This window comes from Phaseolus vulgaris, chromosome 11, assembly GCF_051622355.1.
Source record: "Phaseolus vulgaris cultivar YP4 chromosome 11, ASM5162235v1, whole genome shotgun sequence".
Taxonomy (NCBI): domain Eukaryota; kingdom Viridiplantae; phylum Streptophyta; class Magnoliopsida; order Fabales; family Fabaceae; genus Phaseolus; species Phaseolus vulgaris.
Genome location: NC_143508.1, coordinates 40,064,299 through 40,136,387, shown reverse-complemented (window position 1 = coordinate 40,136,387; position 72,089 = coordinate 40,064,299). Strand labels below are relative to the sequence as shown.

The following is a 72,089-nucleotide window of genomic DNA, read 5'->3' as shown; positions in this document are numbered from 1 at the left end:
TAAGGTACGTTGTTTCTAAGACTGAAACTGATTACTTCTTAAATTCTTATAAGCCCTGTGCTGATCATCGTAGTGCAATCAACAAGTAGGGTCCCTTCTGTTTCAACGGAGCACGTTTCAGAGCACCATGAGATATGGCAAATTCATGAAGAGACAGAGGAAACTAGAGCTTGTCATCAGAGTCAACTAGCGAGCAGGTCAACCGACAAGAACAGGAATCTGCCAATTGAATTTGGTTTGGGGTAGGTTTGGAAAACTATAATGGAACCCAACTGATCTGAGTTGATTTCAGGTTGATTCATTTAGGTGACACTTTAGAATTAGAATTGAGATTGATTAAACAATTAAGGTGACAAGTCTAAGGAAAATTCCCACTTGACATTAACTTAACAAGTGTTAAGTAGATGTAAAGGTTCATTTCCATAAGACCAAAGGAAAAACACAACTATATGTGATTATGAATGACAAATCAAGGTGTGGAAACAAGAACACAATTCAAGACAAATGAACTAAATAGAAACACCAAACAAAGCAAATGAACCGATTAGAATTGCTAAACAAAGCAAATGAACCGAATAGAATCAAGAACACAAGAACAAGACATATTTAGAAATTGAAATGGAATGGAAATGGAAATGGAATTGGAAGATGAAGGATTGGAAAGCTTATGTGGTTGAAGCTTGGGTAGAAGGTCATGCCACTTGGAATGGTGAATATGCTCCAAGATATGTGATGTTGCCGTCACTTGAGAGCTCCCAAACACTCACAAGATAAGACTAAGCTAGGAGAAACAATTCTCACCATTCTCATACAACTTGTGTATAGTAACTGATCCTGCTGACAACTCGAACGTGGAGGAATCGCTTCGTAACTCTCTGCTCCGTCAACGCAACTGTGCTATCCGCAAAATCACCCTCAGAACCTTCTCTAGGATCTCCAAACGTGACCTGCAAAACACACAGACGGCGCCTCTAGCGGCCGTTTGCACTCCGACGATCAAGTTAGATCACAGAACCACCAAATGAGAAAAAGTAGTAGTGTGTGTGAAAACTCTTGCTCTCTTTTTTCTCTATCCCCCTCTCAATCTCCCCTAATTCTCTTTTGTGCCTCCCTCTGTATCTGGGCCTAACAGAATTCTGTTATGCCCCTCTGGCATGTGTCAGAACCCTGTTATGCTTTTTTGAGACAACGTACCTCCAGAATCAGTAGAGTGTGAGTGTCTGTGCATGTCTGGGCGTCTCTGCGCTTGGCTGCGCTTGTCTGTACCTTTAGTGGTACGGAGTGCACCTTTATCTGGACCGCGCCCTTCTCAGATGATGACACGTGGAGGCATGCAACTCGCATCTAACCATACATGTGTCACTACTTGAAGGGCTCTAGCGCTTCTCTTTGTGCGCCTAAGTTATTCCCTTGCGGAGTAACTTAGCATATTTCTTCCCTCTGGGTAACTTGCATTCTCTCAGGAGAACGCCAGGTGTGGCTGGTCTAAGCACACTCACCAAGCGTTGCTCTCTGCGTAAACGACTTACCCTTTACGGTGTCACGCACGTAATGGGTTGAGGGAATCACCAATCACTGACCGGTTTACCAGCTCCCTTAGGCCACTCTCGTGCATGACTCCCTGAGATGTGCTCATGCGAGGTTCATGCGTAACGCTCTCGCTGGGAACCTCAGTCCCAGTTTAACTGCGTGTAACACGAGACCCCGATGACGTTGCACCCGATGACTGATCAGTGCTCTATTGCTTCTCGTGTTCTGCCCTCATGCGTTCATCTGGGAACTGGTCTGTTGGTGGCCACTTGGTTACTGACCACCGATCACCGTTCTGGGTGATCTGTCCCCTGACTTCTCTGCCGCCTGATCTGTCGGTGGTCACTTGGTTACTGACAACCGATTACGTTCGCCCCAATCTATCTGTCACCTGGTCCACGTGTCACCCTGCGAGTGGTCCACGTGGTTCTCTGCTGCTGACGTCATCGACTACCGATGACCGATCAGATCAGTAACTTTACTCTTTATTCAAGGGGTGATGGAGCTGGAAAATATAGAGGCACTTTCTTAGAAGTTGGATCATGGTTCTAAGTCAAGAACTCACCAATAACAAGTACCAAATCCCAAACTCATTTGGATGAACCAAATATTGTCAAATTGAATCAACAAAAGAATTTAAAAAGAAGAGACCGAACAGAATTGAATTAAAATCAAATGTACCGAACAGAATTAAGAAACAAACAGAATATAGGTGCTGGAAAATTAGAAGAACCGAAACAACAACAACTAAAAACACAAGGCAACATGAACAAATTGAAGAAGAAGAAAGGAAGGAGAAGAGAATGCTCATGAAGATGGAAGAATGGTTGGATGATCACGCCACTAGAAGTATGGATGCTCCTAGATGAGTGTGCAAGCCGCCACTTGAGGAAACCATGGTCCTTCAAGATAAGACTAGAGTAGAAGCTCAAAAGCTCTCCAAATGCTCACTCCAATTTTGAGTATAGTTTCTTTAGATGAATTCAAATCTGAATTTTACAAGGAAGGCACCTCTATTTATAGCCTAAGGTGCTGAAAAATGAAAGCTAAAACAATTCAAAATTCCCTCCAATTCAAACTAGAACCGGCGCCTATTTGCAAAGCAAGGAAGGTGTGATCCTTTCCTTCACTTTGGCACCCCCTATTCTACTCCTACACCTATCTACTAATACACCCCCTAAAGCTCCTAACTAAAGCCTAAAAGATGCTATAACAAAAGAGGTTTCTAAGATTTCCCTCTAAGCACCTTCAACTAAAGACACTACAAAAAGAGAAAATAAATGTCCTCTAGCTCCCAAGGTTTTGAACATGCTTCTTCCCTTTGAGGTGGACTTTGACCTCCATGGGCGTCCTCCATTTGTGCCTCCACCTCTTCTTGAGCTTGATGAGTGGCCTCCATGTTCTCTTGGGCTTGATCTCCATCACCACGTGCCTTCCCTCTCCCCGCCAACAGCCATCTCCAGCTCTTCGATCTTGGCCTCTACTTTGATCGTGACTAACGACTTCCTTAGCTTTGTCTTTAACAGCCCTTGTGCGCTGCTTTGTACCACTAACCAATCACTGACGACTCATCAGTGATCGTTCTTCGGTTTTTACTTAGCTTCTTTGTCGCTCTAGCGCTAAGTGCATAGAGGACTTTGACATCGATCGCTCGAGGTGATGCCTCGTTTTTTTGGGGAAAGAAAAGTGTTTCTCGCTAACCCCTCTTACCTTCCCCAAGGTCATCACCCTTCGGCGGATTGGGTCGTTCATTCCCTGCCTCACTCCTGGGGTGAGAAGGGTTTCAAACTAAGAGCCTTACTGGGCCAATATTGGTGTATGCCAAGTGGGTAAGGACATTTGTCAAAATCTTTCCTTTCCCTCTCTTGGTCTTACTAGCACCCCTGGCTTTTCAAACCCTAGTCGCCTGCGCTCACACCTGGGGTGAGGAAGACTTAGATCAGTGCCAGTACTCGCGCCTAGGGCGAGTAAGGCCTAACCGATCACCTGCACTTGCGCCTGGGGCAAGGAGGATTTTAACTTTAATACTTGCGCACACTTGATATGCTGGAAATTTTTTCATTGGGTGGCCTCGTCGAAAACCCTCCTTAGGGAAAAGAGTGCCCCCTTGTCTGTTCAACTGTTCCCACTATATACAAAGCATGTATCTTTAGCGCGAGAACGCAACTACTTTACAACTTAACTGAAGTAAAATTTCAAGTGGGTGGCGTTCCACGTTCTGGGGATTGCTCCTCCCTCCAGAGTTTCTAGCCGATAAGCTCCGTTCTCCAACGTCTCAACCACTCTGTACGGGCCTGTCCACTTTGGAGACAACTTGTTCTCCATCTCATTCTGATGCGCCTTTCTCATCACCAGGTCACCTTCCTGGAAGCGCCTGAGCCTCACGTTAGAGTTGTGCCTCCGTTCTACTATTCTTTTTACGGCTTCAGCACTGACTCTGGCTTCTTCTCGCACTTCGTCCAGTAGGTCGAGATTCACCTTTCGCTCTTCATTGGACTCTTCAGCAATGAAATTCAAGAATCTGGGGGAGCTCTCCAGTATCTCCACGGGAATCATGGCGTCTGTCCCGTAGACAAGGGTGAAGGGTGTCTCATGGGTGCTGGACTGTGGGGTGGTATGATAAGACCATACGATTCTGGGGACCTCCTCTGCCCAGCCTCCTTTAGCCTTGTCTAGTCTTCGCTTCAGCCCCCTGAGCAGTACTCGATTGGCCGACTCCACCTGCCCATTGGTTTGTGGGTGTTCCACTGAAGCGAAAACCTGTTGTATCTTTAACTCCTCACACATCTTCCTCAGCTGGTGACTCGTGAACTGGGTGACTTTCTGTGCGGTGATGTGTGCGACTGGTTCTGCCTCCACCCACTTGGTGAAGTACTCGATGGCCACGATGAGAAACTTCATCTGCCTTATCGCCAGGGGAAAAGGTCCTAGGATGTCGATCCCCCATGTGTGGAATGGCCACGGGCTATGGATGGACCTCAACTCCTCAGGAGGTGCCTTGTGCCAGTCTGCGTGCAGTTGACACTGTTTGCAACGCTGAGCAAACCTCACGCAGTTTTCCTTCAGCTTTGGCCAGTAGTACCCCGCGCGGAGTATCCTACTTGCCAAAGCGCGACCACCCACATGGCTTCTGCACACCCCCTCGTGCAGCTCAGACATGAGTCTGGTGCATTGCTCGCCATGCACGCAGATCTGCACAGGGTGAGAAAATCCAAATCTAAAGAGGTTTCCATCAATTAGAGTAAACTTACTTGAGCTCCTCTTTATCCTTTTTGCCTCTGCCACGTCAAGTGGGAGTACACCATCTTCTAAGTACAACTGGTATGGTGTTATCCAGGTGTCGGGTTCCTTCACCGTACGGACCTCCATCGACTCATCGATCTTCGACGGTCGCGTTCTCACCCTCGGTGCTTTCAACGTTTCTTGAGTCAACGACCGATGACCGATCGTTAGGCGCTCCATTGATTTGTACACATGAAGTACCTGGTTGTCTGACACGAACGCTCGGGTACCTTCAAGGTCTCCTGAATGACGGTCCTCTGCTTCCCCCCCTTGCCTGAGCTGGCCAGCTTGGCAAGCAGGTCTGCTCTGGCATTTTGCTCTCTTGGCACGTGCACCAATTCAAACTCGGTGAAGGACGTCTTCAGGAGCTGTACATATCCAGGTAGGCTGCCATCTGGGGATCTCTTGCCTGGAACTCCCCTGTAACCTGCCCGGTGACTAGCAAAGAGTCGCTTTTGGCCAGCAGGTTTCTTGCTCCCGTTTCTCTTGCTAGCAACATTCCTGCGATCAGGGCTTCATACTCCGCCTGATTGTTGGTAGCCTTGAAGGCAAAGCGGAGGGACTGCTCGATCAGTACCCCGTTTGGGCCTTCCAGTATGACTCCAGCGTCGCTCCCCTGCTGATTAGAGGAGCCATCCACCGATAACACCCATCGGAAATCTAAACCTTCTACAGGTGTCGTGATCGACGACAGCTCGACTACAAAGTCCGCGAACACCTGCCCCTTGATCGGTCCTCGGGGCTCGTACTGAATGTCAAATTCTGACAATTCCACCGCCCACTTGACCATCCTTCCTGCTACGTCAGGTTTCTTCAGCACGTTTTGGATGGGCAGATCTGTCATTACCACCACTGTGAAGCTGTGGAAGTAATGCCTGAGTCTCCTTGCTGAAAATACCACCGCCAGGGCAGCCTTCTCGAGGGCCTGGTACCTTGTTTCAGGGCCTTGCAGCACCTTACTCACGAAGTACACAGGCCTCTGGGCCTGATCTTGCTTTTGCACCAGGACTGAGCTAACTACTCTCTCCGTCACAGCGAAGTATAGACGAAGAGGGATGCCTACCTAAGGTTTACGCAAGACTGGTGGGCTTGCCAGATACTCCTTCAGTTTGATGAAGGCCTCCTCGCACTCCTGTGTCCAAAGGAATCTGCTGTTGCGTTTAAGACACTGGAAGTACGGATGACCTTTCTCCCATCCAGCGGACATAAACCAGGATAAGGCTGCCAAGCGACCGGTGAGTTGCTGCACCTTCTTCACCGTCGTCGGGCTTCTCATTGCCACGATCGCCGCGCACTTCTCTGGGTTAGCTTCGATTCCCCGTTCTGTTAAGAGGAAACCCAAGAACTTCCCAGCCTCCACGCCAAAAATACACTTCTTAGGGTTGAGCTTCAGCCTGTACTTGGCGATGGTGGTGAATAGTTCCTCCAGATCAGCTGCATGATGCTTCTTCTCTCGGGACGCGACCACCATGTCATCTACATATGCATGCACGTTCCTTCCCAGCATGGGCGAGAGCACCCTATCCATGAGTCGCTGGTAGGTAGCCCCCGCGTTCTTTAATCCGAATGGCATGACCTTGTAGCAATAGCAAGACCGTTCCGTCATGAACGCGGTCTTGCACTCATCCATGGGGTGCATCCTGATCTGGTTATACCCTGAGAAAGCATCCAAGAAGCTGAGCAGCTTCCCCCCTGATGCGCTATCAACTAGGGCGTCTATACTGGGTAGGGGGTAAGAATCTTTGGGGCATGCCTTGTTGAGGTCAGTGAAGTCCACGCACATTCTCCACTTGCCGCTTGCCTTCTGAACCAGTACCAAGTTCGCTAGCCACTCGGGGTACTGGATCTCTCTGATGTGCCCTGCAGCAAGGAGCTTCTGCGCTTCGTCGTGGATCACCTTCCTATTTTCCTCGTTGAATTTCCTTCGCCTTTGTCGCACAGGTCGAACCTTAGGATCCATCGACAGACGATGGCAAAGGAAATCGGGGTCGATTCCTGGCATGTCGGACGCTGACCATGCAAAGGCACCCATGTGCTTCTCGATAACACCAACAATCAGCTTTCGCTCTTCTTCAACGAGGGATCCCCCCAACTTGAACTTTTTCCCCCTTATGTCCACTTCGACCCATCCTTCAGCTAGGTGGGGCCTTCTCTCACTGGCGATGACCGCCCTCGCGATCCCTGACTCGCGAGGAGCGATCGCGCCTTCCTCTTCTTCTTCAACCTGAGCTACCTGGGAGCCCCCCACCGTAGCGTTCTCCATCCTCTGAGCACCCTGTGTTTCCCTAACCACCGATCGCTCTTCGCGCACACCTGGTGGTGGTGTCGTGGTGACGTGACATACACTTCTCTTCTGTTTTAGGCTGTTCTCATAACAGCGTCTAGCCTCAGCCTCGTCCGACTTGATGGTTATTACGGTCCCCTCCATCGACGGCAGCTTCAGCTTCATGTGCCTCGTTGATGGTATTGCGCCCAACCTATTGAGGGTTGGCCTCCCCAACAAAATGTTGTACGCAGAAGGGGCGTTCACCACCCAGTACTTTATCCTTTCGGTGCGGGCTGTCGTTCCATCGATGAACGTTGTCCTCAGCTCAATGTACCCCCGCACCTCTACCTGATCCCCTGCAAAGCCGTAGAGACACCCGGTATACGACCTCAGTTGATCAGGGGACAACTGCAACTTGTTAAACGTCGGCCAGAACATGACGTCTGCCGAGCTTCCTTGATCTACGAGCACTCTGTGTACTCGTCTTCCTGCCGTGATGAGGGAAATGACCACAGGGTCGTTATCGTGCGGGACAACGTCCCGTAGGTCAGCTTTCCTGAAGACAATATCTACTTCAGGGTAATGGCTCTCATCTACCGAATCTACCGCCATAATCGATCGAGCGTACCTCCTTCTCTGTGACGCGGTGCATCCCCCGTCAGAGAAGCCTCCCGCGATTGTTTGCACTTCCCCGTGCACAGGGACTTCATGTTGCTGTTCTCCAGCCTGGGATCCCGACGCACGATCACCCTGCGGCTCGCGCAGGTAATCTGCCAGGAATCCGGATTTTACCAACTCTGCCAGTTGGTGTCCCAACGCCAAACAGGAGTGGAGTGTGTGGCCAAAGGCCTGGTGAAACTCACACCACTCATTTTTCTTCCTTCCCAGTACCTTATCTGTCTTCTCCGGTACTCGTAATCTCGCTGCCACAGCAGGAAGGGCGATGAGATCCGCCAATCCCACCATGAAATTGTATCTTGGGGGTGCGTTATTCTCCCTTGCACGCCCCCTGCTTTGGTCCTTGCCTGGTGGATAGGGACGAGGTTTTCCCTGCACCTTCTTCCCCTCCTTGGCCTCATGCACCCTTGCTTGCTGCTGCGGCTTCCCTTGCCCTCCACGCGGTCTCGGTGGTGCAGCATTTCCTCTTTTCTCAGAAACCTCTGTTTCTGCCACTATATGCGCCACCGCGCGTCGTCGGATCTCTACAAAGGTGCTGGGATGGCTCCTGATGAGAGACTCACTGAAGGGACCAGGCAGCACTCCCTTCTTAAACGCATGCACCAGCATATCCTCATCCTTGCTGGGCAGTCTAACCACTTGTGCTCCAAAGCGGTTGAGATAGTCCTTCAGCGACTCGCCTTGGTACTGTCGTACATCGAACAGAACGTATGACACCACTGCGGGTGCTTTGTTAACGATGTACTGCTCAGTGAAAAGCTTTGAAAACTGAGGGAAAGACGTGATATGTCCTTCTGGTAGGCTCACGAACCATTCCATGGCGATTCCGCTTAGTGTGCTCATGAACATCTTGCAGTACACAGCGTCTGAGCCCCCAGACAACATCATCTGGGTGTGGAACGCCGTCAGATGCGCCTCCGGATCTTCTACCCCTGTGAACGACGCCTTCACTCCCACCAGGTTGGGAGCCACCATGGTTCCCATGACTTCAGGGGAGAATGGCATGGGAAACGCTCTTGGAGGCGACGGTGGCCTCGACACCCTTTCTTCAACCGCGCGTTCCTTCTGTGCCTACAGCGTCCTCCTTAGCTCTTCATTGACGCGATTCAGCTCGTCGTTCCTACTCTGCGACGTAGCCAACTCCGTCTGTATCCTCTCTTGTTCAACTTTCGACGCCGCGGCGTTGTCCTGTAGCGTGCGCACCATCTCCAGGACCTGCGCCATTGTCACAGCTCCTTCGTCAGCAGAAAAAGTAGTAGTGTGTGTGAAAACTCTTGCTCTCTTTTTTCTCTATCTCCCTCTCAATCTCCCCTGATTCTCTTTTGTGCCTCCCTCTGTATCTGGGCCTAACATAATTCTGTTATGCCCCTCTGGCATGTGTCAGAACCCTGTTATGCTTTTCTGAGACAACGTACCTCCAGAATCAGTAGAGTGTGAGTGTCTGTACATGTCTGCGCGTCTCTGCGCTTGGCTGCGCTTGTCTATACCTTTAGCGGTACGGAGTGCACCTTTATCTGGACCGCGCCCTTCTCAGATGATGACACGTGGAGGCATGCAACTCGCATCTAACCATACACGTGTCACTACTTGAAGGGCTCTAGCGCTTCTCTTTGTGCGCCTAAGTTATTCCCTTGCGGAGTAACTTAGCATATTTCTTCCCTCTGGGTAACTCGCATTCTCTCAGGAGAACGCCAGGTGTGGCTGGTCTAAGCACACTCACCAAGCGTTGCTCTCTGCGTAAACGACTTACCCTTCACGGTGTCACGCACGTAATGGGTTGAGGGAATCACCAATCACTGACCGGTTTACCAGCTCCCTTAGGCCACTCTCGTGCACGACTCCCTGAGATGTGCTCATGCGAGGTTCATGCGTAACGCTCTCGCTGGGAACCTCAGTCCCAGTTTAACTGCGTGTAACACGAGACCCCGATGACGTTGCACCCGATGACTGATCAGTGCTCTATTGCTTCTCGCGTTCTGCCCTTAGGCGTTCATCTGGGAACTGGTCTGTTGGTGGCCACTTGGTTACTGACCACCGATCACCGTTCTGGGTGATCTGTCCCCTGACTTCTCTGCCGCCTGATCTGTCGGTGGTCACTTGGTTACTGACAACCGATTACGTTCGCCCCGATCTATCTGTCACCTGGTCCACGTGTCACCCTGCGAGTGGTCCACGTGGTTCTCTGCTGCTGACGTCATCGACTACCGATGACCGATCGGATCAGTAACTTTACTCTTTATTCAATGTGAATTTACATGAGCCAAACACCTCTATTTATAGTGTGAGAGGGTCAGTTTTCATCAAGGAAAAATGTGGGAAATTCAAAATACAAGCCATTCAAAATGACGCCTAAAAATGAGTCACATGGAAGGTGTGACTTGTTGCCATTTCTTCTCATAGGCCCTAAACTTCTATCCACACCTTCCTTTTATTTCTATTAAACCTACTCTTTTCTTATTCTACTATTTGGATCCCTATAATTGAGCCTAACTTATTTACAACATGTTTCTAAATATTTAAGAAGACTGATAGGAAGAACTTCAAGTGTTTTGGACCTTGTCCATTCCTCCTATTGATGAGGTCTTCCATTGCTTGTGTAGATGACCCTTCATAGTTGACATCCTTGGTCATCTTCTTGTGGATTTGGATCGTATCACCAACCATAAATGGTTTGCAAGTGCTCTATTTCTATTTATGGTTCTAACTGTCTCTTCCATACGGAGGCTACCGTCGAGGTTCAACCTGGATCCGCTAGAAAATTGTTCGAATTATCCGTTGTTGGGCAACCTATGCCCCTACCTCGGAAACCATGGTCTGGGACAAAAAACCCATAACCACTTGCATAGTTGGTACCGAACAGACTCTTCCATGTTGGAACTCATCTTCCACCATTGGATGATGGAACTCATCTTTCACCGTCGGACGCTGGAGTACCCATGCCTCACGCATGATCCCTTGCTCGCAAAGGCAAAAGGACATGAAGCGAAGCCGTGTGGTAAGTACGAAGCGAACTATTTATTATTTTGCCTTTTGTTAAAGAGTATCGTGTCCTTTTCACAATAAGTGCCAACAACATTGTCTTTTTTTCTCCTAATTACTCTACCTATTATTAAACCCACTAACCATGGTTTTCGTACTATATGAAAATTAATTTTATTTTATTTTTAAATACACCGTGAAATAAAACTTCAAGTTTGTTCATTCATAAAAATATTTATTTAGTTATAATGCATCTCCGGAATGCTACGTAATTCTTGTGTTCTAAAAAAGCAGTGGAATAAATATAGTATCTAGAATTTTTGTGTCCCATCAGAATGCTTTTTGTAAGTTTGTTCATTTTTCCCACAACTTTTTCTCTGGTCACCCTAAATCTTCCTTTATTGAGCAATTGTTCACCGCAATTTCTTTTTTCTTTTTTATAATATCTAAAGAGGTGTGAATGGATTATTTTGATGACAAAAGTAAAATTTCTTTATAGATAACATTATCAATTCACCTAGTGTTCCTTTAAATGCATGCCCATTCTTTAACAATATCCTCTCTTTATTTTTTATTTGATTTGATTTGTTATTATATTAAGAATCAGTAGTAAAGATTGTTGTCCCAAAATAAATTTGGTTATATATGTAAATGGGAACATGGAGAAGAGAGAAGAGTGGAAAGTCACTAATGGGTTGTCCAAGGGACACTCTTACCCATGTGTACCCTGGAGGATCCTAACCTTCCCCTAAAAATGGTTTCACATCACACAAATATGAAACTTTGTTATTGTCGTTATACCATGTCATGTGTCGAATTAATTATTTTAAAAATTCTCTACGAATAAACAGGTTATCAAACCTCTAGGATCGGTCCGAGCTAGTTACTTTAAAAATTTCTCTACGGATAAACAACTCACCAAACCTCCATAATTGGTCTGAGCTAGTTACTTTAAAATTTCTCTACGAAAAAACAACTCGATGAACCTTGTACCGTCCCGTATCCGGGCATTGACTAAGTCAAGGTCAAAGTCAACGACTGAAGAGTCAAAGTCAACGCAAGGCATCGCCTAGGTGAAGAAACGCCAAGTGCCAGCACCGCCAAGAGGAAGCGTCGCCAGGACAAGGCATCGCCTAGGCGATGGCGTCGCCCAACCAGGGCGTCGCCAGATCAAACAGTGCTAAAGCGAGGCAATCACGGCGGCTCCCCGATACCCATGGGTAGGAAAGACCATGGAGGGAGCGACGCTGTGGGAAGGCCCCAAACCCTGGATGACCAGGGAACAGTAATAAAGAGGAGAGAAAGGTGGCTTCAAGGCCATAACAACAACACCATTGTAGGGCAGCCTGACTCGAGAAGTACCCCTGCCGCCCCAGAGACGCCTTTGGGACAGATACGACTCAAGAGGAAGGTCACGCCCAGGGTAGCCGAGTGCAGGGTACAAGAGGAAGGCAGATACGCTCCCAAAGTAAGTGACTAGATAATTGGGGGCATGAGTTGGCACCCAAAAAGTCACCCCTAGCACAGTAGCACTCCCAAGCAGGAGGACTCACACGTAGAAACGTCCCCAGATGGGCAGAAACACCCCCAGATGGGGTCACGGCGTCGTGAGAACCTCCACGTGTACGACAGCCATGCCAGAATAGAAACGCCCTTTAGTCAGGTGTCAGGTAATTAAAGTCATTCAATACAGTTTCCCTTTCGAGCATTCAGGTGTTATAATGGCTCCCAAGCGTTTCAACGTCTTAAATGCGCTACGTTTTCTAATTAAATACGCTGATTGAGCGCGTTACATTTGTAATTAAAGGCGCTTTAAGGCGCTTTAAATGCTTGGGTAGTTTAAATAGCGCGGAGAATGTTGGAAAGAGGGTTCGAACTTTCTGCAAATTTACCAGAGCTCTCTAGTTGCTTGCTCGTGCTCCAAGGTTACGAACAAGGGACTGGGGAATATTTTTGCCTGAGAGAGAGAACACAGACACACAATACACAGTCATTTCTTACCACCTTCAGAGTGCCATACACGGTGCTCAGAGACGGAGGTGAACAGTTTTGGTGTTTCTTGCTGGCTAACTTGAGCGTCGGAGTGCAAACGGCCGCTAGGGCGCCTCTTAGATCTCTTTTTTGCAGGAATCCACAGGTAATCAGTGGGAAGGAGTCTCTAGCTGACGGTTGAGGTCGCGCACGAAGACGTCCCGGTCAACCGGACGGAACATTTGGCGCCCACCGTGGGGCACAATATAAAACATCAGTCCCATCACAAGTTCGAAGAAATCTACTATGTCGTAGTAACGTTGGAGGAAGTTGGAGTGACTATGGCTCCCACCAGACGAAGCACAGCACGCGCAGCCCCAGCAGAACTATCCATGCATTAGGTCCTGGAGATAATGAGGGGGCTACAGCAGGACATGGCGGATTCGAAAATGGAGCAGGAACGCATGCAGGCAGACCTTGACGCCTCGCATGAGCGGAACGAAGAGCTCCACCGTGTGAATGAGGAGTTGCGCCAGGGCCTGAGAAATGATCGGAGGCGGCCTGGACATGACGAGATGGAGAACCATTCCCCACCAAGGGAGTTTTCCACTCCTTTCTCGCAGGAGATCCTAGACGCAGCGATCCCGAACACGTTCGCGGGACCCAAGGTGATCTTCACCGGGATGGAGGACCCAGAGACGCACCTTGCTGCATTTCACACACAGATGGTCCTGATAGGCGGTTCTGATGCTGCCAAATGCAAGCTCTTCATGAGCACCCTGACCGGGATGGCTATGGACTGGTTCATTAGCCTCCCAGAGGGTCATATCACATCTTTCCGCCAATTGTCACGATTGTTCAGGGAACAATACTTAGCAAACAAGGCCCCGCCGCCGGTCTCCTACGATCTGTTAATGTGAAGCAGTATCAGGGGGAGACCCTGAAGGAGTATATCAATCGCTTCGGGGCCCAGGTCGTGAAGGTTGGTACGACAGAGGAGCCTATGATCGTGTACGCATTTGTGAAAGGCGTATGCCCCGGTCCTTTTGGAGAATCCATCATCCACAACCGCCCTAGGACTTTCGCTGAACTACAGCGTAGGGCGGTAGAACATATTGCTTCTGAAGGGGAGGTGTGTGTGAAGCGCACCAGCGTCGCGCCCTCACGCCCGAGGGGATCGGCGCGAGTTCAACCCGTCAGGGTCAATGAGACCACAACGGGAAGAAAGAAGCCAGAGGCGAGACGCCCCTACGAGGCCAGAAAGCCCCGGGGTCCAGCAGGAGGCGATCGCCCCACCAGAGAAAGAGCGAGACCGGCGAGGTACAACTTCGTGGTTGAGTTGAAGGATTTGATCGCCGTGCCTAACATAGCTGAGAGGCTGAGGCGACCGGCGAAGACCGACAAGGTGTTAGGGCCTCGTAAAGACTCTTGGTGCGAATTCCACGAGGCTTTCGGGCACCACCTCGATAATTGCCTGTCGTTGGGCTACCAGCTAGATGAGCTGGTGAGGACTGGGTTTTTGAAAGACTATGTCGTAGATCCCACAATGACCGCCACCTTGCTGCCGCCGGCGAAAGAACCAGCACACGAGATGCTTGTGCTTGGTGAGGTCCACACCATTGCTGGAGGTTTTTCCGGCGGGGGACCCACCGCCTCCTAGCGGAAGAAATACGCGAGGGGGGTAAATTCAATCGAAGAGAGGCTCTCGGGGGAGCCGTGGGAGTCGGATATCGTGTTCACGAGAAGAGACCTCCGAGATGTGGTACCCCACGACAACGACCCCGTTGTCATCTCAGTCGTCACAGCCGGAAGGAAGGTGCACAGAGTGCTTGTCGACCAAGGAAGTTCGGCAGATGTCATGTTTCTGTCGACCTTTAACAAGTTACGGCTGTCCCCCGATCTGTTGAGTCCCTATACGGGGTGCCTGTATGGGTTCGGGGATAACCAGGTGGAAGTCCGAGGGTACCTGGAGTTGAGGACTACGTTCACAGACGGAGAGGCCTCCCGTACCGAAAGCATCCGGTACCTGGTCGTTAACGCCAATTTCGCCTACAATATTTTGCTGGGCAGACCGGCGTTAAACCGTCTGAACGCGGTGTCCTCCACATGCCATATGAAGATGAAGTTGCCGGACCTCAATGGCCAGGTGATAGTCATCAGGTCGGACCAGGAGGAGGCCAGGAAATGCTATGAAAACAGCCTGAAAACGAAGAGAGGCGTGTCCATGGTGTATGAACGTCCGCCGAGCGCGGACACGACGATGATAGAGGCGACGCCCGCTGGGTTGACGCCTAAAGAGGCCATAGCGGAGAGGGCGATGCCCGAAGCAGATGCGCCTATGGAGGAAGGCCCTGACGACGCGGCGCCCGTGGAAGAGGTGGCGCCCGTCGAAGATGATAGCAGGGAGCAGCCCGCGGCTAACGCCGTAGAAAAGGAGATTGGCGGCAAGACTTTCAAGTTAGGAAGTTTGCTGAGCCCAGAAGAACAGGAAGGGGTGGCAGAAGTGATTTCACGCCACCTGGATGCTTTCGCTTGGTCCGCCTCGGGTATGCCAGGCATCGACCCTGATTTCCTGTGTCACCACCTCAGCATGGACGCCACGGTCCGCCCCGTGCGTCAGAGGAGGAGAAAATTCAATGAGGAGCGACAGCAGGTGGTGAGAGACGAAACGCAGAAGCTGCTGAGTGCTGGCCACATCAGGGAGATTCAATACCCTGAGTGGCTCGCCAACGTCGTCTTGGTGAAAAAGGCGAACGGAAAGTGGAGGATGTGTGTTGACTTCACAGACCTGAACAAGGCATGCCCAAAGGACTCGTATCCGCTGCCCAGCATCGACGCCTTGGTAGACAGTGCGTTCGGCAGCAAGGTGCTGAGTTTCCTGGACGCCATTTCAGGGTACAACCAAATCAAGATGCACCCAAGAGACGAGAGCAAGACTGCATTCATGACTAAGACCTGCAGTTACTGCTATAAGGTGATGCCTTTTGGGCTGAAAAATGCGGGAGGAATGTGTACGCCTATGTAGACGACATGGTGGTGGCGTCACAGAATAGGGCGCAGCACATGGCGGACCTGGAGGAGTTGTTCGTCACAATATCCAAGTATCGCCTCAAGTTAAACCCTGAGAAGTGTGTTTTCGGGGTCGAGGCCGGCAAGTTCTTGGGTTTTATGCTCACAGAGAGGGGGATAGAGGCAAACCCCGACAAATGCACGACGATTATCGCCATGCGGAGTCCGACGTCGGTAAAGGAGGTGCAACAGCTGACAGGGCGGATGGCGGCGCTCTCGAGGTTTGTTTCCGCCGGAGGAGAGAAGGGGCACCCCTATTTCCAGTGCCTCAAGAGAAACAGTCGCTTTGCATGGACTGAGGAATGCGAAGCGGCTTTCATTAAGCTGAAGGAGTACCTGGCGACGCCACCGGTCCTCTGCAAGCCGGTAGCGGGCGTGCCCTTCCGTTTATATTTTACTGTAACGGAGCGGGCCATCAGTTCCGTGTTAGTCCAAGAGCAGGACCAGAGTCAGAAGCCATCCTATTTCGTAAGCAAGGCCTTACAGGGAGCTGAGACGAGGTACCAAGCGCTAGAAAAGGCGGCGCTAGCGGTAGTATTTTCTGCCAGGAGGCTCCGTCATTACTTCCACAGCTTTACGGTGGTGGTGATGACCAACCTCCCTATACAGAAAGTGCTGCAGAAGCCGGATGTGGCAGGAAGAATGGTGCGCTGGGCGGTGGAACTGTCAGAATTCGACATCCAGTACGAGCCTAGAGGATCCATCAAAGGGCAGGTGTACGCAGATTTTGTAGTGGAACTGTCGCCCGGAAGTGAGCAAGAGGTGGAAGTGGGTTCGCAGTGGCTGCTTTCAGTTGATGGCTCTTCCAACCAACAAGGGAGTGGTGCGGGAATAGTCTTGGAGGGACCCGACGGCATACTGATCGAGCAGGCCCTGCGCTTCACCTTCAAGGCAAGTAACAATTAGGCAGAATATGAAGCCCTGATAGCAGGAATGCTCCTGGCCAAGGAGATGGGCGCTCAGAACCTCCTGGTGAAGAGCGACTCCCAGCTGATTACGGGGCAGGTGTCGGGTGAGTTCCAGGCGAAGGACCCACAGATGGCGGCGTATCTGAAATACGTCCAGTTGTTGAAAGGAGCATTCAACGCTCTTGAGCTGATACATGTCCCGAGGGAGCAGAATGCCAGAGCTGACCTGCTTGCAAAGCTGGCCAGCTCAGGCAAGGGGGGTAGACAGAGGACAGTGATCCAAGAGACTCTCAAAGCTCCGCGTAGATTCGTGGAAGACAACAGGGTGGACGTCCTCCAAATTTATACATCCAGGGGAAGGCCAAGGAGTCATTGCTCTTTGACCCAGGATATGCAGAGGGCGCCCCGCATCAGCACATACGCGGACGCGCCCGAAGAAGGGCAGATGCAGGTATGCGTTCTGGCCAGGGGAGATACCTGGATGACGCCCTACAAGCAATACCTGGCGGATGGGGCTCTCCGAGTGGAGCCTGAAGAAGGTAAAAAAGTCAAAAGAAATGCCGCAAGATATACTTTGGTGGATGGGGTGTTGTTCAGACACGGGTTCACTCATCCTATCCTAACATGCGTTAGTGGCGATGAGTGCACCAGGATAATGGCGGAACTACACGAAGGCATCTGCGGGAGCCACGTAGGGGGAAGATCCTTGGCCTCCAAGGTAATACGCGCAGGTTTCTTCTGGCCAACAGTGAAAGAGGACTGCGCACGGCACGCCCAGTGGTGTAGGCAATGCCAAAAGCACGCCAACTGGCACAAGGCGCCGCCAGAAGAGTTGCGATCCATATACAGCCCGTGGCCTTTCCATACGTGGGGAATCGACATCCTGGGCCCCTTCCCACTGGCAATCAGGCAGATGAAGTATCTGATTGTTGCCATCGAATACTTCACCAAATGGATAGAGGCGGAGCCCGTGGCACAAATCACAGTGCACAAAGTACAACATTTTGTGTGGAAGAACATTGTGTGCCGTTTTGGCGTACCTAGGCGGCTGATATCCGACAACGGAACCCAGTTCGCCAGTCAACAGTTGAGAAACCTATGTGCTGAGGTAGGCATTAAACAGGTGTTTGCATCAGTTGAGCACCCCCAGACTAATGGGCAGGTTGAATCCACAAACAGAGTTCTGCTGAGGGGGTTAAAAAGAAGGATAGAGAAAGCCAAAGGGGCGTGGGCGGAAGAGGTACCAAGGATCGTATGGGCCTATCACACCACGCCCCAATCCTCTACTATGGAGACGCCTTTCAGTTTGGTTTACGGGTCGGACGCGATGATCCCAGTAGAAATACATGAGAGCTCTCCACGTTTTCAAAACTTTGTGGCGGAGGAATCCAATGAAGAGAGGCGGGTAAACCTGGATCTGCTAGACGAGGCCAGGGAAGAAGCTAGAATAAAAGCTGAAGCGACGAAGAGAGGAGTAGAGCGGCAATATAGCTCTAAGGTAAAGCCGCGACAGTTTCAGGTCGGCGACCTAGTGATGAGGAAAGCTCACCCATACAAGTTGGAGAATAAGTTGTCTCCCAAATGGACCGGACCCTTCAGAGTTACACCTCCAAATGAGAAAGAAAAAGAAGTAAGTACTACACCGAGTCACACCATTTTCTCCTCTAAATCCATCATGTTGACTCGTGCTATACCTCAAATGGACCCTCCAAGGTCTTCTTCTTCTTTATCTTTTTCATTACCCAAGGTTCCTATTTCAACACCACCTTGGTTAAAATATGTTAGGGATGATTTTTTCATACCTCCTAATGGGTTTCACCATTTAAAGAGGTCTTTTTCCCAAAAATATCATCATTCCCAAACACATTTTTCCAACTTGGTCCATTTGTAGGACCTCCTTTTCTGCAATCCCTTTGGTTCCATCTGCTAAGTCATGTATTCCTTTTTCTTACACTTTTGATTGTAAAAGTAAACTGACTTTGTTATATGCAGGGATTCAGAATTCGTGGGCGAATTCTCTCCAACTCGGGAAGTATGATGAGAATCAACTAAAGGTGGCTTTTTATAAAGAACAAGATCATTCGCCTTCACATTTAAAGTTTTTCTTGTTAATCTTTGCAAAAGATAAAGCCCAAGCCCAAGAAGGCCAAAGCCCACAAAAGTCCAAAGACCATCCCATGAAGGGCAAAGCCAAGTTTTAAATAAATATTGTTTAGAAAGGTGCTTAGAGGGAAACATTAGAAACCTCTATTGTTAAAGCATCTTTTAGTCTTTAGTTAAGAGTCTTAGGGGGGGTGTGTTAGTAGATAGGTGTAGGAGTAAATAAGGAGGTGCCAAAGTGAGAGAAGGGATCACACCTTCCTCATGCTTTGTTTTAGGCGCAAATTCTAGAAGCTTTTTAGGAGGGAGTTTTTTTTTGAATTTGTGTAGCTTACTTTTCAGCACCTTAGGCTATAAATAGAGGTGCTCTCTTTGTAAAAATTCAGATTGGAATTATTCTAAGAAAACTCTACTCAAATTTTGAGTGACCTTTGGAGAGCTTTTGGAGCCTTCTTCTCTAGTCTTATCTTGATGGATCAATGGAGTCCTCAAGTGGCGGCATCACTCTCATCTAGGAGCATTCCACACTTCTAGTGGCGAGATCATCCATCCTCCTTCCATCTTCATGAGCATTCTCTTCTCCTTCCTTTCTTCTTCTTCAATTGTTCATGTTGCTTTGTGTTCTTGAGTTTTTCAGTTTCGGTTTTTCTATTTTCCAGCACTTGTTCTGTTTTGTTGTTTAATTCTGTTCGGTCATTCCAGTTTTCATATCTTTGTTGATTCAATTTGACAATATTTGGTTCATCCAAATGAGTTTGGGATTTGGTACTTGTTATTGGTGAGTTCTTGATTTTAGAACCATGATCCAACTTCTAAGAAAGTGCCTCCATATTTTCCAGCTCAAGGTGATTCCTCAAAGTGTCAAGAATCTTGTTCTATGTGGCTATTGGAAAAAGGGCGTCGCCAAGAAAAAGGGCGTCGCCTAGGTCAAGGAGTCGTCAGGAAAGAAGGCGTCGCCCGGATGGAGGCGGGCGCCGTTGATGAACAGGGTGAAGGAAAGCGCACAATATGCGAAATATATGCAGAATAAAGTGACGTTGCAAAAATCAATTGATATAGAAAAGGTTGGTGTTACAAACAATGTCCAATACAATCGAAGTAGCCCAAATGGGGCGAATATTACAACTCATGCGAGTCACAAAAGAGCCACTTTTCAGTGGTCATCAGAATCAGCACTAGAGGAAGGCGAAGCCCCTTTCCCAGCCCGCAGAGCTCGAGTAAGTCGTGTCCTCCTTTCTTGGTTTATTTTTGAACCTGCACCAAGAGAGATAAATGTGTCAGAGATACCATGAGGCAAGACATGCACGTACAGAGAACAACAAGGGCCGGAGTTTCTAGGGCAGCGACTCTTACATATGTACTTTTCGAGAGTCCCAGCGTTGAACTCCAGGCTGATCAAAGTGGCAGAGTCAAAACCTCCCACCTCAGCAAGAATCCGGCAAGCTATTTGATCACTTGGAGCCAGCTTCTTGAAGGGTTTGGTTTTGAGGGCCCTCGTCTCTCTCACCCAGTACCGCGGAAACCCATCCAGAGCGTCGGGAACCAGGTCAGTACGGCAGATCTTGAAGAACCGGCCTTTCCATCCGGAGAACGAGCTTTGGAAGGGTGTGAAGAGAACTCTCCCGGGGACATTACTGAGAGTTACCCAGAGGTTGTGTCTCTGCCTCTTCACCTCAAAGAAGTGAAGAAAGAGGTCAACCGAGGGTGCACAACCCAGAAACCCGAAGAGAATGTCGAAGGCTTTGACAAAGGCCCAGCTGTTGGGGTATAACTGGGTCGGAGCAACGTTGATCTCCAACAGCAGTTCCTTCTCAAACCAGGAGAAGGGTAGGCGCACTCCGATGGTCTTGAACACCACCTGGTAAAAGTAAAAGAAAGGGACCCCTTCGTTGGCCCGTTCGTCTCCACATACTGGCTCCCTTAGAGTGCAAGGGAGCACAGTGATGTCGTCGTCATGCCTCCTCGCGAAGGCCCGGTGGTCATAAGAACACGAATCCCCTTTGTGCTCCCTTATGGCCCTGGTAGCGAGTAAGCATGAACACTCATCAAGAAGTTCACTCGAGGCCCAAGGGTATAAGTCCTTGGGACTGACCCTGGACGAAGCAGCATGAGAAGACATTCTTTAACAAGATTAGGGATTGTCAAGGGTGTAGGGGCTGCCGGAAATGCAAGAGTCGAGCGAGGGGAGCGAATGCTGGAACAACCCTTCGTGAGAAAAGAAAGGGTGCAAGAAGGAAGGGTGCAAGAAGAGAGAACGTAAGTAGGTTATGAAGAGTGGGAAAATGATGAGGATAGTTTCGGAGTTTGAAGAGTTAAATAAAGCGGTTAGAGCGCCAAACGACGCGAATGGATGCACCACACGATCGAGTCACGTGGCAGAAGATGAGAGGCTGACCCTGGCACCGCTGGTTAAACTCTGAGAACGTCGTATCAACAGAATACCCAGTGGTACAATGCGCCGTCGAAAGTGGGTCAGGGGCACAGCAGGAGTCAGAACTCAGTGAAATGACTGGATGTCCCATCAGCCATACCGAAAGCGCCACGTGGATCAAGTTGAATGACAGAACGTCTCATCAACTATACAGGGAGCGCCTCGTGGAAGATACGAGAAGGGCCTTGAGCTCTTCGCTGCCCCAGGCATCGACCAAGCCCAAGGTCAAAGTCAATGTCAAGATTAGGGACGACGCCCAAGGCGACACTAGCATGAGACGCCCGAGGCGTCGCCTGGAATGACATAAAGGACGACGCCAGCATGAGACGTCACGGGCGTCGCCAACCCAAATATCAGCAGGATCGTCTCCCCAATACCCACAGGTAGGAAAGACTGTGGAGGGAGACGAGATTGAAGGGGGCAGAGTTAGTTGCCGGCGTTATCTCCCCGATACCCACGGGTAGGAAAGACTGTGGAGGGAGATAAGATCGCCAAACGCCAGCGAATTGCTGGCAGGGTGTTCCCCGATGCCTATGGGAAGGAAAGACCATAGAGGGAACGACCCCCCCCCCCCCCCAAAGCACTCGACGTTTTAGACACCCGGGGACGATACGGCGCTGCTGTAGCAGGCCTCTCCCTAGGCGTGGGCACCGGGGCTAAGGATCAAGGAGAGAACCGTTTCGGTGTTAGAGACACCCCGTGGACGATACGGCGTCACTAGGTGAGCCTCTCCACGGGCGTGAGGGTTGGCACGCGACCTTTCCCGGTCATACAAAGCCGCCCAACGAAGCGAAAGAAGCGAGTATAATGCAAACAAAACAACCGAAGCATAAGAAGGCAAAGGATGAGAATAAGATCGCACAAGCATAATCGTATATGGCAAAGACACAAAAGCAATCATACGAACACCCAAATTGGTAACAAGAGTACGGATGGTTCAAAGAATTACAAGTTTAAACAGAGAGAGTCAAAAGCAAGCGTAAAGAATAAAGGAATTAAGCTTGAAGGTGAAGATGGCGGGTGAGAGACAGCGGTTCAATCATCCAAGTCCATGGGCACGACCTTCCCGTCGACGACATGGTGCATGGGGTCGCAGTTCGAAATATTGATGCCAAGGTTCTCGCAGGACGCCTGGGTCAGAGCCTCTTGGAACCCCTCCTCGAAAGTGCCCGCCATCTCCTGGATAAGGGACTTTTTCTCCTTCTCTAGCTCCTCAACAGCGGCATCCCCGGAGGTCACCTGCTTCTCCAGAGCCTCTTTCTCCACGCGAAGTCGACTGACCTCGACCTGTAGTTTGTCGTAGTCAGCCCGAAGAAGGTCCATAGCTTTGGCCTGGGTGGCCATTTCCCCCTCCATCCGCTCCGTCTTGTCAGCCTGCTCACGGCAACGGTCCTTCAGGTCCTTTTGAATTTCTGCATCAGCTTTGAGCAATTCCTGAAGGCCCGTTACCTGGACTTGGAGGGCGACTTCACGAGTATAAAAGCCAGCCTGGAGCTCCAATGCCTCTACCAGTTGCCTCTCAGTTTCTGCTTTGGACTCTTGCGCTTGCTTCAGAGAGGTTTGGTAGGTTTCGTTCTGGCGCCCCAGGGTCCTCATTTCCTCCTCCAGAGTAGTAGCCTTTGTTTCTAAGGCCTGGAGAGTTTGAGCTTGCATGACCGCGTTTCTGGCCTGGGCGCGCCATTCAAGGGCCACCGCCAAGAAGGCCCCCAAGTAGAAGGGCATGCCTTCCTTCCTGTCGGTGCCCTCTGGCAGAGTCCCGCCACTGAAGCCCCTCATTAGATGCATAATCGGAGGAGGGATGGCGATGAAATCAGGGGCGGCGGCGACGGAAGCAGGGGAAGCAATGGCTTCTGTCGGCGGCGGAGGCGGGGCAGATTCGGCGCCTTCGCCCCTTTCCTCTTGGGGTGTCATGGGAGGGAGTGAGGTCGCACTTGGGGGGTTGTCCATGAAGGGGTTCCCTCCCTGGGGCGACGCCTCTACCAAAAGAGGAACCCGCGTAGATTTTCTTCTTCTGAAGGGTGCCACGCCTTCTGAGTCCTCATCATCTGATAGAATCTCCAAAACCCGTTTCCCTTTGTCAAGGGGGGTTGGAGCCGGTGACGAGGCCGCGGCTAGGGGAACAGCGGCGATGGGTAGAGGAGAGCGGGGAGTCTGAAGTGCTGCGAGGCTGTGTGGAGATGACGGAGGTGAACTCAGGGGAGCCTCGGCGGTGATCGGAGGAGGCGGTGACAGAGTCGGTGGGGGAACCGGATCGGCAACAGGGGTGGAGGAGGCGCCCGCCTTGGCGGCACGTGCGTCCTTCATTGCTTTCGCCAACATCATTCTCTTAGAAGCGCCCATCACTGATCCTACATCAAGACAGACCAAACAGCAAGAATTAGGACCAAAGCAGCTATGCAAAATTACAACACACATGGAGGCGTGAAATGCAAGTAACATGGCACAATAAAAAACGAGCATAATAGTCTGGGGGAACAAACGTTCGATAGCAGGCTGTTCACAACAAGAAAGATGAGGGGAGAGCCCCTTACCAAAGTAGGTGGTCAGGGCGTGAGCATTGTACTCGCTAGCGACCAGCTTCAAGGTATCAAAAACGATCCCCAACCCGGCCAAGGCTTTGCTTACCTCCCTATCGGCGGGAGGTAGCTCTTCCAGGGTTTTGGCCCTGAGCAGTTTAGGGCGCTCCGTCCAGTAAAGGGGGAAGCCATCCAAAGCTGTGGGATCGTGCTTAGCGCTGCACACCCTGAAAAACTTCCCTTTCCAGTTCTTGTAAGAATTTTGGAAGAGGGAGAGGAGGATCCAGCCCGCGATCCCGGAAAAGCTTACCCAGAAGCTCTTCCCCTACTTCTTCACCTCAAAGAAATGCAGGAAGACATCTACAGAAGGGGGGATACCCAGGTGTCCACAAAGAATTTGAAAACCCCTCACGAATGCCCAGCTGTTGGGATGGAGCTGGGCGGGGGCAGTATTGATTTCAGTGAGGAGTTCCCGTTCAAAGGGGGTGAACGGGAGACGCACTCCTACGCGTTTGAACACGGTCTGGTACATGAAGAAGAAGGGTTTCCCCTTCCTAGGTCTGTCGTCCAAACAAACAGGTTCCCCAGGCCTGCCGGGACGGACGGATATGTGGGCGTCGTGTGTGCGGCAGAAGGCGTTAAAGTTGTACAAATGGGGATCCCCACGGTGAGCTTCCAGGTCCTGGAAGGAAGTCAGGCTGGTGCATTCGCTCAGGAGCTCGTCGGGGGCCCAGGGGTAGAAGGCTTTGTAGTTGGACTTGGGGGTCGTGGGGGAGGAATCAGGCTCCGCGTTCGCGCGCGTCATGGTGTAAACAAATAGCTGGAGAAAGAAGAGAAGAAAAAGGGTTTAGCAAGTGTAGCCATGGTAGGAAGGGGAGAGAGCCCCAGGAAACATCACCCACGCGAGAAAACTCAGAGGAGGAAGAAGAAGTGGAGAAACGCAGTAATGCATGAATAACAACAGTCCCAGGCAGTTCAATAAATCCTATAATGTGACGAAAGGGAAGAGTCGTGAGTACTCGAAATCGTACCTTTGTTATTGGAGTGGAGGCGGTAGAAGAGCGCAGGAAGGAGAGAATCGCAATTGCAGAGAAAAAGGGTTTGAAGACGATGAACAGTGCGGAGATGCAGAGAGAATGAATGTAACAGTAGGGTGAGCGCGGGGTTTGGAGTAACTTAAACGTTACATTTCGCAACTCAAGAGGCGCTAACTTAGGGCCGTGAGATCGTACCACGTGTCAAAGGATCAATCGCCTCAGGGAAGCGCAAGGGTCTCTAGAGTTTGGCCGTGAGATGGGCCACGTGGCGCGCGATCAAGGATAGCCCCAAAAGGTGTTATTATCATCATTTCAGAGGAGGTTCAATCAGTCAGTAAGAGCGCTCCTAGGGTTCAGAGAGCGTCACGTCAACAATTCGAGACTTGTTGAGTCAGCAGGGAATGACACGTCATCAGGATGGCACGTGGACGGCGTGGGCGAGGCTTTAGTCTTTACGCTGAAGACAAGTCTTCAGCTTAAGACTGGGGGGCTTGTGTACCGTCCCGTATCCGGGCGTTGACTAAGTCAAGGTCAAAGTCAACGACTGAAGAGTCAAAGTCAACGCAAGGCGTCGCCTAGGTGAAGAAACGCCAAGTGCCAGCACCGCCAAGAGGAAGTGTCGCCAGGACAAGGCGTCGCCTAGGCGATGGCATCGCCCAACCAGGGCGTCGCCAGATCAAACAGTGCTAAAGCGAGGCAATCACGGCGGCTCCCCGATACCCATGGGTAGGAAAGACCATGGAGGGAGCGACGCCGTGGGAAGGCCCCAAACCCTGGATGACCAGGGAACAGTAATAAAGAGGAGAGAAAGGTGGCTTCAAGGCCATAACAACAACACCAGTGTAGGGCAGCCTGACTCGAGAAGTACCCCTGCCGCCCCAGAGACGCCTTTGGGACAGATACGACTCAAGAGGAAGGTCATGCCCAGGGTAGCCGGGTGTAGGGTACAAGAGGAAGGCAGATACGCTCTCAAAGTAAGTGACTAGATAATTGGGGGCATGAGTTGGCACCCAAAAAGTCACCCCTAGCGCAGTAGCACTCCCAAGCAGGAGGACTCACACGTAGAAACGTCCCCAGATGGGGTCACGGCGTCGTGAGAACCTCCACGTGTACGACAGCCATGCCAGAATAGAAACGCCCTTTAGTCAGGTGCCAGGTAATTAAAGTCATTCAATACAGTTTCCCTTTCGAGCATTAAGGTGTTATAATGGCTCCCAAGCGTTTCAACGTCTTAAATGCGCTACGTTTTCTAATTAAATACGCTGATTGAGTGCGTTACATTTGTAATTAAAGGCGCTTTAAGGCGCTTTAAATGCTTGGGTAGTTTAAATAGCGCGGAGAATGTTGGAAAGAGGGTTCGAACTTTCTGCAAATTTACCAGAGCTCTCTAGTTGCTTGCTCGTGCTCCAAGGTTACGAACAAGGGACTGGGGAATATTTTTGCCTGAGAGAGAGAACACAGACACACAATACACAGTCATTTCTTACCACCTTCAGAGTGCCATACGCGGTGCTTAGAGACGGAGGTGAACAGTTTTGGTGTTTCTTGCTGGCTGACTTGAGCGTCGGAGTGCAAACGGCCGCTAGGGCGCCTCTTTGTCCTCTTTTTTGCAAGAATCCACAGGTAATCAGTGGGAAGGAGTCTCTAGCTGACGGTTGAGGTCGCGCACGAAGACGTCCCGGTCAACCGGACGAAACAAACCTCTATGATCGGTCTAAGCTTGTTACTTAAAATTTTCTACGAAGGAGCATCTCGGCAAACCTCTATGATCGGTTCGAGCTTGTTACTCGCATTTTTTCTACGAATGAGCAGCTCGCTGATCCTCTATGATCAGTCCGAGCTTGTTACTTAAAATCTTTCTACAAACAAGCAACTCGCTGAATCCAATGATCGGTCCGAGTTGGTCGAACGACATTTTTACGAAAACGTAACTCGCTTTAAATGCAAGTAGTCGTATTCAGTGTTGAAGATATGAAGTTTTGATGTGTCAAATCCTCGTGAAGCCTGAAGCTGTGTGATGTTTTAGGTTTAGGTTTTGGTTTGGGGTTTAGAATCTTTGTAAGATCAGTTTTGAATCTCAGACAAAGCTCATTTCAAACTGTTTGTAAAGATTAAAGTGTTTTTCCATGCAAAGGAAAAAACAACCGATTAAAATGTCGAGATAATCGGTTGTTTATAACTTAGCTGGAAAAGAAGGTTTTGAAACTGTTTTATAACTAACAAGAGCATTCAACCAGTTAATTCGTGGTTTTAACCGATTAAATGTGTGTCCTTGTAACAGCTTTTTGAAAATCTGTTTAACTGATTTGCTCCAACATTAGCATTTCAAGTGTTATAAATATGGTTTTGATTCAAACGTTCAAAGAGATATATGAGAGAAATTAAGATTGATAAAACAGAAACTTTTGATACTCTGAGTTGAGATTGATTTGAGAGATTACAAAACTATTTGTGAAAAGGTTTCTACCAAGGTTTTAGCAAGATTGTTTTGTGCTTTGTTGTCCTTCAAAGAACTGATCAATAGGGTGCTGGTGTATTGTGTTTTACCAGGTGTTTTCTAATCCTGTTCAAGTTCTTGTAATTGTTCATATAACAATCTGTATAACTATGTAAAATCCTGTAAAGTCAGTGTGATTCTGGCTTGAGGTGTGTGTTGTGTGCAAGGAGGGTGAGTAGGCTTTGTGGGATTCAAAGTCACCTCTTTGTGTGTGGTGTTTGTGTAATATGTGATTGGTTGTATAGTGAAAACTCAGTGGTTTGACTGAGAACTAGATGTAGCTCTGTGATTGAGTGAACCAGTATAATCTTTGTGTGCAATTATCTCTATCTCATCTCTCATTAAACTGTTTGTATTTTCCGCTGTCATAAACGAACGGTTAAATCGCAACTTTAACCGATTGATATTCTGATTCTAGTTTCTGTTTGATTATTGAATTGGTTTTTTAAACTACTTTTCTGAGCTGTTTGTTAAAGCTTCATTCTAAGCAAAGTATTTGTGAAAATAGTTTGAAAACAATTCACCCCCCCCCCCCCCCGCCCTTGTTGTAGCCATCAAACCTAACATTTAGTACGTATAAGCCTCTTCGCCCAGCTCGGCTAGAGGTTGGGGGTTGTGTGCTGTCTGAATGGTCTAATGAAGTCGGTAAAAATACTGATCCCCACTGTCAAATTACCGACCCAGTCATCAACTGAATGCTTACAACTCAGATGCTGACCTAGCAGACCACGTCGGTTTGACTGGTCAAAATTAGATTGCAAAAGTGTCAGGCAAGAGACGAAGGCACTCCCTAGGGAGGTTATTCGTGAAAAGAGAAAGAGAGAAAAAATAGAGGAAGTGGACAACATGGGCGAGACGTACAAAGTCATGGACGAAAACATGAAATCAAAGAATTAGGTAAAAGAGTATAAACTATTTTTGGTTGAATTTAAAAACGACTACATTTAATAATTAAAATAATGTTTTAAGTTATAAGTTTTATTAGAACAAATGATTTCTTCTTCTTTAATGTCATAAATAATTACAACAACATTGTTTTACTCATTATTTAAAAAACTATATCAAAATTGAAAAGAACCAATTTTCTTTCCATCCCTTCTAACATAAATTTTGAAACAATGTTTTTATATAAAATTTATAAATTAAATATATCTTCTCCCTAATTATAATTTAAAATTTTAAAATATCTTATGCAACTTTTGTTTGGCTTGCAAAAATATCTTGATCCTGCAACCAGTGTTATCAACAATGCTTCTAAATGCACATGTCACCCTAAAACGTCCACACTTTGCATCCATGGCGGGAGCTACAGGAAGAACCTTCTTCACTATTAACGGATATAATTAATTTGTGATAGAGACAATAATCAGGATAGAATCAATTTGTGATAGAGAGAATAATCAAGATACAATCACTATTAATGGGTAATATATATCATGTATATTAGCATATTAGCATATTCTGTAATATCAATTTTGTCTATAATTTGGAATGTAATTATAGGATGTTAAGTTAGGAAAGAATGTGTATGATTCTACTAATATGGTGTATATATGGATCTCTACTATTGAGAAATAAAAGAGGTTGAATAATATATTCCTTCATGGTATCAGAGCAGAAAACTTTGTTATCCAACAACCACAAAATAAAGGCAACGGTGCACAACCATGGCAGCCGAACCAGAGCACGAAAAATGAGGTGCTAAGAAGACCTACTCGCCATATGATCTCAACGCAAGTGACAACCCTTGAAACATAATTACGCAAGTCCAATTGCGCGGTGAAAATTACGACGAATGGGCAAGAGCAGTGAAAATCTCACTTCGTGCTTAGAGGAAATGGGGATTCATCGATGGAACACATATCCAACCAAAGGATGAGGCACCCGATCTTGAAGACTGGTGGATCGTGCAACAGTCAAGCCAACAATGAAAACAAGAAACTTGAGATGACAAGTTTGACCAATGAACAATGGAATGTACTACTGGTTGATATGATCAACAAGCAAAAATCAAATGAATTAGAGAAAATGACTGGTAAGAGCATTTGAGATTTGTGGATTATTGACAATGGGGCATCCAATCATATGATCAGATCTCTAGAAAAATTGTGTGAAAAAGAAACTATACAAGGGTGCCCCGTGGGGTTGCCCGATGGTGAACGTGTTCTAGCTTGCAAGCAGGGAACGATGACTCTTGAAGAAGGACTTTAATTGAAAATTTTCCTTTATGTTCCCAAATAAAAATGCAATTTACTTTCATACCTCAATTGACGGATGAAGAAAATTGTGTTGTAACATTCACTAATAAATTGTGTATTATGCAGACCACACTTTGAGGACGCTGATTGGAGCAGGTAAACAGAAAGATGGGCTCTATTGGTATCATGGGGTACACAAGGCTCAAGCATGTCATGTCAAGATGGAAAATCAACTAGCATTTTAGCACCAGAGATTAAGACATTTGTCATTTAAAATTGTGCAAATGCTTCCTGATATAAATGGGAAATGTACTCGTGATGAGTTGAATAAAGTTCGTGAAAAATCGAAACAAACAAGAGACAAGTTTTTCTTGAGTGATCATCAAGCTTTGAATATTTTTGATTTAATTCATTGTGACTTGTGATGTCCTTATAAAACTCCCTCTTCTTGTGGTGCTTCATATTTTTTGACAATTGTGGATGATTGCTCACGGGCAGTTTGGATTTATTTGTTAAAGGAAAAAAAACAGAGGTATTAGTGACTTTGAAAAAAAAAATTGCACTCGTTGAGCGGCAATACAACAAGTGTGTTAAAATGGTTCGATCTGACAATGGAATCGAATTCCTGTGTCTAAAACAATATTTCATTCAACAAGGTATTCTTCACCAAACTTCCTGCGTCGGGACCCGCAACAAAATGGACGCGTAAAACGCAAGCATCGACATGTTCTAAATGTTGCTCGATCATTACGGTTTCAAGGCAATCTTCCTATTAAATTTTGGGGGAAATGTGTTTTGATTGCGGGTTACTTAATCAATCTCATGCCATCCTCCATTCTCAAAGGAAAATCTCCCTCTGAAGTGATCCATGGATGTGTACCCAGTTACACGCACTTACAGGTATTTGGCTCATTATGTTATGCTCACAATCAAAATAGACAACGGGATAAATTTGATAGTCATAGCCGGAAATGTGTGTTTGTCTGGTATCTATTCGGACAAAAAGGATGGAAACTATTTGATTTGGACAAAAAAAAATTCTTTGTCTCTCGTGATATACGTTTTATAGAAAATGAATTTCCATATTTTAAAGCCCTAAAGCCCAAAAGATCTAATTGTTGAAGAGCCTTTAGAAAATGACGCTGGCTCACACCTCCGTCATGACGCTACCTCCTTAAACCCAGCTGCATGCATAGTCAACCAACCTATTCTCCCATCCAAGACAGGGGGTACTGCCCTCATAGACAACTCCGACCCCACTGTCAGCATCTCTGATCTACACACAAAAGACTTGGCGCTACCCACAGACCCACCGTCGTGTACGGAGGAAACTGCGCTGTCTGCTTCTTCACCACCAACGACGGTCGCGGTTCTAGTTGCGTGATTTTGTCGCAGCCACTACGATACCATCGAGCCTCTCTGTCCAGTCACCTTCTCCAACAAAATCCTCAGATGTGTCGTATCCTATACATGATTTGGTGAATTGTGATTCCTTTTCTAACAATCATCAAAGTTTTCTTGCCTCTTTGCACACAGAACACGAACCCTTGTTCTTTGCTCAAGCGGTCCGCGACGCCCGGTGGCATGAAGCTATGGCACAGGAAATTCATGCTCTAGAACTCAATGAAACCTGGAAACTCACCCCTCTCCCTCCAGGAAAGAATGCACTTGGGTGTAAGTTGATCTACAAAATCAAATACAACTTTGATGGAACAATTGAAAGATTCAAGGCTCGATTGGTAATTCTTGGCAATCATCAAGTGGATGGTTTGGATTACAACGAGACATTTTCTCCTATCGCAAAGATGGTAACCATTCGCACAACTCTAGCCGTGGTAGCCGTAAAAGATTGGGAGCTTCATCAGATGGACGTTAACAATGTGTTTCTCCATGGCGATCTTGACGATGAGGTTTATATGAAACTCCCTCCTGGCTTCCAAGAATCTCAACTAGGGGCAGTGTGCAAGCTTCAAAAGTCTCTATATGGCCTTCGACAGGCCCCTAGGAGTTGGTTTGCTAAACTATCTTCTGCTCTAACTCGTTACGGGTTTCAACAATCACATATTGACCATTCCCTGTTTACTCTCAATAATAATGACATACAATTGGTTGTGCTGGTCTGCATTGATGATCTTGTGATTGCAGGAAATAATGGCATTGCCATCCAATGTTTTAAAGGCTACTTAAATCAATGCTTTCATATGAAAGATTTAGGTCGCCTCAAGTACTTTCTGGGGGTTGAAGTTGCTCGCTCCCCCAACAAAATCTTCCTTTGCCACAGGAAATATGCCTTAGATATAATTACTAAAGTCGGATTGTTGGGTGCGAAGCCCGCCACCACACATGTGAAGAAAATCACATATTGGGATCTGCTACCGGTTCTTTTCTTTCTGACCCTGCTACTTATCGTAGACTTGTTGGGAAGTTAATTTATCTGTGTTTCACTCCACCTGACCTTGCCTACAGTGTCCAAGATTTATCTCAATTTATGCAAAATCCACGCTCCGAGCATTGGCAAGCTGTTATACGTGTTGTTCGATATTTAAAGGGGCATCCTGGAAAAGGCATACTCCTACCCCGAGAGAACAACTTACAACTTTACGGGTGGTGTGATTTTGATTGGACGAGTTGTCCTCTGACACGGAAATCTCTCACGGGGTGGTTTATTCAACTCAGCACTTCCCCAATCTCTTGGAAAACCCATAAACAACAAACGGTCTCTGCCTCTTCTGCTGAGGCTGAATATCGTTCAATGGCTAAGACCACCTGAGAATTAAAGTGGATTAAAGACATTCTCGCTTCTCTTCATGTCCCACATCCTGATCCAATTCGTCTTTACTGCGATAGTCAAGCGACGCTTCACATTGCTAAAAACCCGGTCTTCCACGAACGCACCAAACACGTTGAAGTTGACTGCCACCTTGTTCGAGATGAAATCATTCACAAACGTCTTCTTCCATCATATATGCCCACACATATGTTGGGAAAAACGGGTAATTTCTCCACTAAAACAGAACCCTAACAGAGCTACCCGACAAATAATATTGAATAAACAGAGTGAAATAATAAAAGAGATAAAGAGGAAAAAACACACCAGAAAGTTGTTAACGGAGTTCGGCCAATTTAGCCTAATCTTCGAGCACAGCTGAAACAACCCACTTTTATTATTATGGGAGAAGATATTACAAATTGGGATATTTAACAGTGAAGGAGGAGATGTTAATTTATAACCCTCAAACCTCCTTCCCAAACAATGAACCCACCGATGTGGGACTTGGGATTAAGCCAAAATCAACAAATCTCCACCTTGGCTTAATTTCAAGTCCCACCTAATACAAATCTTCTCAAAACATAACAAAAACAAACTTTGCAGTGCTTCAAATTTGCGCCTCCGAGCGCTGACTTCAAATGTGCAAGATATTTACCAAGTCTAAACAATGTTCAAACTTGGCCCTTGTAACCACCTTGGTGAGCATATTTGCAGGATTCTCCGTAGTGTGAATCTTCTGGAGAACAATCTCCTCTTCTTCGAGAATCTCACGCACAAAGTGATAGCGAACATCAATGTGCTTCGTCCGTGCATGAAAGACTTGATTCTTTGCTAAATGAATAGCACTCCGACTATCAGAATATAACTCAAGTTGTTTCTGACCAACTCCCAAGTCGTTAAGCAACCCATGAAGCCAAATTGCTTCCTTCACAGCCTCTGTAATTGCCATATACTCTGCCTCTGTTGTAGACAAAGCCACCGTAGACTGCAAGGTAGACTTCCAACTAACTAACGCTTTTGCTAAAGTGAACAAATAGCCAGTTGTAGACCGTCGCTTATCCAAATCACCTGCATAATCGTAATCACAATATCTAACTATGCATTGACCAAGTGATTCATCTTGCTCAAATGTCAATCCAACATCTAAGGTATTTTGGAGGTACCGTAGAATCCATCTCACAGCTTGCCAATGACCCTTGCCCGGATCATGCATGTACCTGCTAACAACACTCACAGCTTGTGAAATATCTGGTCTCGTACACACCATTGCATACATCAAGCTTTCAACTGCATTTGCATATGGGACTTTCGCCATGTATTCTCGTTCTTCATCAGTCGTCGGAGATAAACGACTAGTCAATTTCAAATGAGGAGCAAGTGGGTACTTACAGGTTTTGTATCTTCGTGTATACCAAAACGTTGTAATACCTTCTGCAAATACTGCTTCTGTGACAACCAAAGTTTTCCCCTCTCTCTGTCTCTGTTTATCTCCATGCCGAGAATCTTCTTGGCTTCCCCCAAATCCTTCATCTCGAACTCTTTACTCAACTAAGTCTTTAACCTGTCAATCTCAACTTGGCTCTTTGCTGCAATCAGCATATCATCAACATATAAGAGCAAGTAAATGTAGGAACCATCTTCAAGTTTGCGCAAATACACACAGTGATCATATTTGCTTCTCTTGTACTTCTGATCCTTCATGAACTTATCAAATCGTTTGTACCACTGTCTCGAAGATTGTTTCAGTTCGTACAACGATTCGCTAAGTTTACAAACCCAATCTTCTTTACCAGCAACCTTGTATCCTTCTGGTTGAGTCATATAGATTTCCTCCTTCAAATCACCGCGTAGGAACGCGGTCTTTACATCAAGTTGAGCTAGCTCCAAATTCAACTATGCTACCAAGGCCAACAAAATTCGAATGGAGGAATGTTTAACAACTGGAGAAAATACCTCATTATAATCAATTCCCTCCCTTTTTGCAAAGCCTTTAGCAACCGACCTTGCCTTGTAGCGAACATCTTCTTTATTAGGAAATCCTTCTTTCTTTGCAAATACCCATTTGCACCCAATTGTCTTCTTACCTTTTGGTAATTGTGCCAGCTTCCACGTCTTGTTCTTCTTCAAAGACTGCATCTCCTCTTCCATCGCACCTACCCAATTACCACTCTCTGAACTCAGAATGGCTTCTGGGTAAGTGGATGGAATGTCATCAACAACTGGAAGTGCATAGGCAACCATATCCACGAAACGAGCAAGCTTATGAATATCTCGTCTCTGTCTTCTAATTGCAATTGGCGCTGATTGTTGTTGAGATTCTTGGGTAGGAACCTCTTCCTCATCTAACTCTTCTTCTGCCGTAGGAGAGTCACTTGTGGTATTTCGTGTTGGGATCACCACTGTCTGCTCAAACTCCACCTACTTCCGGGCACACTCCACCTGTTGTGGAGTACTATCAGCTCCTTTTGGATTTACCTTTTTTAACATGGCAGATTCATCAAAGGTAACATCCCTACTGATAATCGTCTTCTTTGCCTCTAGACACCACAAACGATATCCCTTCACTCCAGGACTAAAGACCATGAAAAGAGCCTTCTTTGCCCGTGGATCCAACTTTGATTCAATCACATGATAATATGCAATAGAACCAAAAACATGCAAAGAATCATAGTCAGTTGCAGGTTTTCCAGACCATACCTCTAACGGGGTTTTGCCATCTATAGTAGATGATGGCAAACGATTGACGAGATGTTGAGCGTATGTCACAGCCTCAGCCCAAAACTCTCTGCCTAACTCAGCATTAGACAGCATGCAACGAACTTTCTCCACAAGTGTCTTGTTCATACGCTTTGACACCCCATTCTGCTGTGGTGTTTTTCTAACAGTGAAGTGCCGAACTATGCCACAATCTTGGCATACCTTCAGGAACGGATCACTCTTGTATTCTCCTCCATTGTTTGTTCGGAGAACCTTAATCTTCCTTCATGTCTGGTTTTCAACTTGAGCTTTCCAGTTAAGTAAAATTTCAAGCACATCATTTTTGTTCGTCATAGTAAACACCCAAACTTTCCTGGAAAAATCATCCACAAAAGTGACAAAATAATGCCTACCTCCGATTGACAGAGTCTTGGCAGGTCCCCACACATCTGAATGCACATAATCCAGAATACCCTTGGTATTGTGAATTGCAGTGCCAAATTTCACTCTTCGTTGTTTTCCCATAACACAATGCTCACAAGATTCAAGTTTGCAAGCCTTCGTATCTTTCAACAATCCTTGCTTGGTAAGAATTTGCAAGGATTTCTCTCCAGCATGTCCCAACCTCATATGCCACAACTTCGTTGCCTCGTCATCCTTCTTAGTGCTAGAAGTTGATGCCGCTACTATCCCCACCACTGTAATACCTTGATAGTAATACAAATTGTTCTTCCTCACGCCTTTCAACATCACCAGTGCTCCTGAAGTTGCTTTAAGAATTCCATCTCGCATCGTTACAACTAGGCCTTTAGATTCTAAAGCCCCCAATGAGATGAGATTCTTCTTCAACTTTGGCACGTACCGTACATCCCGCAAAATTCTGGTGGATCCATCATGATTTCACAACTTGATTGAACCTATCCTAGCTGTCTTACATGGATTATGATTACCCATGTAAACAACCCCGCCATCAAGTTCTTGAAATTCAAAGAACCATTTTCGAATGGGACACATATGATAGGTACAACCTGAATCCAATATCAACTCATCTGGATACGATGATGCTGAAAACGAGAAAATTAAAGAGATATCTGATTCCACATCACTTTTGCATTCTGCTACATTTGCATCTTGCGGAACCTTCCCTTTCTTCTGCAGTTTTGGACAGTCTTTCTTCCAGTGTCCTTTTTCATGACAGAAAACACACTCATCTTTGACAACGGCTCAACCTTTAGACTTAGACCTCCCTCTTCTCCCCTTTGTCTGGCTTTGCTGACGACCTCTTGCCACCAATGCTTCTTCTGATGTCGTTGATTTGATTTTCATCTTATCCTGCTTTCTCAATTCATGACTATATAAAGCAGAACAAACAACATCTAACAAGACATTCTCCTTCCCGTGAAGGAGCGTAGTCTCCAAATGTTCAAATTCATCAGGAAGAGATGATAACAACATCAAAGCCAAATCCTCATCCTCAAACTTCACATCTAAATTCAACAGGTCTGCTACTAATTGATTAAACATAGTGATGTGTGCATTCATAGTAGTACCTTGTTGGTAATCAAATCAGAACAACCTTTTCTTCATCAAGAGCTTGTTCTGACCACTCTTCTTCAGAAACTTGTCCTCCAATGCCTTCCACAGTTTGTGTGCAGAAGTCTCGTTTTTTATAACATACTTCTGCTCTCTGGACAGGCAGGATCGAGTAGTTCCGCATGCCAACCGGTTGATGATGCTCCAGTCTTTCTCCTCTACCTCTTCTGGTTTCTCTCCTTCAATAGCAATATCAAGACCCTGCTGAAAAAGAGAGTCCAAGACCTCTCCTTGCCACATGCCAAAATGTCCAGTGCCATCAAATATTTCCACCGCTAATTTCAAAGTGGACACCGAGAACCTCGACCATGATGACGAGGAGCCTAACACTCTGGATACATCCTTCGCTTCTTCTTCTTGATTTGCCATTACAAACTTAAAATATAATATTCAATATTACAAATAATTTCAAACAACCCAAGGGTGAACCTTCGACTCTTGATACCACTTGTTGGGAAAAACGGGTAATTTCTCCACTAAAACAGAACCCTAACATGAAAATAATATTGAATAAACAGAGCAAAATAATAAAAGAGATAAAGAAGAAAAAACACACCAGAAAGTTGTTAACGGAGTTTGGCCAATTTAGCCTAATCTTCGAGCACCGTTGAAACAACCCACTTTTATTATTATGGGAGAAGATATTATAAATTGGGATATTTAACAGTGAAGGAGGAGATGTTAATTTATAACCCTCAAACCTTCTTCCCAAACAATGAACCCACCGATGTGGGACTTGAGATTAAGCCAAAATCAACAACATATACAACTAGCTGATATCTTCACCAAAGCTCTTGGTGCTAAAAAGTTTGGGGTCATCCCAATCAATTTGGGCATTCAAGACTTACATGCTCCACTTTAAGGAGTATTAACGGATATAATTAATTTGTGATAAAGAGAATAATCAGGTAGAATCAATTTGTGATAGAGAGAATAATCAGGATACAATCCCTATTAATGGATAATATATATCATGTACATATCCTGAAATATCAATTTTATCTATAATTAAGAATATAATTATAGGATACTAAGTTAGGAAAAGAAGTGTATGATTCTATTTATATGGTGTATATATGGATGTGTGCTGTTGAGGAATAAAACCTTTCAGGAATAATATATTCCTTCGTTCACCTTCTCCATCTCTTCCTCTTCTTCTTATTCTTCCTTCACGTGCTTCCACGCCAAGCGCGTCCCACTTCGCAAACCCCTCCCCCTTCTCCCCGCCTACGCCCCCTCTGCTTCGTCTCTGCTGCGCCGGAAACTGCCGACGCGACGCATTCTTTACTCCTCGAGAGGCTCCGGGCACGACAGCTCAGGGATGCCGCGAGAGTGGCCCCCGAACCGAGGAAGAAGGCCAGGGCCGCCGCCGTGGCGGAGGCCGAGAAAGAGAGGGCGAAGAAGGAGAAGGTGGTTGCGAGTTTCGAGGAGTTGGGAGTGAGTGAGGAAGTTATGGAGGCGGTTAGGGAAATGGGGATTGAAGTACCAACTGAGATATAGGGAATTGGCATCCCCGCCGTTTTGCAAGAGAAGAGTGTCGTTTTGGGGTCGCATACTGGCTCTGGCAAAACCCTCGCCTGCTTGCTTCCTCTTGTTCAGGTGTTGTTCTGCATTCCTTTTGAAAATGGAAAATTCTCAATATGGTTTGTGAGCTAAGTTCATCTCCAATACAAGAGTGTTATTTATTTTAAGTGGATTCTACTCTGTCATATTTTAAGTTCATCCCCTTGAAATTTTTGTTCCACTGCAATCCCACATTTCAATAACTATTGTTTATAATTTAACAGTTCAAAACATAAAACCAATTTTTTGTATTCTTGTGCACTAAGGACTTATTAATACCCAGGTCTTCAATTTCATTTCATGTCACATTAGCATGTTCCAATAAGGTGTCTTATAAGACCCAAATTTGAAGCTTATGACATTGGCTATGAACTCTGCATTGGAGAACTTCCAAAATTTGTTAAGATAGTAACCTGTCCATGTTGTACACATAAGAGTATTAGACACTACCAATGGTCATAGGTAAATTTTAGGCTAAACGAGCGTTTTGGTTCATGAGTGTGTGACAATTCAGTCCCATACAGAAAGAAAGTTCTGATTTTGTCCCCAATGTGGAAAAAGTTCGACAATTACATCCTTTTGTATAATTTAAAAACAAAATGGTTTTTGAATTTTACTATTTAATGTCAAATTGGTTGTCAAAACTATAACTAAGTATCAAATTGGTTCTTAAATATTCCAGCTTAATGATGAAATGGTCCTGCAAAACTTAATTACACTTTCAGGTACTAAATAATATTTTTTGGTCTTTTAGGGACTAAATTGTCATCGATTTACACATTTAAGAATCAAAATTGCCATTTGATGTACATATTCAAGGACCAAAATAATCATTTATACTAAAATTTATATGGATATATTTTTAATTTTAATTTTTTAAACTTTTAAGAGTTTTCAAGGTATAATATTTTATCTACTGTAATATTGCTGTGAGGAATATTGATCCTATGAGCCTTTTAATAATTTCAGAAAAATAATTAAAATTTGTTAAATTTAAAAATAAAAGTAGAAGGACTGTAAAAAATGTAGTGAAGATGAGTAGTTATGTTAGAAAGTAACTGCCATTTTCATGAGAATGTGATACACTTCTTTCACCATGAGAATAAGAAGTGAGACAAATGTTTTCTTTTCATGGGAATCAACAAGAATAAACATATGCGGGATTGGTTTTAGCAAAACTTGTATGAAATATGAGTATATGCTATTAGTTCACTATTTGTTTTTGCTATTCCTTAGTTCACATTTTTTACCAAACATGAGAATATGTTGGTCCGTAGTTCACTCTCTTGAGAATAAATTTTAATACCTTGAAAAAACACAATCTTAGAGTGAATAATGTTTGCACCTGCTTGTCTTGGAATGTTATTTAGCTTTAGATGAGGCAAACACGTCTAGGCGTCTATTGTGGCAACTGAGACACGGTTAATTTGTTGATGTACCTGTAGTTGCTATGATGGGATGAACAATTGAATGGAATACTATTGAAGCCTAGGCGTCCACGAGCTGTTGTGCTGTGTCCTACAAGGGAGTTATCTGAGAAGGTAAAATGCATTTAACTTGTATAGATCACTCCTATTAAGTTGGATTACGTTAATATGAAGTGGGCTTTATAGGTTTTTTTGAGTTGCAAAATCGATAAGCCATCATGCACGATTTAGGTGTACCATGGTAAGTGGTGGTAGTCGGATTAGGCTTCAGGAGGATTCCCTTAACAACCCCATTGATATGGTAGTTGGTACCCCTGGCAGGGTTCTTCAGCATATTGAAGAGGGAAACATGGTCTATGGTGACATCAAATACTTGGTGAGTATCTCACAAGTGACAGTTTTTAATAGACAACAATGAGGGTAAGCTTCACTTACCCATGGTGGTCTTTGCTTTGCAGGTATTAGATGAGGCAGACACAATGTTTGATCGGGGTTTTGCTCCTGATATGCGCAAGTTTCTGGGCCCATTAAATAGTCGTGCTTCAAAACCTGATGGCCTAGGTTTTCAGACTATCTTGGTAACTGCAACCATGACAAAGGTGTGTGTGCACCATAATCTTGTTGGCTACATGCAAATTAAATACTAATGGTTTAGGAGATTATTCTTAAAATGTGTAGTCCGGTGGTCCTTTTTCACTTTTCTGAATTCTGGACAATCCCTTTTATATTTAAACGCAATGCATTTTCCATGTCTCACCCAGGTTGCTTTTCTTTCACTCTCATGAGATACAAGTAGGGTTGGTCTTGGATTTTTGAAATTCCAATCTAGATCCAATCCAAATCCAAGTAAATGGATTAGATTTAAAATTCATATCCATTTTAACTGATCAAATTTATTTAGATTTTTTTTAAATCCATTTAAAGTGGATTAAATCCACTATTTTAATTAGATTAAATTCACTTTGTCAATTACATTAAATCCATTTTGATATGGACACATACTAACTTGACTCGAACTGGGCCTAAGCCGACTCAACCTGGACGCGGACCAACTCGGCTCGCCATCGCCCTAGGTCTGCTAGACTCGACATCGGCCCGGGCCCGAACAACTTGACATCGGCTCGGGTCCGACCACTCGACATTCCGGGCTCGGAAGACACGATATCGGCCCGGGCTCGAACGACTCGACATCGACCCAGGCCCGAACAACTTGATATCGGCCCAGACCCGCTCAACTCGACATCGTCCCGGGCCCGCTCGACTCGACATCGACCCGAGCCCGCTCGACTAGACATCGGCCCAGGTCTGCTCGACTTGACATCGACCCAGGCCCGCTCAACTCGACATTGGCACAGGCCCACTCGACTTGACATTGACCCGGGCTTGCTCAGCTCGACATCGGCTCGGGCCCACTAGGCTCGACATCGGCTCGGGCCCACTAGGCTCGACATCGGCTCGGGCCCACTAGGCTCAACATTGGCACGAGCCTGCTAGACTTGACATCGACCCGGGCCCGAACGGTTCAATATCGGCCCGGGCCTACTCTACTCTACATCGGCCCGGGCTCGCTCGTCTCAATATCGGTCTTGGCCCGCTCGGCTCGACATTGTCCCAGACCTGTTGGGCTCGACATCGGCCTGGGCTCGCTCGGCTTGGCATCAGCCTTGGCCCAGTCGTTCGGATATCGGCCCATGCCCGCTCGACTCGATATCGGACCCAAAAGACTCAACTCGACATGGGCCTGAACCGGCTCGACTAGACATTTGCCTGGGCCAACTCGGCTCGATATCGGCCCCAGCCGACTCGGGTCGACTCAATATCGGCCACTCAGCTCGACTTGGCCCAGGGTTTACTCGGCTCGATTTTGGCCTGGAACAACTTGGCTCGACTTTGGCCTAGAACAACTTGGCTCGACTTTGGCCCATACCAACTCGATTCGACTTGGGCCCGGACGACTCGTCTCGATGTGGACTTGGGCTGACTTTGCTCAACCTGGGCTCGGATTGTCTTGGCGCAACCTGGATCGGGCCAAATCATAATCCAACCCAAAATGCAATTTGGATAACCAAAAAACTGTATTCAATCTATATCTAATCCATATTCAATTAAATGGATTGGATTTAAAATCCAAAAATATGGATTTGGATTTGAGATAAATCCATTTAAATGGATTAGAACTAATATGGATTTGGATAATTATGGATTGAATTTTGTATTTTGAATTTTTTGCCCACCCTTAAATACAAGTCTAGGTTGTTGTTTTGATATAGGATGTGGTGGTACCAACTGACGTTAAAAAAAATTATAATTATGTCTCGTTTTCTTATGATGTTAGTTTTATCACATATTTTTTTGCCATATATGTCTTGGTAATTATGAAAAAATGACATCTTAAAATTTAATAATAGAGAGAATATGTGTCCACCAGGTGATTGTATTAATTACAATCCTAATTGCAACTTTAGAAAAGTTATTTGTGACTTCTTTGAGCATAAAATGAATTTACACATATTGTTGTGAACTTAATTTAAAAAAAGAGGGGAGGTTAAAAATAAAATATAAACAATAGAAAATTCTTCTAATCTTTATTATTTGATAAAAGAATAACATTACAAACATTTCCTTACACAACTAAGACTCTATCATCATCAAACGTCTTCTTTTCCAATTGATTTTCATATTCCACAATTAGCAACTCAACTACTTACCATCTACACATAAACAAATGCAAATGTTACTATAATTTCGTAAAATAGTTCAAATTGATATAATAATATTTTTTACCAGAAAATAGTGAGGCGATTGAACACATATAGTCTGAATAAACGTGAGGATAAGTAAAACAATTACAGCAGTTGTAGATGTTATTTTTCAATGAGTGTTGAAGTAGTCAAGTAAGCATATAGCCTTATATTTGTTTGTTATAAAGGTTTTCATAAAAGTTATTTAAGTTATTGCATAAAGAAAAATAATGTGAATTAAAATATGGCATGCTAAGATTTGAGCTCGGACCGTTAATCATTGTAGCCACTGCATTAGCATCACCCATCCAATTCATAATAATTTTCTTATCTACCAATACCTTCACATTTTTTTCAGAGTCGATGAGAAAATTTAGAATCCTTAGATATTGATTAATAATGTTTGTACATTGAATGTGACAATGCTCAAATGTCGCTATATTTTTGAAAAATATTGAATGTGACAATGCTCAAATGTCGCTATATTTTTGAAAAATATTTATGTGTAGTCATTGATATTCAAGATCGACATTATAAACATACCATCCAAATAGGTCAAGTCAAGTAAGTCTTTATTTGGATTCTCTTCGAACTCAATACCTGTCTCTGATAGTTGACTTGCACTATATAGATGTTTAATTTCTTTCCATTCATTTGGTGTTCCAACATGAAGTTTTGATGATGATATTAGAGAATGTCTTAGAAGATCCGTGAAGTGCCTTGGACACATGGTTGGACGAAAGGTTCCAATTTCAAGGTTCCTAAAATAGTTGAAAGAAATCTCAATAGATGAGGAGAATAGTAGATTCATATACGTGAGGTTGTAAAATTGTTCAAGAATAAAGAATGGAAGTTGATTTTCCAGTAGTATCAAGTCATTCTTAATATCCGTTTCATTGTTTTATGAACAAAGAGTCTCTTCCTCCCCATCACTCTATGTATGTCATCTTAGAAAAAAGTTCAATTATGAAACAAGCATCAACCAAAATGATCTTTAAGAAATCATCTTTATCTATTATATTAAATAGGATATGCATAACAAAATCGAATTTCTTCTTCTATCTCTTTAATTTTGACAACAAAATTTCTCATATCTAGTTGTATTCGATTTAGAAATCCCTTGAGATATTTGAGTTTATTCTCTTCCATTAACTCAAAACTGTTGTCTGCTTTGTGATGATAATGGTCAATTTATTTTCACGAATTCTTGGTGGTATCCATCCCACTCCATTTTGAACCATCTCACTCCATCTTCTCTCTAAAGGTTGTATTTCAATTGCTAAATCTCTTGATTTGTCCTCAGGTGTGGTTAATATTGAAATATTAATCTAAAGAAATTTTTAAAGATTAAGTAACATAATTTTATACAGGAATTTTTTATATAATTTATTTATTTAATAGCAAAAATAAGGGAAAAGATGTTGGATGTTATACTTTTTTTTTTAATATGTACATTTTTTGTATAATTTTTTTTTATATAAAAGTACATATTAAAAAAAAGTTTAACCTTCAATATCTTTGTTCCTTAGTTTTGCTATGAAATAAATTATATAAAAAATCCCTAAAAATTATAAAATTATGTTTTTAAAAATTTCTTTAGATTAATAATTTTTTTTTAATGTTTAGTAAATATATTAACTTAGAGACCAAATTGTTAGATATTCATAATTTCTACTTGGGAAAGGGTAACATTTTATAAGGATTAAATTTGTAGGCTTTCCAATTTATTAATATTATAGCAATTGAAATACAATGTTTAGAGAGAAAATAGAGTGAGATGGTTCAAAATGTGAAATCTCCAAAAGAGTATGGTTTCCATAGACAATGTATTTATAGGATAACACAGAATTTGTGAAAATAATCTAAAGCCTACCCTCCTAAAATTGTTTCCATTGACCTTTATCATCACAGAGAAGACAACAGTTTTGAGTCAATGGAAGAAATAAATTCAAATATCTCAAAGGATTTCTAAATCGAACACAACTAGCTATGAGAGAATTTGTTGTCGAAATTAGAGAGATGGAAGAAGAAATTCAATTTTGTTATGCTGATCCTATTAAATATAATAGATAGAGATGATTTCTTAAAGATTATTCTGGTTGATGCTTGCTTCATAATTGAACTTTTTTCTAAGATGACATACATACCGGGATTGGGAGGGAAGAGACCCTTTGTTCATAAAACAATTGAACGAATATTAAGGATGACTTGATACTACTGGAAAATCAACTTCCATTCTTTATTCTTGAACAATTTTACAACCTTACGTATATGAATCTACTATTCTCCTCCTCTCTTGAGATTTGTTTCAACTATTTTAGGAACCTTGAAATTGAAACCTTTCGTCCGACTATGTGTACAAGGTACTTCACGGATCTTCTGAGACTTTCTCTAATATCATCATTAAAACTTCATGTTGGAACACCAAATGAGTGGAAAGAAATTAAACATCTATATAGTGCAAGCCAACTATCAAAGACAGATATTTTGAGTTAGAAGAGAATTCAAATAAAAATGTACTTGACTTGACCTATTCGGATGGTATGTTTATAATGTCAATCTTGAATATCAATTACTACATAAAAATATTCTTCAGAAATATAATAACATTGTCACATTCAATGTACAAACATTATTAATCAATATATAAGGATTCTAAATTTTTTTATCGACTCTGAAAAAGATGTGAAGGTATTGGTGGATAAGAAAATTATTATGAATTGGATGGGTGATGCTAATGCAGTGGCTACAATGATTAACGATCTGAGCTCAAATCTTAGCATGCCATATTTCAATTCACATTATTTTTCTTTATGCAATAACTTCTATGAAAATCCTTTTAACAAACAAATATAAGGTTATATGCTTACTTGACTACTTCAACACTCATTGGAAAATAACATCTACAACTGCTGCAATTGCTTTACTTATCTTCACGTTTATTCAGAATATATGTTCAATCGTCTCACTATTTACGGTAAGAAATATTATTATATCAATGTGAACTATTTTTATGAAATTATAGTAACATTTTCTTGTTTATGTGTAGATGGTAAGTAGTTAGGTCGCTAATTGTGGAATATGAAGATCAATTGGAAAAGAAGATGTTTGATGATTCTATCTCGAGTCTTAGTTGTGTAAGGAAATGTTTGTAATGTTATTCCTTTATCAAATAATAAAGATTAGAGGAAGTTTTTTATTGTTTCTATTTTATTTCCAACCTCCCTTTTCTTTTTTAATTAACTTCACACAACAATCTGTGTAAAGTCATTTTATGCTAAAAAAAAGTCAGGAAATACTCTTTTAAAGTTGTAATTAATACAATCATATGAGTAATTTGTGTACACATATTTCTTTTATTATTAAATTTCAAGTTGTCGTTTTTTCAATAGTTACCACCAAGGCATATATGGCAAAAAACCTGAGATAAAATTGACATCATAAGAAAACGAAATACACTAGTGGAAAAAGAGGAAACAATGACGACCTATTATGACGGGTGTAGTGTACCTATCATAAAAAATGATACAGTGACATTTTTGTAATAATCATAAGATTTATTATGATGGTTAAAACTATAGCTAACATAATAAGTATTTACTATGTCTCTTAAGTGTAGAACCGTCATAGTAAGTGTATACTTGTGCGGTGAGTAGTTTCTTCATCTTCGTGGTTCTCTTTGTTCGCGTTTATTCTGGTGTGTTTTTACCTAATGTTCACTGTTGTTATGGTTTGATGTTGGAATGTGCAACTTAATGGAATTGTGTGATTGGTCTTGCTTGGGTGTTTGGATGTCTGATTGTGCGGTGAGTGCAATTGAAAATAGGTTGCATACGCATCCCCTGGTCTTCTGCCTGTCCTTACATCTTAGTAGATGTTTCATCTTTCATCCGTCTTGGTTACGGACGGTAAGATTTGGACCAAAAATTCAATAGACAATACTGGTCTTATTTTTGTCATAAAAGAATCTTATTATATCATTGCAAATCTGTAAAATATATGACGGCTCAATTATCATGAGCCAGTAAAGCAAAAAACTGTAAGCATTAATCAAACCCAACTGATTTTCTGGGATTCATTCACTGATTCTTTTGAATCATTTAGAATTTTGTTTTGATATCTGTTTGAAGGTCAAGTGCTTCAACAATCTTGGAGTTTATGATCTATTGCATCAATACATAATGCATACACATCATATGTCCTTTATGGTAAGTAGATAATTTACCTAAGTTAATTTTGTTTGCAAGTTAAATCTCACTCTTATTTCTCTATCTTCCCTTTCATCAGTATATTTGCCCCTTGTTGCAATTAATGTACATCATATAGTATCTCAAGTTCAGAAACCAAACTTTGAGTGGCTAAAGTCACATCAAAGGTAATATCTTGTTATTGTTGTATTATGTTTAGAATAAATTTTATGGTGTACTTTTCGTACAAAAAATTTCCTAATGTATCTCTTATACAAATCTTTATCGTACAATGATGATGGAAAAAATGGACATTTCGAATACCTGGCGCCACAAAATCCCACCGCATATTGGAAGGCACTTATCAGCAAGTTCCTTTGTAGAAGATTTAATTTCTCCATTGTTACATATTCTGTCCCCGCCAACTATAAGACCGGCGATGTACTAATTCTACTTGTTCTGAATATAGTCTTCTTATCTAATCAATTTTGTCTCCTTGTCTTCATCATCTATAGTTGCACAAGTAGATTTAATTGCAGATTCCTTATTATTTGATGTTGAAGTGTGTATAAAGAAGGCCACTATAAGCTCAATAAGGTTACTGGAATGATTTTGGTTCTAGAAGTAGTAGTTACTTAAGCTTTTTTCCCTTAACTGGAATGATTTGTCTTTAATGTGGTAGTTGTTGGAGATCCATGTACATACAATGTAAAGATTAGATACCTACATGTAAGCAAGCAAACAAGCTTTAGTGTAATTAGATATTCATTGTGTCAAAATCAATATTGAAAGAGGGACCTAATCATTCACTCTGATTCAAGTTGCTAATGGTTGTACCTTGGTGCATATCATCTCACTGAATATTCACAATTTACAATGATATCTGCTAATCCATTGGCACTTTTTCTTCCTCCTGCTCATTTTGATGCTTTCCATGCTGTCATTGTTGATACAAGCATTCATATCAGCCTACTAAAAGGTAGTTATCACACTTCTCAACAGAAGGTATCCGGGTTTGTCAGACTTCCAGTTTTTGAAGTTCAAACTAGTCATTACACCATTTCGGTTTGAATATCATGAATATATCATTAGAATCAATCAGTCCTCTCGGCAAGGAGTAGTCTTAGAACTTAGAAGTTGTTTCCCTGTTTGCTTAAAGGTTAATATTTTCTTTTACATCATTTTTGTCTCCACCAAAAGCGAAACCTTCTACCTTAGACCGGATGCTTGATAACGATTAAAGTTAGAGAAATGAAATTACTAATAACTTTTGAAATTTTTCTTAAATATCTGATAAATATAGTTGGCTATTTATTTGAAATAAACTACACTAAATACTATAATAATATACCAATCTAAATGCATAGTAAGAATTTTGGTTTGCTGATAAAAGGGCAAGCAAGTATCTAATCTGTAAGTTCTATAATACCCATGAAGATTCAAGATGGATTTGTAAAGTTGTGTAATGCATTGTAAGAATGAAAAGTTCTGATGTTCTATCCTAAATCTGTCATTGAATTTTAATAAAGAGTCAACTACTGCCACTGATAAGTCAGGAATTTAATAGTTTTTCGTATGCTTGGTGAATAGACTTCACACAAACCTAGATAAATAGATTCCCTCATTAAAATCATAGTAATCAATCTTGCGGTGCATAGCAGCAACAGCAAGCTCTTAAACACAAAGTGAATTGCAGGGGATATCTGCTATAACTATTCTAAAATTTTGAGAAGCTAATTAAATAATTTATACCACATGCAAAAATGCTAAAGATAATACCCAAAAGCAAGACATGATCATAATTAATAATCAAAATGAGAACAGAGCATTGCCATGGGGATAGAAAAGAGCACCGTCACGAGGTTGGCCAGAAACTCCACATCAACACCAGAAATGTCACCAGAAATCTTAACAAAGGTAAGAATTATACTATTATAGAGCTGACACGGAGAGAGAACAAAACAAAGTAATATCGTATAGTGAAGGTTGGGACTAGGGTGTCACCAGAAAACCACCATAGATGGGTGATTTTTCACACTGGCCGAAAAGCAGAAACAGAATCACAGAACAGAGAGGAGAGTAGCGATGGAGTTATGTTTCTATGGACAGATTTGGAGTGGTTTTGATGAGTCAAGAAAAGGTAATATCTATGGTTTTATTTTAAAAGAAAAATTAGTTTGTGTGAATTTAAGATCCATACATATCCGAAGAGATAGCTTTTGGCTAGATCCTTCAAAGCATTATAAGATTCTAAAATATAACAAGTCTCAAATTTTTTAGTTTTTTTAAAGAGATTTAAAAAAATTATACAGCCTTTATTTATACTTTTTTATGTATGTTTCAGTTTATTCTTCTAGCTTTTGTTACCGTATACGTTAGGAATAAGGACAGGAGGCGGAGAATGCAGATCAGAGTGAAAATTGTTCTTTGAAGGTGGAATGAAGTTTGAGTCGCATGTTTATTGTTCTTAATTGAGACTTGCCTTGGATCAGATAAACTTGTTTTTGGATTTTGATCTTCTGATACTAGAATAAGTTTATTTATGCAGGGCCTGTAGTTGATGGTGGTGAAGATGCATTAAGAGTACTAAAAAGATAACGTTGTGTGGACGTATTTGGACAAGTGTGGGCACATAAGCAAATCCAATGAATGAACAAAAGTAACTTCCATGCCACTTGTTACTTCTATTTATTGGTCACTAATGTGTACTATTTAATGTCTAAAGTGTTTTGATCCTATAATATTATGATTCAAGTAGTTTATGAAATAGGAGACAATATTTATAGTGCTAGATACTCGTAACTAACAATTTAGTTTCTCTGGAGAGTATAAGGTCACGGTCTAATGATAAAAGGAATTATTAAGAGAATTTTATCTTTTAAACGAATTTATTAATCTTAATGTAGGGGGAGTTTGTGTTGTTTACACAAGAAGCATTCTAATAATAATAATAATATGTTTAGAATATTACTAAGTTACTGCATTCTAATAATAATATTATGTTTAAAATTTAATAGGTTACTGTGTTAGTGTATAAAATATTATTAGGTTAACTTATAATATTTCAATTGGGTCTTTAATTTAGGATAGCTTTGTTGTTAGGGTTCTCACTAGCAGAATCACTGTCGCCGCCGCACACACCATCATCGGAACCGTGCGTCGCCGCTGTCCACTCTCATGGAACCTTGTGCCACCGCAACAAGCCTTATTTTTTCTGCTTTTTTGGCTTTCTCCGTTCTCTGTTAGCATCCCGTGATGCAAAAAACGACCGTCATGGACTACCATGAAAATCCCACATCGCCACCGTCATAGGCGGTGACCAGAAAATCCGCCACCACTTTTCGCGATGGCGATGCTTAGTTTATTGAAAACACTGAGTTCAACAACCTGACCTCAAAGTGTGGAACAGGGATGTCTTTAGTAATTTGGAGACATGCAAGAAGAAGGTATTGCAGGATATTGAGGACTTAGACAATCAAGACTGCACCGGGAGCCTAAGGGAAAGTGAAAGGTTAAGAAGGGTGGAATTGGTCAGTCGGCTGAAGGAAACTAACATCAAGTTAGAATCTCTTATCCGCCAAAAGGCCAGAGTTAGCTGGTTCAAGAATGGTGACTCTTGCACAAAATTCTTCCACTCTTCATTAAGATGGAGAAGAATTAGAAATGAAGTGAAGGGAGTGGAGGTTATGGGCCTATGGAGCGAGGAGCCTAGCGTCGTTCGGACGGAAGCGAAGAAGTTGTTTCAAAACAGATTTGAAGCGACTAAAGACTTAGGCGTTAGAATGGACATGGTGGATTTCAAGACCTTATCTGCTTCTGATAACATGTGCCTTTTAGAAAGATTCTCTCAGGAGGAAATAAAGGAAGCGGTGTGGCAATGTGAAGGATCAAAGAGTCCAGGACCCGACGGGTTCAACTTCAATTTTATAAAGAAGAGCTGGGCCTTCCTGAAGGTAGAGGTCCAGGCACTAATGAACCTTTTTCATGAAACAGGACAGATACCGAAGGGGTGTAATGCGTCCTTCGTAGCATTAATACCCAAAGTTAAGAACCCCGTTTACCTTGACCAATACAGACCAATATCCTTAGTTGGCGCCATATACAAAATTATTGCAAAAGTATTGGCTGGGAGGATTAAGAAGGTGTTACCCTCGGTTATTGACGACTGCCAATCGGCTTTCTTGAAGGATAGAGGCATCCTTGACAGTGTGCTTATGGCTAATGAGGTTGTGGAGGATCTTAGGAAGGGTGGGAGAAGTGGGCTATGTCTAAAGGTGGATTTCGAAAAGGCCTATGATTCGGTCCGATGGGAGTTCCTTTTTGATATGTTGCATAAATTGGGATTCCATAGCAAGTGGATAAGTTGGATCAAAGGTTGTATGGAGAGTGCTACTGTGTCCGTCCTCGTGAACGGAAGCCCAACGGAAGAATTCCACCCTAAAAGGGGTCTCAGGCAAGGCGACCCGCTTGCCCCGTTTCTCTTCCTAGTAGTAGCTGAAGGATTGACTGGGCTAGTAAGACAAGCAGTGAGGGCTGATCTATTATCTGGTCTAAAGATTGGCCGGGAGGAGCTCCAACTTTGCATTCTCCAATTTGCAGATGACATCGTGTTTGTTTGCGAGGATTCCTTCAGGAACGTCATAACCCTAAAGGCTATCCTTAGGGGCTTTGAGGTTGCATCAGGATTGAAGATTAATTTTCAGAAGTCCAAGCTAGCGGGCATTAATGTCCATAACAACGATCTTCTTTGTTACACGAAGACTTTGAACTGCAATCAGATGGATGTTCCTTTTAAGTACCTGGGTCTTGAGGTGGGAGGCAATCCACGCAAGAAGAAGTTTTGGGACCCAGTCCTTAGTAAGCTTAAAGCTAGGCTCAGTGTATGGAAAGGGAGGTTCTTATCCATGGCTGGGAGAATATGTGTCATAAAGTCTGTACTCACTGCTGTACCTCTGTATTATTTATCTTTGTTCAGAGCGCCGAACTCAGTGTGCAAGAGCATCACTACCATTCAAAGGAGGTTTTTGTGGGGATGGGGGAAGGAAACGAAACCAATATCATGGGTAAGCTGGGAGAATATGTGCAAAGCGAAAGAAGAAGGAGGTTTAGGCCTTACTGACATCCGCAAGTTCAACTATGCTTTATTGGCCAAGTGGAGATGGCGGTGGTTATTAGAGGAGCGAGAAAAATGGAAGGAGCTGTTGGAATCAAAATATGGAACAAACAGCGAGCCAATACAAACACCTATCAAAAGGCAGTCATGGTGGTGGAGAGACCTGAATAGAGTGTGCAGGGAGGGAGAAGGTGATGGATGGTTCCAAGCAGAAATCGGATGGAAACTAGGAAGGGGCGACAGGGTACGATTCTGGGAGGATGTATGGATCGGGAACATTAACCTCAAAACGCTATTCCCCAGACTACACTCCCTATCACTCAACCAGGGACAAAGGGTGAATGAGGTAGGTGTGTGGGAAGGATCAGTATGGCGTTGGACTTTAAGCTGGAGACGTGACAGATTCGAATGGGAATCGGAGTTGGTAACTGAGCTTATAACTCTCATATCAAGGGCTACTGTTAAAGGGGAGGAGCCAGATCTACAGGTATGGGGATACGGAGACAATGGGGGCTTCACGGTGAAATCAGCATACTTGTGTTTAATCAAGAGCGGTAATGGAACTCAGAGCGAAGTGTTTAAGCTCCTATGGAAGGCAAAGGCCTTTCCTAATGTCATCATCACTGCATGGAGAGCTCTCCTGGATAGACTACCAACTAGAGAGTGCTTGAGCAGGAGAGGGGTGGAGCTGGAATCTAACTTATGTGTGTTATGCCAAGAAGAGATCGAATCCTGCCAACATCTCTTTATGGAGTGTGGCTTGGCTAGGAGCGTATGGGGCCAGTGTTATAGGTGGATTGGTGCCCTGTCTGTACAACATAACGATATGAAGAGCCACTTCGAGAGTTTCCATTTAATTCAGGCCAACAAAAAACAGAACATGGTATGGAAAGGTATATGGGCAGCAATAATAAGGTGCATTTGGGAGCACAGAAACACGGTGGTGTTCAAGCAAGGTTTAGTGGATGCAGAAGAGGTGTTCCAAAAAGCTCAACTTAAATCGTGGTTATGGATGAAACATAAGGCACAAAGGTTTGATTACTCCCTTGTGGATTGGATTTTGAATCCAATGCCCTGTATCAAGAGCTATAAGTAAAGGGAACAGGAAGAGGGTCTGTCTGTGTTCTGGTGAGGGGTCTAGGGAGGAATTGGGTCTGCTCTGTTGAAAAGGGATGGTTCTGATGTGGGTGCATAAGGAAAAGACACTGTATGATGGTTTGGTATGGTAGGCAAAATGCCTCTGCCAGCGACTACGAAGGCACCTAAGGGGAGCAGGTGAACAAAGGATTGATGGGGATTGGACACTAAGATGACTGTCGGTCATGGAGCTGCGAAGGAGAAATATGGAAGCGCTCACTCTGGGTGTGCAAAGGAAAATAAATAATACAGGATGTTTGAAGGTCAGAGACGGGTGAGAGGTATTGACTCTCTGGACTGATGTTTACGGGATGCTGGAGCCATCATATTCTTTACTGCTAAGGCGTTTTCATGGTGCTCTTGGTACATGGTTAACGCTGATATGAAGGGGGCGAGGATACCACGGTTTTTGGGTGGATGGCATAGTGTAAGTGGTTTGGTCTTTGGTGTGATAACAGTCACAGGATTGAGGCACTTTTTTTGGGTGGAAGGAACAAGAGGAAGATGAGAAAGATGGTGGCATGAAGGAGTCGAATCTTGGCAGGAATTGCTTGCTTTCATCTCCTATGATGAAAGGCCCTGTTGGGACTACAATATCTCTTCTCAGAATATACTTCCAAATCTCTTAGTGAACCTTGGCAACTGCCAGCTGCAGCTCCAGAGAGAATATTTGAGATGGAGATTTCCCAATTTGTGTCACGACAATCTTTAGTCTGTGCGATCAATGCTATAGCTACCTTCTAAAGGTGGGAGGGAACACTAGATAGTGCCACTCGGGTGAGAACAGGGCAAGGATCTGGGGCTGGAACAGCTGTCAGGTCAGGAGGACTCTGCATCCAGAGTTTATCCCTTAACTTTTTTGCTGTTTTGCAGGTATAACACCTTTTGAAGCATAACAAGGGAGAACAAGAAACAGCCTGGGCTGGCAAAATCTGGTTCAAGACATTTCTAGGACGTGTCATGAGGGAGAAGTGAAGGAGGATCAACACAGGTGCTGGGAACTCTTAAACATGTCATCATCAGAGGCTGTGAAGAAGAGTACTATGGCGATGTCAGACTTGTGATCATGTTTCAGTCATTGGAGGCAGAGATCAGTGACATTGGGTGGACATGAACATCATCTCTTCCTTACCCTTTGATGAGATAAATGCAGGGATCCCTTGTGGAGATGAGGTGATGGATCATGCAGCAATGGAAATTTTCAGGTTTCTGTGGAGTTTTCCTGGAACAACCTAATATACTCTGAGGCAGCTACGTTACTAGAATGATCAGGAGGAAATGCAGAGACGGTGGAGATGAGAAGTGGAACGTATGAGGCGGTCTGCAGAAGTGACAAGTGGCAACTTCTATGCCTCATACAAACCACCTTACACAACAATCGTTGGTTGCTTGATGGCTGAAAGGCTAAGCAGTGTTTTATAGAACATCAAAAACATAATAGAAACAGAAGAGGGATGGTGTAGGATGCTTCCTTATGCAGTAGTTTTTTTCTTTTTATGTCCTTCCTGGTTTGGGTTGTCTTTTTTGGAGGTCTTAAAACATGGTGTGTTATGTGTAAAGGGTTGGGATACCCCATTTGTATCCCTTTTAATTTAATTTCATTCTTTGCTGATAAAAAAAAAAAAACTGAGTTAAAAAAAACTGAGTTCAACAACCTCAAAATAAAATATATCAAACAGAATTAAGAAAGAGAATCATGTCTATTTCTTAAAGTAAAATACTAAGGACAGACAGATATATATACATATATGTACTTTTCTGCCACAAAAACAATTAATACTCTGCTATTACTTATCTATTTTTACTTTTGTTTTCTGCATTGGTAATAATAGAAAACTTTTGACTACTGATAGAAATGTGTCAGACCTTTCCTGTGATAGGAATTTTTTCTCATCATCAACTCTAATGCTGAATATGAAACATGTTCCCACTATTCGTATTCTCATTACGCATTTAGAATAGTTGATCGAAATATTTGCTTTCCTAGGAAAACCAAGTTAATATTTTGGATAATTAATAACGTTAGCTATTAAACAAGATTATATAATAAGTTTGATAGTTGTCATTTATCCTCACCGCTTGCATCCAGACCCTCTCATAATCTGCTATTTGCTTACTACACCATTGTTGATAGCTACTCCCAATCACTGTATTCTCAGTCTGTAATCATATCAATACCATTTTATAAGTATATATCAAATTTTTGGTTTCCGTCTTACATAGTTGTGGAATTTCATCATTCTGCAAAGTTTATTGAATAGTTCATTTGTAGTGAAAGTGGATCCATTTTGCTTATATATGTTGTTGATAATAGAAGAAATTAATGAAGAGTTAGTGAGACAAAATCATAAAGCATATTATAATCCTTAAATAAACTTCGCTCTTCATTGACGGCTAAAGATGATTACTGTAATCATAGGTTATTATTGTATACTAAAGTATCTTGTTCTCCTTTATCAAAAACTCTGAAAAATAAAGAGAAAAAAGAAGACAAGTTTTGCATGTCAAGGCAATGATTCTAACTATGATGTTTCACACTTCAATTTTGTTCATTTTATTTTATTGCTGGTTTGGATTAAAAAGTATACTGCCCATTGAGATTGTTAAACAAAATCTTACATTGAAATCTGTTTCCTTCTTTTATTAGGATATTAACGTTTTTTTTTGTTAGCTAGCAGTTACAACTGTTTCTTCTGCATAACTCTATAATACTGGGTATTATAAATAACCCATTTCATTCTCTTCCTGTAAGGTGCAATAAATAGCAAATACACTCTTTTTTTTTCATATCTCTCTCTTTCATTATGGCTTCATCATCATCCCTTGTCAATAATTCTGAAAAATTTTCTTCCAAAATAGAAATCCTTATGTCTCATATTTTCCATACTCCCCATCCCCTCTCTCAAACCTTATATTTTATCTTTACATTAAACTTGTTTAGTTATTTATTACACATTAAATTTATTTAAAAAGTCTAATGTCTTCTGATATTTTAAAAACACTAGTACTAATTTTTTTCCTTGTATTAATTAGCAGAACTCCCTACTTTACGTAATGAATATTAGTTTAGCTTGAGGAATTACAATATAAAACATGAATCATTGTATCACATGAATCAGGAAGTGTGCTGAGTTGTGATTGCTCAAGATAATCATATATTTCTCAACAATTTCACCATCTCAGATTCTTTCTCCTCCTTTTTGCTCTATTTACTTCCAATTTTCTTGCATTTTGAGGCATCCATTGTAAAACTTCTATCGATTGCTAACTCTAAAATTCATATCATTACAGTTGAAAGGAATAGATGAATATATTTATAATGTGAAATACAAATGTGATTACATTCTCAATTTATAGATTGTTTTATAACCTAACTAAGGAAAGAAATAATAGATAATTAAAGCTAGAAATAATGGGTGATTAAAAGGTACAAATCAAATCAAATTACAAACAAATTTGTCCTAATTAATAGAGAATGAAATCTACACTTCATTATGGAATAACTCTTTTGATTATGCAACACTCTCCTTCAAACTGGAGAATGTATATCTTTCATTCCTAGCTTGTAAGTAAGATCTTTGAACTGTTTTGTGGGAAGTCTCTTAGTAAACATATTTGCCAATTGGAGTCTTGAAGGAATGTACTCGGTGGCCTTAACTGGTCAGCCTTGGCTTCTTCATTCACTGATTGGAGGGCTTCTCCACGATTTGTTGTATGGTCATCTCTTCGCTCCTAGTGCGTGCGGGTCTCATGTTCGTGGTTTCTGGAAGCCCCCCTTGACTATTTGCGATTTGAGGGCTGGAACTAGGTTGGAAACTGCAACTGGAACTGAAAAACTTGTGTGGTGGGACTGATGTTTTATATCGGGCCCCACGGTGGGCGCCAAATGTTCCCGCCGGCTGACCGGGATCGTCTTTGCGCGTGGCCTGTCCTCGCGAGCTAGGGCACCTTCGTCTTGCTCCGTCTATGAGTACCTGAAAGAAGTGAACAAAGGGGCGCCCTCGCGGCCGTTTGCACTCCGACGATCAAGTCAGCCAGCGAGAAACACCAAAGTGACTGAAAACTGTATGATTATCTCAATGACTGGAACTGTGTGGCTAAACTGTGTTGCCCTAATTGCCTTGTGCTCACAGCTGGGTGCGCCGTCAAGAACAACTAGGGTTTAGTGCTCTGTGTAATTATGAAAGCGTACCTTACTAGGGCTCTTCGTGCCCTTTATATAGATGAAAACTAGGGTTTACCTTTGCGCTCCTGCTCTTATCTAGGGTTCCTTGGAGAAGGCCCTTGCGCCGCTATTCTTAGGATCTTAGCGTATCTGGCCCATGGACTTCCCTTATCTGGAGTGCAATGAATAACCTTGCGGCCACTTGGGCTCTAACTTAAGCGCTGTATTTCTCGTGCCATCATACTATTTGGGTGCCCTAATTAATCACGTGTCCTGCATGCAGCCTTCCTTGGAGATCTTTAATGAGCACGTGGGCATTGTCACGTGCCCCTTTGACTTGATCGTTTATTCTGTGCAGAGGGTGCCACAGCGCCGCCACCCAACTTAGGGTTATTCCATCGTGTGGGCCCTCTTCTCTGCGAAATGCTTCTGTCACGCGGGTTGACTCTTCGGGCGATGTCTTACTTGGGCGACGTCTTGCTTGGGCGACGTCTTGCTTAGGTGATGTCCTTCTCTTGGGCGATGACTCATCTTGGCGGTGACACATCTCGGCGATAACCGATTATGTATACTGCAGAACGCCGCTTCTACATACGGCGACTATGTTGACTTCTTGACCACCTACCTTTCTCTTGTCCACGTCATCACACCCGATGACCTGGTCGGTACAAAAAGTTGGGTGGCGGTGGGAACACGAATCATGATATATAAAAAAACAAATATAATTATATTATTACACATTAGAAATAAGCATATTTGTAAAGTTTTCACTAGTCACCTATGTCTAAGTAAACATCAATTATTTTTTAATGCATTTACACCTTCAAAATGAAAATATGCACCAAGCTTGCTCAAAACCCTAAACCAATTATTTCTCTAAAGCACTTATATATACACTACAAAGAACAATTCAAGTTCTAAAGGTAGCAAAACCTAGCTCTAATGGTATCTTGAAATCAATAAACATGTGGCTTATTAGCTTAGTTGGTTAGAGCGTCGTGCTAATAACGCGAAGGTCGCAGGTTCGAGAACTGCATGGGCCATTTTTTTCCTCAGCTAAAATTTAGCATTTTAAAATATTTCATAATAATATAAAAAAACAAACAATTTACGCAATCTAATTTACAATAGTTTTATAATTTACTTTGTAATTATTTTTTGTAACTTAATACTCTTTGTTTCTATGTAAATGTTGTTTAATGTTTCATTACAAAAAATTAATAAAAAAATTAACTTGTATTCATAACAAGAACACACGGTTTAAGGAACACAAATCACAACAAATTAAGCTATAAGTTCATTTGATTGAAACTAAAACAACTTATTTATTTTAAAACCCTATTTGCACCTTTTTCGCATTATCAAATTCGAAGAAAAACTATTTGCACTTTCAATCAATTAAAAACAGAGTATATAAAAGGGTAAAACACGAATTAGGGTAGGGATAAGAGAAAAAAGAGGAACGACAAAAAGACATCAAAAGCTAAGAGAGAATGGAGTGTGGGTTGAGGAAGTGAAGAATACCCTCTTCAGTTTTTTTTCTCGCAAAGTTCCTTTCGATAAGCATCAGTGGGTTCATGACCTTACCACCCTTCGTCGTCTTCATTGTGGAAGAGTGAACCCTCTCTTTCACAAGCTCCTTAGTATTAATATTCCTCTTCTGAAATCGAAATCATTTCCCCCTTTCCTTATTTCTCTTTCAATTCACATATGGAAGGGTTTGGGAAATGACAGTCATCGAGTGGCTTTAGTGGAGGAGTATGGAAAAAGAGTTGGAAAGAATGCTCTATGTGAGGAGGGGTGGGAGGGTTTGCGGTAATGAGAGTGAGAAGATTTAGGATTTAGTGAAAGGGTTCGAAAGAGTGCTCTTTTTGAGGTGTGAATGGTCACTATGAGGTTTCCAAAGAGGTAAAAGTGAGGTTTTCAAAGGGGTCAAAAGAAAAAAAATTGAAAAAAAAGGAATGGTATGGAGGGAAGAAAAGGCGAGAGAGGGGAGAGTCAATATTTCGAAGGAGAATTGTGGCGGTTATAAATGACACATTTTGACGGAGAATTATGGGGATTATTAAGCTGTCGTATTATACAGAAAATTGTGACAGTTTTTAATAACCGCCATACTAAAACCGCCACTACATACACATTTTTTTGTAGTGTTTCCCCCTTTTTGAATAACAATCATTTTCCTACATAGGCTTTTAAGTACTGAATAATTCTATTTACTATCTGCAAGTGTCTTTCTCTTGGATCATGCATAAATTAGCTAACCACACTAACTGCATAGGCTATGTCTAGCCTAGTATGTGATAGATAAATGATTTTTCCCACAAGTCTTTGATATTGTGTCTTTTCCACCTTTGGATTTTTTTCATCATTTTCAATCCTATGATTTTGCTCTATTGGCACTTCAGTGGTCTTGCAACCCAACTTACCGGTCTCTTTGGGAAGATCAAGATTTCTTTTGAAAAATAAAGATACCTAGTCTCGAGTAAGCAACCTCTATCCCAAGGAAGTACTTCAACTTTCCAAGATCCTTTATCTCAAATTGAGCCGCCAATCTCTTCCTCAAAGTTTGTTTTTCAATCTAAGAAAATTTATATAAATATTTTTTTTAAAATTATTTAGTTCTTATGAATCACTATATGAAAAAATCAAATTACGAATATTATTAAACATTGGAAATAAGCATATTTGTAAAGTTTTCACTAGTCACCTAAGTAAACATTAATTATTTTTTAATTCATTTACACCTTCAAAATGAAAATATGCACCAAGCTTGCTCAAAACCCTAAACCAATTATTTCTCAAAAGCACTTATATATACACTACAAAGAACAATTCAAGTTCTAAAGGTAGCAAAATCCAGCTGTAATGGTATCTTGAAATCAGTAAACATGTGGCCTATTAGCTCAGCTGGTTAGAGCGTCGTGCTAATAACGCGAAGGTCGCAGGTTCGAGACCTGCATGGGCCATTTTTTTCCTCAGCTAAAAGATTTAGCATTTTAAAATATTTCATAATAATATAAAAAAACAAACAATTTCCGCAATCTAATTTACAATAGTTTTATAATTTACTTTGTAATTATTTTTTGTAACTTAATACTCTCTGTTTCTATGTAAAGGTTGTTTAATGTTTCATTACAAAAAATTAACTTGTATAATTTTGTATTATATTTTTTAAGTTTTTTCAATAATATCCTTATCATTTGATATTTTTTTATTGGTAGATAGAAGCAATACTTCACTTAAAGTTTTATAAGAAAATATATATATATTTTTCATATTTTAAAAATAAAAGAATAATCGGTTGATAAAAAAATAATTAATACAATCTTCAACTTTATAAATAGTTAGAAACGAATAAATGGAGTATAATAATTACATATTATTTAGCTTAATTACATTACTTAATAGATCAAAACCTATTTGGTGTGAATCTGATCCAGTTGCATTGGATTGATTTTTCTAATATGAGGATGGTTACTTCAAAGCTCAGCATGGAGATTCTGTTTTATTTAATTTCCTATGTATTATATTACCTTTATTTTATAACTTTTTTTTTATATCAATATTCCCCAAAACATTTATCTAATGAAGGAGTCTTTTAAAAATAATTAATATTCTTAGTTGTTTTTATTTAAAAAAATAAAAAAAGTCTTCAGTTTCTACTTTAATATGTACTGTTTTAGATTTTTGTATTTCAATATATATTTATTTCTTATTACATTATTAACAATTTTTTCTTTTCACATTAATTAAATTACACATTAATATGGAGAAAAAAAATTAGCTATAATAGTAGATAGAAAAATTTAGTAATACATAAATATATCAAAATATATATATATATATATATATATATATATATATATATATAATAGATAGAAAAATATAGTAGTACATCAATATTTAATACTCTAAATTATCTTTAATAAGAAAATTGTTAAAATTTGGAATATATATATATATATAAATTATTATCATAAATTTTATTATTATTTATGATGTCCGTATTTTCTTTTACAAATAAAAACATTAGTATCATCATTCTAATACATATTTTAAAAGAAAATAATAATTATATGGTATTATTACATAATTAATATGGTAATATTACACGAGTTCTTTTATTATTTTATACTTTTATTATTTAATTCATCGTAATTAATATAATGATTGTACTTGTGTAGGCTGAAGGGTCTAGATAGTACCTGTAACTGGACGTACAATTGTTGACGTGTCGTGATTTCCTGATTGCTTCTAGTCTCCTTCCTCAAATACGCTCAAGTAAGTACTCTAGTTTAAGAGTATGTTTTAGTAAAATGAGAAAAACGTACTTTATTCCTACACAAAGGATTCTATTTATAGTCTTGGTGTATGGGTCCTAGCCATAATGGGCTGTACATCAGTTATTAACTGACATGCATCGTGGTCCCTTATTACTAGGGATGTGTATCTTTCAGTTAATTTGTTTTAACTGGTTTTTTGGAGATATTTCCATATATTTCGGCATACACCTTAACTTATTCAATGCTGCTGTAACTTACTATTATTTATTGCATTCCTTGAAATGTTCTTTGACTCAGGCAGTCGGTCACCGAGACCGAGACAGGTTCGTCCAGTACCCTTTCCCCCAGGCTCGAAGAAACTAATTTTCGAAGAGTCGAAGATGACCGTTGGAGTTCTCAAGGTGAAATGTAATCTTTGGGCGCATTAAATGCTTGACATATATTTGATGTTTACTTTTTTAAATAAAGTCGTTGTTTGATGAGTACTGTTCAATCTGAGAGATCCAACGAGATTAAGTGTCGTTTCATATCCCGAATGACTTGAGCCATTGGATGAATATTGATCTAACAACGTTAAGCGTACTCTCTCTCCTCATCGGTTTTCTATAAATAGGGTTTATACCTTTAGTATTGGGACTGTTTACCTAGTGTGATCCAAGTGCCGAGTTTACTAGATGTGTTGCTCTTTCCGTTCTCCAAGGTTAGTTATGTCTTCCTCTTTTTCCACTGACTCCTCTGTAAATATAGTATATGTTGAGTCGTCTGAGCTTACCCGCATCACGGGAGTGGCTCAGACCACTCGACCCACTCTAGGTCGGATGGGTCAAGCTACGAGTGGGTCGATCAACGTGTTTTGGACATCCCTACTTGTTTCAGAGGTCCAAATGATTTAGACAAATTTTTGTCTAAAGTATCTTTTTTAAAACTGAACTCGCCCATAGACGCGCTGTTGCCTGACATCTGTAGTTACTCTGACTAAGTATGTCATGGTCGTGAAGGTGTCCCCCATGACTTCTTTTTTTGTCTACAACACATTCTTTACCGACTTACACGTTACCCTCCCCTTTGATGATTTCACCATGGGGGTTTTTCGGATTCTTAACGTGGCGCCGACCCAATTGCAACCCAACTCGTGGGCGACCTTCCAAGCTTTTAGGATTATTTACGATATCTTCAAAATAATACCTACACCTCAATCTTTTCTATTATAATTCTCGCCCTAGTACTCCCTTGAGTTGGCTGTCTCTATCAAGTCGACCGGGGAGTATTCGATTCGCACCCTGCATTACTTCATACAAATTTTTTAAAGAAAATACTTCAAAATTTTTGCGGAGCTGGACGACTAATCCTACTTCTATGATATGGAAGGACAAACTAAGTTTCCTTTCCATTGGACCAAAACACCAACAAAAATTGTCTCGTGGCCGAGGTCTTAGATGACTCCGCGGGATAAAGAAGTTTTTGTTGTTCTTGACCAACTTCCAAATAAGTTACCTATTCGGGACTTGGTAGCATTGTATGGGTTGTCCAAGAGGTGGACGAATTTTACCGGTATGTAAATTTCTTATGTACTTAGTTGTATTCAATATGTTGATGGTGTTTAATTGGTTTGTGTTTTGTAACCATCTTGACTCGAGTGGACCCCATGATGGGTGACTATCCGAAACAACTTAGACGCCAGACAGCTACGAGAAAGATCAACAGTTTTGAAATGGTTGGAAAGGGAAACCCATTTTTTCCTGTGGACGTCATACTGCCTGAATCCATTGTCCCTCCAACAAATCGAAAGCATTGTCTATTAAACGAAGAAGAGAGAGAGAAAGAAGAGATGTGGAAACATGAGAGAGAAACTAATTCATATATTCAAAGCTGCATGCATTTACAAAGAGTTATGCGTATATATAACATATATACGTAACAGTATCCTAACTGTCTAACATCCCCCTATTTAAACTTATGGAGGTGGAGATCTAACCATAAGTTTAGTTCTGAAAGCAGTGAACGAAGATTTGGAGATGGGTTTTTTCAGAATATCAGCTACTTGAAACCGTGCCGGAAGATGAACTAGACTGACGTGCTGCTGTTGAACATGATCCCTGACAAAGTGGAGATCAAGTTCAAAATGCTTGGTGCGTTAGTGCATAACAGGATTTGCACTGAGCAGGACAACACCGAGATTATCTGAAAAAAGCTGGGGTTTAGTATAGGGTATGTGGAGTTCATGGAGTAAGGATTGTAACCAGAGAACCTCAGTAAGCACAACAGCAATGCTTCTATATTCGGCTTCCGTACTGCTTTGAGAAACTACACGTTGCTTATGAGAGTGGACTGCATGGGTGTTGGAAGAGGATTAGCAGAGAGCATATTTGTACGCCGAAGAAGGTCAGTAATGTATTTGCTTTGAGACAACAATAGATCTCCATTTTGGGAACGAGTTACTTCAATGCCAAGAAAGTAGTGGATAGGGCCGAGGTCCTTCAACGCAAAGCATTCACTGAGTTGGGAGATGAGGGTGGTGACTTCGTGTTTTGATGATCCTGTGATGATGATATTGTCAACATAGATTAAAACATATATTGTATATGAAGGCATAAATTTGACAAATAAAAATGTATCACTTTTGGTTGCATGAAAACCCAAAGATTGGAGAGTGGAACTTAGCTTTTGGAACCAGGATCGTGGAGATTGCTTTAACCCATAAAGAGATTTTTGAAGTTTGCACACAAGGTTAGGAGATGCGAACTCAAAACCTGGTGGTTGCTTCATGTAGACATCTTCTTGAAGATCACCATTTAGAAATGCATTATTCACATCTATTTGATGAATGGGCCAAGCAGAGGTGACAACATATAAGAGAACAACTCGGATAGTGGATGGCTTTACAACTGGACTGTATGTTTCATTATAATCATAACCTGCAATTTGAGTAAAACCTTGTGCAACCAGACGTGCTTTATGACGTTGTAGAGAGCTATCAACATTGTATTTATTTTTAAAAAGCCATTTGCATCCAACTGGTTTGGCACCAGGAGGAAGAGATGTGAGGGTCCAGGTTTTATTGTGTAAGAGGGCATTATATTCATCATGCATGGCTTGTAACCAGGGGATGGGGGGGGGGGGAGAGGGCCTCATGAACAGTGGTAGGAATGGAAGAATGAATATTAGTGTGAAAAAGTTTTGGTTTGAATATGCTAGCTTTAGATCTAGTTACCATAGGATGATTATTGATGGGATTGGTGACAGGGGTAGGAGGAGAAGTAGGTGAAAAAGTAGAAGGAGAAGAAAGATGGGTAGGGGACAGAGGAAAAGTAGGTAAGGTGTGAGGTGGATGAACAGAAGAGGGTGCAGGTGGCTGAAAAATGGTTAGCAAAGGGGTATTAGGGGTGGTATTTGGAGAATGAGTTATATCAGAAATAGGAAAGGTGTGAGGAGGATGAACAAAAGAGGGTGCAGGTGGTTGAAGAATGGTTAGTGCATGGGTATTAAAAGTGGTATTTGTAGGATGGGTTATAGCAGGTGTAGTGAAATTGTACTCAGAAAGAGTGTAAGGAAACAATTGTTCATTAAAAATAACATGACGAGATACGTAAGTCTTACCATTTGATGAAAGACACAAATAACCTTTATTGTGTAAGCTGTATCCAAGGAATAAGCAACATTCAAACCAAAAATCAAGCTTATGCTTATGATACGGGCGTAGAAGAGGGAAGCAAGCACAACCAAACGTTTTAAAAAGAGTATAATCAGGTTTATGTTTAAAAAGCATTTGATAGGGTGATTTGTTTGAAAGAACAGAAGAGGGGAGGGCATTGATAATTTGCATGGCAGTAGTAAAAGCTTCTCCCCAAAACTGAATTGGAAGAGTAGCAGCCATAAGTAAAGTTAAACCCATTTCAGTGATATGACGATGTTTTCGTTCAATGGTTCCATTTTGTTCATGTGTGTGTGGACAAATGAGACGGTGATGAATACCAAGAGTATGTGTGATGTTCTTAAAACAGAGGAATTCTTTGGCATTATCCGTTTGGATGGCTTTGAGTGTGTGACCAGTTTGTTTTTCAGCAAAGTTTTTAAAACGTGTAAAAGCAGTGAGAGCTTGAGACTTATGATGTAGAAGAAAAAGCCAAGTATATTTGGTATATGCATCCATAAAAGATATGTAGTACCTTGTACAATTTGAAGCACACATTGGGGAAGGTCCCCAAATATCAATGTATACAAGAGCAAGAGGTACAGTGTAGTGAGTGGTAGATTTAGAAAAAGGCAGTTGATGAGCTTTACCACACATGCAAGCATTACAAAACTGTGTTTGAGGTTTATAAGCAACATTACATGTTCGTAGAATATGTTTAACAACATCAAAATTGCAGTGACCTAATCTATTGTGCCAGAGTTGCAAAGTAGGAAGCGTAGGTTTATAAGCAGCATGATTAACAGTATAAGCATGAGTGTCATGTGAGGGAGGGAAGACATAGAGACCGTCCTTAACAGTGCCTTGGAGTAAAGTCTGATGTGTGTCCTGGTGTTTAACATAGCAAGCATTAGCAGAAAATTCAAAATAGACATTGTTATCTTTTGCGAATTGAGCTACACTGATAAGGTTTTTAGTTATACGGGGAACATGCAGGAGATTGTGAAGAACAAACATGGTATTCGTGTGAGGAACAATATAATGTGCAGAACTTGTACGCATAATTTTCATACCTTGATTATTACCTACTTTGAGTGTTTCAGGTCCATAATGGCTTTGTTTGGTTGTGAAGAGGTTGGAATCATGCGTGATGTGGTGCGTGGCACCACTGTCAGGGTACCATAATGGATCTTCAAGAGTTGAGGGAGCTCCGAGAATGGAAGGAGCAGGATCGGAATGAACAGGAGGTGTATATGCAGTGATATTGGCATTGAAAGAGCTTGAGGAAGAAGGTTCATACCTGTGCAAACACATATCTGCTGTATGGCCAGATTTATGACAGATTTGACAGTATTGTTTTTGCGATTGCCAAGAACCAGATTGAGATGAAACAGGACGTGCAAATGTGCGAGATCCTGCAAACCGATGATGAGAACGATCACCACGAATGACTGCATGAGTGGGCTTTTGTGTGAAAGACTTATTGGGAGACCACGTAGTGACAGTGTGATTGGCTTGGACAATCGAGGATTGAGCTAGCCGATGCTTGTTGAAACGTTCTTCTTGGGCAAGGAGAAGAGCTTCAATCTCATCCACATTGTAAGGATCATTGCATGAAATAATAGAGGTAATGAACCCATCATAATCTTCAGGAAGACCATCAAGAATAACATCCATATGTTCTGTGGTAGATACAGGTGCACCAATAGCTGCTAATGAGTCCACCGTCTTTTTGATATCAAGAATGTATTTAGAAACAGAGCAATCGTTCTTGGAGGTTTTCAGAAGGAGGCGTAGCTTCTTGATCATGGCACGGGTATGGGACGCATATTGTGTGGTGAGACGTTGCCAGATTTCCATGGAAGTATCAAAACCGACCATCTTGATGAGGATAGTTGCAGACATCGAAGTGAAAAGCCAAGAAACCACAAGTTGATCTTGTTTTTGATGATGGAGATAAGCGGGGTTGGGAATCTGTTTTTGTTCCTCATTGAGAAGATATCGAGAAGGGACAGACTCACCTGTTAAGAAATGCATGAAGTTCAGACCGCGTAGCATAGCGAGCACTTGGCGTTTCCAGATAAGAAAATTGTCATCGTCGAGCTTCAATGATATGGGAGTGTGGAAATGATGGAGTTGAAGCAATGACGGGACAATGGTAGAGGATGAGGATGAAGAAGAAGAGGAGGCACTCGAGGCCATGATAGAGGAGAAAAAAATTGGCTCTGTTATACCATGTTAAACGAAGAAGAGAGAGAGAAAGAAGAGATGTGGAAACATGAGAGAGAAACTAATTCATATATTCAAAGCTGCATGCATTTACAGAGTTATGCGTATATATAACATATATTTGTAACAATATCTAACTATCTAACACTGTCGGCTTGCAAAAGTGACCTGACAAAGTGCTGAAGTAGATTCTTTCCTTGCGACACCCACAAATGCTCGACCCTCAGCTGCAATTGGCTCAGGGAGTTCATGTGGCCATGTCACCAGAGGAGGAGAGCATCTTAGCTGTCGTCCCCGCAAATAACTTGATAAATGAGTTGCTCAAGCTGCAAAGCTGTGCATTGGTGGTTGGTCTCACTTTTGGAGAAGAGCTAGAAAGAACCACGACCGTGGTGGTTTCTAAGCTAAAGACAGAGCTGGTTGAGTCTACAAGCTCATTAAAGGCAACACTGAAGGCGATGGAATCTTTCAAGGAGAAGATGTGCCAAGACAATGCTGGAGTCGAGAAGGCCCAACAGGCTTTAAGAGCCAAGCTAGAGGCAGAAAAGGCCGAGTGTGCAAAGGAATAGGCCGAGGCCATAAAGAGAGAAAAAGCGCTATCCGTTGAGGTGAAGAAGAGTGAATCCTTTATGCTGCAAATAAGCGAGGATTGCTTTCCTTCGTCAAGCGACCTTCTTCCACGGCGTACCTGCCGAAGATACTCAATATGATGTTGATAAAGACGTCATGGAAGGGAAGCTAGTGCCGATTTGCGGGAATGCGGAAGAGAACAAGGAGGAAGCTGAAGGTAGAGGAGAGAATGCCATCAACCCTCAGACCGAACCAGAACCATCTTTTGAGGAACTTTTTAATCCTTTGTAAATAAAATGATCTTGGGCCCGAGATGTGGGCATTAAACAATATTTCTCTTCATACTTATTTGTTGATTTACCTGTTCGAACATATGTGTCCATCGATCAACCGATCAAGATGATATTTACCTTGTATATTTTAATTGTGATTGCTCTTCTTTCATCCTGGTTGTCCAAATACTCGTATAATGGTTGACCGAGTGTTGGAGATCCCACATCGACTAGAGATTAAAGTCTTTCATAGTATATAAATGGGTGCAAACCTCACCCCATTGAGCCGATTTTATGGGGTTGAGTTAGGCTTAAAGTCCACTTCGTAATATGGTATCAGAGCCATTTCGAGCCTATCCTAGCGAGTGTTTGTGTTGGGCCTATCGTGCCACCCGCTATCGGGCCGCTATCGGACCACCCATATTAAGAAAGAATGGTCTTTAAGCCTAACTCAACCCCATAAAACCGGCTCATAGGATTGAGGTTTGCACCCACTTATATACTATGAAAGGCTCTCATCTCTAGTCGATGTGGGATCTCCAACACCGAGCCTATAGGTTTCGTTTAAATAATGTAGTTAGAAGTTATTTTCTGCGTGAACGAGATTAATACCCTAAGTCACGAATGAAAACTGGCCAACCGAGTGGTGGAGTGTGGGAAAACTTGGACATTTGAATTTCTGATAAATGATAATGTGACCCGAACGAACGTGAAGTAGAAACTTTTGTATTCTGATCATGTAAAAAATGATATTTTGGCCGTATGAGGTAATTATGAGTTGTACTGATCAAGGAGTCATCCCCGATAGATGTAGTTTAAACTACTTAATTCTTGTCACTTTGGGCCATAGGTTATTTAGTTCGGCTTGCGATTGAAAATGATTTGTACGGATCCCGTTCGACGATAACTTTTAAATCCTAACCGCCCACAAAGGTAGTTACTGAGGTTAGGTTTGACAATGATAAAATGTACGGTTTTTTTTATCATGATGAGATTATTTTTTTTGGTTTTTACTAAAATGGGGTCCGTTTAAAAAAAATTACAAATTTAGGCAAGTCGTGCTTAATTGGGACGACTTCATATGCAAAAGTTATCCCAATTAGGCACGACTTATGCCATGTCATACTAAAGTTGTGCCAACTTGGTACGACTTCTGTCCTGTCATACTGAAGTCGTGCCAACTTGGCACGACTTCTACCCTGTCATATTGAAGTCGTGCCAACTTGACACGACTTCTGCCCTATCATACTGAAGTCGTGCCAACTTGGCACGACTTCTGCCACGTCATAATTTTTTATTTTATTTTTAATTTTATTGTTTATATATTGGGCAGTAAGTTATGTAATGTTAAAAATTAATTTCTTCTCATCATTACGTGTGCTATAAAATCATTACTTCTCAAGCTATTTATTTTGCAAATTCACAACAATAATTCTCTATTTATTTTCCAAATACAATAATTTTTCATTTATCTATTTATTTCCAAATTCAATAACAATTTTCTTCATTTTTTAATTAATCAAATAATCAAGTTATTGTATTACATTACCGTCAAACATGATCCATACACGATTATCCAATTTTTTGTTCCTTAAAACTAACACTCTTAGAAAATTATGTATCAAATTAATTTTTAACATTACATAACTTACTACCCAATATATAAACAATAAAATTAAAAAAAAATATGACGTGGCAGAAGTCATGCCAAGTTGGCACGACTTCTGTATGACAGGGCAAAAGTCGTGCCAAGTTGGCACGACTTCAATATGACGGGGCAGAAGTCGTGCCAAGTTGGCACGACTTTAGTATGACATGACAAAAGTCGTGCCTAATTGGAATGATTTCTGCATATGAAGTCGTGCCGAATTGACACGACTTGCCTAAATTTGTAATTTTTTTTAAACGGACCCCATTTTGGTAAAACCAAAAAAATAATCCCATCATGATGAAAAAACCTAAAATGTACACGTCGAGGTCATACTCTTGATGAATGAAATTGGAGTAAGGACTCCTTAAATCGTTTGGCAACGGTTGTGTAAGTCGGTTGAGGGGTTAACCTCAATGAACACTGGTGGAGTTAACAGTCCTATTATTTGTGATTGCTCGATATGATAGCCATTCGATCGGTGTATTTTTGGTCGGGATAATCATGCGAAATCAAACAAATAGATAATTTTAAATTGCTTCGTTAAAACCTTCTCGGTCGAAAACTCTCCTTAAGGATAAAATAACCGAGCAAGGAAATAGTACACTATTTTATTGAATTTCATCAATTAATATAAATTTTGAGATGCGTGGCATTCCACGTTCTCGATACATTCTTGCCTAACAAATATTATAAATAATAAGCGTCGCCAGTCGTCGTGTCTACAATATGGAATGGTCCTTCCCAATTGCTTGAGAATTTGTCGTCATCTTTACGGGCGACGTTGCGCATTTGCCATACCAAATCTCCCTTCTAGAAGTTTCTTGGCTTCACTTTCAAATTATACCTTCTTGTCGTTTGCACCTTACATGCCTCTTCTTTTATCCTACTTTTGTCCTGGAGTTTGTTGGTAAGGTCAAGGCTGACCAACAAACTTTCTTTATTAAGACTCAAATCCAACATTTGTCGTTGTAGAGAGAACTCTCCTACTTCGATGGGAATCATGGCTTTCATCCCATAAGTCAGACTGTATGGGGTCTCCTGCGTAGTAGATTGTGGCATACCTCGACTTGACCATTGGTTTGCGGGTACTCTACTGAACTTGTGATATGTTTGATATCAATTTGTTCATAAAACTCAGCCAAACCTCGGTCGGTAAACTCTTTGACCATTGTCGGTGATGATAACATGTGGTATTCCAAAAACGACATACGATATTTTTCCACACGAAATTTTGGACATTTCTTGCAGTGATGGCCGCCAAGGATTCATCCTCTATCCACTTGGTGAAATAGTTAATGCCTACCAACAAAAATTTGCACTGTCCCTTCCCTAGAGTAAAGGGTCTGATGATATCCATCCCCCACTTCACAAATGGCCACAGGGAGAGGATGTAGTGAAGATTTTCAAGCTTTTGGTGAGATAAACTACCATACTACTCGCATTTAACACACTTTCACACAAATTTTGTACAATCGCCCTGTATGGTCAGCCAATAATAGCCTTCCCGTAATACCGTAGTTGCCATTGTCCTCGCTCTTGAATGCATACCACATACCCCTTCATGTATTTCCCGCATAACATAAGTGCCTTGCTCGAGAGTGATACATTTTAAGAGTGGCCAAGTGTAGCCACATCGATAAAGATCTTGATCAATAAGTAGAAACCAGGCGACTTGCTGCTTCATTATTTATTTTGAATATGCCTTGCATGTCCCATCTATTAAAAACTCTTTGATGGGTGCCATCGAGCTTGGCTGTACATCAGTCGTCATATATTCCCCTGAGCTAACACTAGGATTAATCAGAGTAACATAGATGATCGACCGATGGAGTCCTTTCTTCTTAGTCGTTACTAGGCGAGAAAGCATATCAACTCAGGTATTGTGTTCTCGGCGGATGTGTTGAATTGCCACTTTAATGAATTTTACAAGAAATTTTTTCAAAAAAGTGATAATATTGTCGCAATAGTGATTCTTTAACTTCGAATTCTCCTTTAAGTTGTCCGACCACTAGTTGAAAGTCGCTTTTACAAATGAGCTTTTTTATCTCCAAATCAAGGGCGAGTTTGAGACCAGCTATGATAGCCTCATACTCAATCTGATTGTTTGACAACTTGAATTCAAATTTCAATGCTTACTCAAGAAGAATATCACTTGGTCCCTCGAGTACCACCCCTGCGCCACATGATTTATTGTTGGAGGAACCATCAACATGCAACATCCATTGAGAGTACATTGCTTTAGTCGGATAAGGACTAAGTGCGAATGTGAAGTCGGCTAAGGCTTGTGATTTTATTGCCCCTTGGCCTGGTATTAAATCTAGAGTTCTGAAAGTTCCACAACCCATCCTATCATTCGTCCGGCCAAGGCTGGCTTTGCTAGTATCTTCACTATAGTCAGTTTTGACTAAGATGCGGTGATTTTGAAAATACATGCGTATTCGTTGTGCGGTTATCACCAAGACCAAGGCAACCTTCTCAATCATTTAGTACCGGACCTCGGCACCATGAAGTACACGACTGATGAAGTAGACTAGTCGTTCCTCATTTTCTACTTCTTGGATCAGTATCGCGCTGATTGCGTCCTTCGAAACAACA

The 72,089-nt window shown here is 42.5% G+C and overlaps 1 protein-coding gene, 1 long non-coding RNA gene, 2 other non-coding genes and 2 pseudogenes across 8 annotated transcripts; 4 read left to right on the top strand and 2 right to left on the bottom strand.

Annotated features, from left to right (window-relative positions):
* The first annotated feature begins 37,610 nt into the window (after positions 1-37,610).
* On the top strand, positions 37,611-46,518 carry LOC150023245 (DEAD-box ATP-dependent RNA helicase 39-like). 5 transcript variants are annotated; one of them, XM_090297442.1, is made up of 6 exons: positions 37,611-38,121; positions 39,531-39,626; positions 39,699-39,753; positions 39,834-39,888; positions 39,971-40,111; positions 46,384-46,518. In XM_090297442.1, the coding sequence occupies exons 3-6, from the start codon at positions 39,731-39,733 to the stop codon at positions 46,471-46,473; spliced, it is 309 nt and encodes a 102-aa protein (XP_090153568.1). In that variant the 5' UTR covers positions 37,611-38,121; positions 39,531-39,626; positions 39,699-39,730; the 3' UTR covers positions 46,474-46,518. The 5 variants fall into 5 exon arrangements, with proteins under 5 accessions (XP_090153568.1, XP_090153567.1, XP_090153565.1 ...); XM_090297441.1 differs by having other exon boundaries at positions 37,612-38,121; positions 39,744-39,888; positions 46,384-46,512; XM_090297439.1 differs by having other exon boundaries at positions 37,613-38,121; positions 39,699-39,888; positions 46,384-46,511.
* LOC137821406 (UPF0481 protein At3g47200-like) lies at positions 42,690-43,444 on the bottom strand (annotated as a pseudogene).
* LOC137823126 (UPF0481 protein At3g47200-like) lies at positions 44,444-45,296 on the top strand (annotated as a pseudogene).
* An 84-nt stretch (positions 46,519-46,602) lies between the features above and the next one.
* On the bottom strand, positions 46,603-47,390 carry LOC137833740 (uncharacterized). Its single transcript, XR_011084841.2, has 2 exons — positions 47,278-47,390; positions 46,603-47,163 (listed from the first exon to the last, which is right to left on the bottom strand). It is a non-coding gene; the product is annotated as an uncharacterized LOC137833740 (long non-coding RNA).
* A 10,434-nt stretch (positions 47,391-57,824) lies between these two features.
* On the top strand, positions 57,825-57,898 carry TRNAI-AAU (transfer RNA isoleucine (anticodon AAU)). The gene has a single exon. It is a non-coding gene; the product is annotated as a tRNA-Ile (tRNA).
* A 1,852-nt stretch (positions 57,899-59,750) lies between these two features.
* TRNAI-AAU (transfer RNA isoleucine (anticodon AAU)) lies at positions 59,751-59,824 on the top strand. The gene has a single exon. It is a non-coding gene; the product is annotated as a tRNA-Ile (tRNA).
* Positions 59,825-72,089: the final 12,265 nt, after the last annotated feature.

Excerpts from the sequence above, each read along its gene's own strand:
- LOC150023245 (XM_090297441.1), top strand. The coding sequence starts at position 39,751 with ATGGTAAGTGGTGGTAGTCGGATTAGGCTTCAGGAGGATTCCCTTAAC. Across the intron at positions 39,889-39,970 it reads ATGGTGACATCAAATACTTG|GTATTAGATGAGGCAGACAC; the intron begins GTGAGTATCTCA and ends TTTGCTTTGCAG. Across the intron at positions 40,112-46,383 it reads TAACTGCAACCATGACAAAG|GTCAAGTGCTTCAACAATCT; the intron begins GTGTGTGTGCAC and ends ATCTGTTTGAAG.